Here is a 70,153-nt window from a genome sequence, read left to right on the forward strand (position 1 = left end):
GCATCACACTATTGACTCATGTTCAGCGTGTGGTTTACTATTCCTAGATCTTTTTCTCATGGACTGTTTCCAAACAAGATGCCATCCATCCTATATCTATGTATTTCACTTTTATTGCCTAAGTGAAGTGCCATACATTTTTCCCTGTTGAAGTTCATTTTGTTAGTGTTGGCCATTCAGCTTTCCAGTTGGTTATGGTCATCTTGGGTTCTGAACCTGTCCTCTGGATTATTAGCTCTCCCTTTCAATTGGGTGCCATCTGCAAATGTGATCAGCATATTATCCTATATTCCATTGTCCAAGTCATTGATATATATGCTGAACAGCCCTGGGCCTAAGCAGAACCCTGTGGCACAAAACCCTAAGCTGAAGAAGACTCTTGTTCTACCTAGGCTTGTAATGACCACCACCTAAATTTTCTGCTCGACAGATGCAACTGTCTTTCGAGCTGTTTAGGTCAACAACGAGCTAGCCTATTAAATGGTTGTGAGCCGATCCACACTTCTATCTCATGATCTCTCGGTCAGTAGTGATTTATTGCAGCTGGTTACTAACCAGCTGTGCCACAGCCCAGCCCTACCAGCTTTGCTATAAGGTTTTGCTATCTTTGATGTCACTATCCATGGATGTTTTACATTGCTCTCCTCTGACTGGCAGCCAAGGCTACACTCCAAGATGAACTAAACAGCAAAATAAGAAATCACATTTCATTGATTAGCCCATCGGCCATATCAAAACATTTAACACATAGACATACATACAACATACAACCCGCGGTACAAAAGAAGTTAAAATAAACAAGCTGTTAACAAGATCCCGTTCAGGTCAAATATCTGCAGCACCTCCACAGTTTACCCCAATTGATTCCAAATATGCAATTCTCAGCTGTGCAAAATAAGAATAACAATGGTCAAATAGGCAGATAAAGTCATGTAAAACCGAGCTTAAACCATGCTTAAAATAGTTTTAAAACTGCAAACACTTAAAACAGATTGCTTTTATCACTTTCCACTGAACCAAATATGGCATAAATTCGAGGTGGTCTATCTTCTAGTTAGCTAGCTATCTTCTCTATTTATCTAAGCCACATATATATATATATATATATATATATATATATATATATATATATATATATATATATTAGCTGTGCCCGGCCACACGTTGCTGTGGCGAAGTACGGTGGTATGGGAAATAAAGTATTGAGGAATTGTATATTGTATATTGATAATCTTATATTATCTGCTTAGAACTGGATTATATGAGGCCCCTTCTTCACAGTTGTATAAAATGCACACTGAAGTGGATTATATGGCAGTGTGGAGTCAAGATAATCCAGTGCAAAGCAGATAATATAAGATTATAAATGGGTTATATAGCTGAGCGGAAGGGCCTTGAGTCTACACTGCCATATAATCCAGTGCAAATTAGATAATCTGTGGAAGAAGCCTAAGTGAGGCCTACATCTGCCTGTCCCCTAACTGAACCCTGGCTGTCCCTTGGCTGAGTTGGTTGCTAGGAGACCAAGTGGGCAGAGATTAGCCCTCTAAACTGGCAGCAATTGGATAAAAGCAATTATTGCTCTTCCACTAATTAGGACTTTATTTTTCTTTCCTTTTTGTTGTATCAACCTAGAGGCATGGATGATGGGTTGTGTTGTCAAATTTCGAGGTTGGGGGGCCTATAGTTTTGTTGTTTTGTGGGTCGCCGTGATGCCATCACCATCTATCTACATATCTATCTTCTATCTGTTGCATTTCTTTTTTCACTTGCCTTGCTGGGTTGTCTGAGATGAGGCAAAGGAGAAGAAATGTTTAAAATGCTCAACAGGCAAATACAATCATTTCAGACCAAGCTTCAAAGGAGTTTAAAAATGGCAGATACTAAAAACTGATTCCCTTTCTCACTTCCCACTGAATTAAATGAGGCATAAAGGGTGAGAGATGGCCCCTCATGGCCACCTCCATTTGCCATCCCCAAAATAGTCTTTTTGGAGAGGATAAACTTTCAAAATAAAACGCCAGCGTGGCTTCCATAGACAAATGCCCAGCTTGGCTGGCCTCCCTTGGGGAGTTTGGGGCCGGGGCTAATGCACATTGATGGCCTGAGCCACCTCCAGTTTTAGTGGCCTGAATCAGTCCTGGATGCTTCTTTCCTTTGACGGATGGGCCATTGGATCGTCATTACGGCCCCGTCAATTTCCATGTTAAAGTCTCCCTCGTCAGCATCAAGTCATTCCAGAGCTTTGAATGGCACCGCAAATGCTTTTATGGAGCAAAAATGGTCATGCGGATGGAGGAACTGGGGGCCAAAAAAGGGAGACAAAGTGGCTCGCTTGAGCAAATTGGCAGGTGGAAAGCACAGGTGAGTGTCTTGTAATCACATTCCCTTTCTTTCCTTTCTGTCTGGCTCCTTCTATTTGCAATCTCTGTGCCCTGGAGACTGATATTTCGGTCTGCAAGGGAGTGGGAAAATCACTGCACTTTCTCAGGAGAGATATCCCTGAGAATAAAAGCTCCGTTGTAAAACTCCAAACCGTGGTGGTGGCCCAAGAAGATCCACTGAAAACAGTGAAAGTGCAATGAAAAACTACATATCTCAGGATCATATAGCATTGAGTTACGGCAGCTCAAAGTGATGTGAAACTACATAAATTCTACTGTGTAGATCGAGGGTCCTCAAAGTACATACAGCCCATGGGGCGATTCCAGCCCACCAAAGGCCGTTTACTTGGCCCTAGCCCTAAACTTTAGGCTTGGACTACAACGTCCGTCATTCGTGCCATGCAACTACTGCTACCCTCTTCTTGCTCCTTTCCTTTCCTCTATTAGCCCCCCAAACTGAGGGGATCATTGGGTTGTTGTGAGTTTATTGGGCTGTTTGGCCATGTTCCAGAAACATTCTCTCCTGATGTTTCACCAACATCTATGGCAGGCATCTATGACAGGCAAGTTGTGAGGTATACTGGAAACTAGGCAGGCGGGGTTTATATATCTGTGGAATATCCAGAGTGGGAGAAAACACTCTGTTGGAGGCAAGTGTGAATGTTACAATTAATCACATTGATTAGTATTGATTAGCATTTATTCCAGGCATGCAACAATCAGGGCCAACTAACACCTCTCAACAAAGGATTCCCCCAGGCAGGAAGCAGCCGGGCCTTGAAGCTGCAAGGCTTTTCAATGCTAATCAAGGTGATTAATTGCAACAGTCACACTTGCCTCCAACAGACAAGAGTTCTTTCGCCTGCCCTGGAACTTCGACATGTTGTGGTAATCTCTGAGCGGTTAGACTCAATTTAACCCTCTCTGGGGGAGATTCCACCAAAAATGCAGCAAAGTAGCAAAAGCAAAGCTTTTAAATGCAATAGTTACTTACACGAGGTAGACAAGAGAAGCCTTTGATCACTTAGGATTGCAATGGACTGCAGAGTCTCAATAAAAGTTCAAAAAGTATTTATTCAGGTAAAAAGAGCTCCATTGTAGATAGAAAGGCTTGAGAGCTGTCTAGTCTACTCTAGACTGGTTTCTAAGGAAAAATAAGAAAGGAAAAAAACAAACATCTAAACAGTTACATCTTGCCAGGAGAGATGGCGAGATGCTTCTTGTTAGCTAGAAGAACAAAGGGAGGAGAGAGCCAAAATGGTTCCAACCTCACGGTCCAGTTTATTGGGGCCATAAAAGACATTCTGACCAATGAGAAGTTAGTGTCCCTGGAGATTCACATTTCTACCAACTTCAAAGTAAGGGATGTGACGTAAACAGGATAGAGTGAAACACAGTAAAGCCTGTCTAGGCATGCTTTGGAAACAGGAAAGGATTCCCTCGATCTAACTCTATCATCTATCTAACTACATTTAGACTTGAGTAGTCCAGGGTGATTCCCAACACTACAGGTATATAAATCTCTCTTGCCTAGTTTCCAACAGACTCCACAACTTCTGGGGATGCCTGCCATAGATGTGGGCAAAACGTCAGGAGACAATGCTCCTGGAACATGGCAATACAGCCCATAAAACTCACAGCACCCCTGTGATTCTGGCCATGAAAGCCTTCAACAACACATTGAGGGGATCTTTTTAATCTCATTCTTGCTCCTTCCATAATAGAGGGAGGAGGGGAGAAAGGAAGAAAAAAGAAAAGAAAGAAAGATAAGGAGGTAGGAAACAGAGAAGAAGGAAGAGAAGAAGGGGAGAAAGAAAGATAGGGGGGAAAAAAGAGGGAAGGAATCCAGAAAGTGTGCCGTTGTGTTTTGAACCTGGGCATGTGGTTCTGGATTCACTGTGTGCCTTTATGCAAGAAGTCCCACTCTCTCAGCCTCAGAGGAAAACAAAAGCAAATCTGTGTTGTCGAAGGCTTTCATGGCCGGGATCACAGGGTTGTTGTATGTCTTTCGGGCTGTGTGGCCATGTTCCAGAAGTATTCTCTCCTGACGTTTCGCCCACATCTATGGCAGGCATCCTCAGAGGCTGTGAGGTATGGATAAACTAAGTAAGGAAAGGAAAAAAAAATACATATATCTGTGGAGAGTCCAGGGTGTGGCAAGAGTCCTTTGTCACTGGGAAGCCAGCATTAATGTTTCAGTTAATCACCCTAATTAGCATTGGAAAGGTTTTGTCTCTTGCCTGGGGGGCCGGGCTGTGGCGCAGGCTGTTGAGCAACCAGCTGCAACAAATCACCCTGACCAAGAGGTCATGAGTTCGAGGCCAGCTCGGAGCCCCGTGTTTGTCTTGTCTTTGTTCTATGTTAAGGCATTGAATGTTTGCCTTATATGTGTAATGTGATCCGCCCTGAGTCCCCTTCGGGGTGAGAAGGGTGGAATATAAATACTGTAAATAATAATAAATAAATAAATAAATAAATAAATCCTTTGTTCAGTCATTAGCTGTCCTTGGGTCTCCTCTGCCCTCAGAGTGTTGGTTCCCATCTACTGTTTTGATTTTAGAGTTTTTTAATACTGGTAGCCAGATTTTGTTCATTTTCATGGTTTCCTCCTTTCTGTTGAAGTTGTCCACATGCTTGTGGATTTCAATGGCTTCTCTGTGTAGTCTGACATGATAGTTGTTGGAGTGGTCGAGCATTTCTGTGTTCTCAAATAATATACTGTGTCCAGGTTGGTTCATCAGGTGCTTTGCTATGGCTGATTTCTCTGGTTGAGTTAGTCTGCAGTGCCTTTCATGTTCTTTGACTCTTGTTTGGGCAATGCTGCGTTTGGTGGTCCCTATGTAGACTTGTCCACAGCTGCATGGTATACGGTAGACTCCTGCAGAGGAGAGCAAATCTCCTTTGAATAAATCTCGACAAGAAATGTCTGTGAGAGGGTTGCCTTGGGGCCACCCTAAGTCTGAAACATCTTGAAAGCACACACAAACAAGAACAACAACAACAACAACAACCACTTATAGTCCAGATCCCCAAAAGTTTGAGGGACCGGGTTTAAAAAGTTTGAGGACCCCTAGTGTGGCTAGAACCCTGGAGGCTTTCCCCCCCCATCACGCTTAATATTAAAGCGCATTCCTCAACAAGAGGGAAAATCAAATGCATCTGAGATTGAAGGAAGCCTGCCAAAGTTTGAGCAGGAAAAAAAAATGTTTCCAAGAAGGTGTGAAATTTCAGGCACGCTCCTTAAAAAGCTGCCTTGGTTTCCCCCAGCGTGGCTTCAAGTTATATAGCTGGCCTGGTATCAATAAACAGTTGCTGTGGCTCTTGTGTTTTGGCACTTAGGGTGGATTATATGGTGTGCATTAGAGTGACTTCAAATTCCAGACGTCTTAGAAAGAAAGAGCAGTTGAAAGAAAGGAACAAAATTCAGGAGGGAAACAAAAGCTGCCAGTGCAATGACCTCCGTTCTGCTTTCTATTTCAAACCTTTGCAAAAACCATTTGAAACATACCAGTAAGTTATTTTCCTAAGGAAAGATCATACAGTAAGCAAGTAGCGATAGGGAAGAAATGTGTTTGGTAACAATCCCAAAAGTAGATACAAAGTAGAACTCCAGTGCCCTCTGTATTTGCCAGTACTCTGTCGTTTCCCCATGGCCTGTATTGTCTTTTGTTGATCTCTGCCACTTGTGCGATGCTAGGAATGCTGTAACTGCAATAGCATGCGCCCAGGGTCAACAGCCAGAAGTTATGGCTACATGTATGCAGTGCCAGACCCTGAGAACATCCTCATAAACAAGAAGTCCTAAAAACATTCTGTGATGCTCGTGAAAACATCCAGTGCTCATATAAGGTCACATAAGGATGACCACATATGCATGCCACACAACTACTGCCACACGCTTCTTGCTCCTCATGTGCACTTTGTCCTTGGCTGCATAACCTTGGACTGAAATCACTGCTGGGGTCGGGTAGGTCTTTTGGCCAAAGTTACTGTTTGTAGTCTTTCGGCTCAGTTTCAGGGCTCATCCTAGCTTAGTTTCCCACCTGGGAGATATAATGGGGCTGATATTTCTGTTATGACTCAGCTGGAACCTCAGATTGACTCTGATGGGGATTATGGGATTCAGGTTCAAAATCAGGTTCAGAATGTCCCTGTTGTAGAAGATAAGGAACAGAGAGTTTTTCCCACAGCAGGGAATGATGTTGATGATACTGAAACTAGCCAGGTGCAAATTGACAGAAAAGGAGGACAGTTCTCAGTCTGATAGCAGGCAGGATGAGCAGGTTGACCTTGATGAAATGGAATCTTTAGATCGAGCTGACCGTTTGGAATTCAGGGTTCGAAGGAGTGTGAGAATAGCAAACAAGAAGGAGGTCAGAGGCCAAAGAAATGCTTTCATGCTTGGCAAAGGGTATTAAAGCAGTGTGTTTAGAGATGAACCTTTGTCAAAGCAACTTTCGTTTAACCAAGAAGCAAGCTCTCGTTTTCCTGGATTATCTTGCAGCCTTTGTGTGTTCATGTTCATGAGACTTTGTCATGCTCTAATGGGACTTTGTTTATTCCTTGTGATTTCTCGGATTATTCTCTAAGGCTTTGTTTTGTAACGATCTTTTGGAACTTTACTTTTGTTTTTTTAAAAAGAACTTTTTCTCTTCTATTTTCTTTTTTTAAATAAATTTTTTAATAGCCAGTTTTTAACATTGAAAGAGTGAGAACAATAATGGGTGTAGAACAGAGAGTGAAAAGGGAAGGGAAGGTAATGGAGGAAAGAAAAAAGAAAAAGAAAACCAAAAAACAAAAACAAAACAAAAACACAACAACAACAAAAAATATATATATATAAATGCGATGACTTCCTTTAATCCTTTGTGGTTAGGGATCTATTGTTTCTTTCATCTAAAGTTATTCATTATCCTTCTGACCCTAATTCTTCTATTTTCTAATAAACTACAAAAGACTTCAACCAGTGTGCAGTCTGGTGTATATAGCAAGGTGAAGCTAACCTGAGGTGCGACAATTTTGATCCTATCCAATACTATGTCCAAGTATGACTGATCATAGCTTCATAGAAAATAAACAAGATGAACTTGAACTCTTAACACAGGGAAGCAAATAAAATACCCTTGGCATCCCTGAAACCTGGTGAGATGAGTCTCACTATTGGAATGTAGCAACAGAAGGATGTAACCTATTTCTGAGAAACAGACTCATCAGGAAAGGGGGAGGGGAAGGAGTTGTCACGCCCGTGGCAACGGAGCACCAAGAACCAGACGCAGAGGCCAATATCTATCTAATATCTTTATTAAGTAAATATATAAAAGTAATAAAAACAAGTGTAGAATATAGTTCAGAAGCTGACCTATCAAAGGAGGTCAAATAAAGTCCAGAAATGTATTGTCCAAAAATTGATATTAGAGTTCAAAGTTTTATATCCAATAACCGAAACACACACTATTGCCAGGCAATAATGTGGGGAAAATGTCCAGAGTCTTTGAAGTCCAAGGTAGCTTGAGAACAAGGCTGGAAACAAACTTGAATCATTAAACAAGGTCCGTGACTAGGAACAAGACGAAACAGAGATTCTAAGAACAAGGTCCGTGGCTAAAAACAAGGCTAGACAAATCTTGAATACTTGATCCGGAAAGCAAGGAACTGGGGTTGCGGACTTTGCGAAGTCCACACAAGGCTGGAAACACGAAGTTGCTTCTGAAGCTGCTCAGTTGACTCCGCAACAATTCTAACGTGCCAGGCACCTATATTGGGGTCTCGTTTTCCCACCAAACAGGTGTTTAGCGTCCTCTTTCCCTAGAGAACAGGGAACGAAACCTAACTTTGCAGATGTGAGACTCTCTGGATTTTCCCAGGGGAAACATGGCTAATCAGTGTCTTGTTTGGCAGCAATTCTTAAACTCCTGCGAACCCGCTCTTTAACTCCCCTGTCTGCAGTAAAGGAATGTCTCCTAGCGAAGGGAGGTGAGAGCTGTTCAAGGTCGGTTTTAATTGGCTTTTGGGCAAGAACATCAACATCAGGCATCTTGAAGGAGTCCAGCTGTTGTTGATCCGGAGAAAACCCCATGTTTTCATCCTCATCTGCCACAGTGACACTAGGAACGGGACTACAAGGCCCATGAGGCATCACAGGAGTGCCATTGAATAAAAGGGATCTTTATCCCTATGAGGAGGTCCATGACTTAGGGAACAAAGAAAAGGCAGAAGTACTCCATACCTTCTTTTCCTCAGTCTCTTCCCACAAGGTACACAGGGCTTGCATCCCTCAGAGGATGCAAGAGGGAAATGAAGCACAGAATAAATAAAGAGATAGTGCAGGAACACCTGGCTAATCTAAATGGATTCAAGTCTTCAGGGCCAGATGAACTCCATTCAAGGGTATTAAAAAAAACCTGGAAGATGTAATTGTAAACCACTGGCCATCATCTTTGAGAATTCCTGGAGAACAGGAATTAGATCAGGCATGGATAAACTTGGGGTCCTCCAGGTGTTTTGGACTTCAACTGTCACAATTCCTAACAGCCGCTGTTTAGAATTGTGGGAGTTGGAGTCCAACATACTTGGAGGGCCCCAAGTTTGCCCATGCCTGGTATAGAAGTGCCCCCAATCTCAGCTCATCATTCAGTATGGGTCTATTCTAAGCAATGTGATGTAGCAATTTGTGTGCTGGAGGTTCGAATCCGTAGAGTGCGGTGAGCTCCCATCTGTCAGCTCCAGCTTCCCATGCGGGGACATTAGAGAAGCCTCCCAAAGGATGGTAAAACATCTGGGTGTCCCTGGGCAACGTCCTTGCAGACGGCCGATTCTCTCACACCAGAAGCGACTTGCAGTTTCTCAAGTCTTTCCTGACACAAAAAATAAAATGTGCATCTATACTGCAGAACTAATGTAGTTCGACCCCACTTGAACTGCCATGGCTCAGTGTTATTGAATCCTGGGTGTTGCCATTTTGCAAGGCAAACAGTGCTTGACAGTGATTTTATGGCCCATATTTTTAATCATTATGTGCCTGAAGCAAGATTTCTGCACTTACGAGGGTTGAATGAAAAGTAATGCCTCCACCTTCGTTATTTCAGTTTGGATGGGAATATTTTAATAAATACAGAAATAAACCTTAGAACGTGCTCTTTAATGACCACTATTCACTTTTCCACATAATCACCAGACAATTGGATACTTTTCTGCCAACGATGAACAAGTTTTCTGAAGCCGTCACGGAAGAAGTCGACACTCTGTTTCCACAACCAGCATCTCACAGGACCCATTGTGCACAGATCTTCCGATAGCCAAGCAAAGCAATAATGTGACCCACACGTTCTTGTGAAATGCTGATCATGCTTGAAATTTCTCTCTGAGTGATATGACGATCGTCCTGAATCAATCTGTCAACCTTTTGCTTGTGAAATTCAGTAGTTGCTGTCACAGGACGTCCAACTCTTTGTTTGTCATGCAAGCCAGATATTCCCACCTCAACATCTTTAAACTTACTCGCCCAACAATGCACAGGACTCACATCAACACAATCACCACAAACAGCTTGCATTCTCTGATGGATCTCCTGTGGGGTGACACCTTCTGCCATCAAGAATGCAGTGACTGCATGTTGCTTAAGTCGCATTGAGCAGGGTTCCCTACTTCGCACTTTAACAACACAACCGTTCAATGCTAAGGCTTCCCCGTCTGTGCAGGGTTCCATTCTTCGCACTTTAACAACACAACCGTTCAATGCTCAGGCTTCCCCATCTGTGCAGGGTTCCATTCTTCGCACTTTAACAACACAACCGTTCAATGCTTAGGCTTCCCCGTCTGTGCAGGGTTCCATTCTTCGCACTTTAACAACACAACCGTTCAATGCTCAGGCTTCCCCATCTGTGCAGGGTTTCATTCTTCGCACTTTAACAACACAACCGTTCAATGCTTAGGCTTCCCCGTCTGTGTAGGGTTCCATTCTTCGCACTTTAACAACACAACCGTTCAATGCTAAGGCTTCCCCGTCTGTGCAGGGTTCCATTCTTCGCACTTTAACAACACAACCGTTCAATGCTAAGGCTTACCCGTCTGTGCAGGGTTCCATTCTTCGCACTTTAACAACACAACCGTTCAATGCTCAGGCTTCCCCGTCTGTGCAGGGTTCCATTCTTCGCACTTTAACAACACAACCGTTCAATGCTCAGGCTTCCCCGTCTGTGCAGGGTTCCATACTTCGCACTTTAACAACACAACCGTTCAATGCTCAGGCTTCCCACCAAATGGAACTGTAGAGGACAGTCTACCGAACAAGCCAGGACCTGCCGCTTACCAGGACTGCAATCTGTTGTGGAGTTACGAAGGTGGAGGCATTAATTTTCATTCAACCCTTGTAGAAAGCAAAGAAGCCACTCTCTCAGCCACAGATGGGATCATTTTTTTGGACTTCAGAGTATTTCATATTTTGGGATTCTAATGCTTAAGAAAAATGACAGATGAAGTACTAGACCAAAAGGATTTCATTGAAGGAAGACTGTGGATGCACTTACACCAGTGGTTCCCAATCTTTGGGCATCCAGGTGTTTTGGACTACAACTCCCAAAAATCCCAGCCAGCTTACCAGCTGTTAGGAACTGTGGGAGCTGAAGTCCAAAACACCTGGTTGAATGAATGCAGTTTGACACCACTTTAACTCCCACAGTTCAATCTATGGAATCTTGGGAATTGTAGTTTGGGGAAGCACCAGCCCTTTAAGGTAGAGAAGTCTAAAGACATTGCAGAGCTACAGGATTTCATAGAACTGAATCAAGGCAGTTAAAAGCAGTGTCAAACTGCATTCATTCTCCAGTATAGAATATGCATCCTATAACTTTGGAAGCCAGGATTCAAATCCTGGCTCAACAATGGAAGCTGCGTGTTGTCGAAGGCTTTCATGGCCGGGATCACAGGGTTGTTGTGTGTTTCCTGGGCTGTCTGGCCATGTTCCAGAAGTATTCTCTCCTGACGTTTTACCCACATCTATGGCAGGCATCCTCAGAGGTATGGCAGGCATCCTCACCTCACAACCTCTGAGGATGCCTGCCATAGATGTGTGTGAAACGTCAGGAGAGAATGCTTCTGGAACATGGCCATACTGCCTGGGAAACACACAACAACCCAATGGAAACTGCCTGTGTGACCTTGGGCAAGTCCCACTCTCTCAGCCTCAAAGAAATAAATTATGAAGGAATGAATGAGTACAATGAAGACAAGGGATAACTAAATAAATAAATTACGCAATGAGTAAACAAACAAACAAACAAAATTTCACAAAAAAATAAACAAACTAGAAGGAATGAATGGATGGGTGAATTCTGAATAAATAAATTACGCAATGAATAAACAAACAAACAAAATTTCACAAAAAAATAAACAAACTAGAAGGAATGAAGGGATGGATGAATTCTGAATAAATAAATTACGCAATGAATAAACAAACAAACAAAATTTCACAAAAAAATAAACAAACTAGAAGGAATGAAGGGATGGATGAATTCTGAATAAATAAATTACGAAATGAATAAACAAACAATCAAAATTTCCCAAAAAAATAAACAAACTAGAAGGAATGAAGGGATGGATGAATTCTGAATAAATAAATTACGCAATGAATAAACAAACAAACAAAATTTCACAAAAAAATAAACAAACTAGAAGGAATGAAGGGATGGATGAATTCTGAATAAATAAATTACGAAATGAATAAACAAACAATCAAAATTTCACAAAAAAATAAACAAACTAGAAGGAATGAAGGGATGGATGGGTGAATTGTGAATAAATAAATAAATAAATTACACAATGAGTAAACAAACAAACACAATTTCACAAAAAAATAAACAAACTAGAAGGAATGAAGGGATGGATGGGTGAATTCTGAATAAACAAATAAATAAATAAATTCCGAATAAACTCTGCCAGGAAAACCCATGAGTCCTAAATGAATGAGGGCACACAACGACAACAACGACAACAACAACAGGAATGATGCAATTAATTTTAATGCAACTACAAGGTCAGCCAGTTTGGGACTTAGCTTATGAATGGGACATGTTCTCATCTTCCTGTTTTTGCTTCCATTACCCTTATTTTCCCTTATGTCATTCCGCACCTGCCGGTATTGAATTCTAATTCACACCTGGATGTGAAGCACCTTTACACGGAGGTGCATATCCTTCAAATTAAGGCTGCCCTTTCGGCAAAGGCCAACGATTACATGGCCGATTAGTCCAGCTCCCATTTTCCCCGAAATACTACTACCGTAATATCCCGGCTAACTTCAACCTTGGTGCATGAATGCAAAAGAGGAGGGCAAAAGTGGTGCCAAACTGCATTAATTCAACAGTATAGACCAGGCATGGGCAAATTTGGGTCCTCCAAGTGTTTTGGACTCCAACTCCCACCATTCCTAACAGCCTCGGGCCCTTTCCTTTTCCCCCTCGGCCGCTTAAGTTCCAGAATCGTTCTGGAACATGGCCACACAGCCTGGAAAACATACAACAACCCATTTTATTTTAATTTAAATTGTTAGTACTGAAACTAATCAATTGATCTAGAGATATAATTTAGATAAGAAGTCACACTGAATTTCTTGCACATCACGAAATCTTTAGATTGAAGGTGAAATATAAATATTTTGATAAATAAGCAAATAGAAGAATATATAATGATGACACTATGAATCCCTGGCTCCTTTATTTCCAAAGAAGGGCAACACTGACATTAAATGTGATGGGAGTTTATGCAAACCGTCGGAGATGAGCTGGAACCTCGTCAGCCATTGAAAAGGTCATCGACGGGACAACAAACACTTCAGCTTAATTTCATTTTTCCCCACTTGGCACAAAAACAGACACTAATGAGCACCAAAGCACTGAAGCTTCCTCTGAGACACTGTTGTTGAGTGTCTTCAACTTACGTTTCGTTTCCAACTTACGAGGACACCATTAGGGTTGAGGACAACCTAAAGGTCAATCCATCACAGGGCTTTCTGGGGCTGAGAGAGTGGGACCTGCTCAAGGCCACCCCATGGCTTCCATGACTGAATGGAGATTCGAACTCAGGTCTCCAGAATCATAATCATAGTCCAACACTCATGCCACTACAACATGCCAGCTCTCTTAATGCTACCAAGATGGCAAAAGGTCTAGAAACCAATTAATGGCATCTATTAACTGCTGTTATCCAATGAGTTTTCCTCCAGTTATGTAATAATAATAATAATAATAATAATAATAATCATCATCATCATCATCAGCTGATGACCCAAAATGCAGACTGTGAAAGGAAACCGACGAAACCATTGATCATATCCTCAGCTGCTGTAAGAAAATCGCACAGACAGACTACAAACAGAGGCACAACTATGTGGCCCAAATGATTCACTGGAACTTATGCCAGTACCACCTCCCAGCAGTAAAGAACTGGTGGGATCACAAACCTGCAAAAGTATTGGAAAATGAACATGCAAAGATACTGTGGGACTTCCGAATCCAGACTGACAAAGTTCTGGAACACAACACACCAGACATCACAGTTGTGGAAAAGAAAAAGGTGTGGATCATTGATGTACCATCCCAGGTGACAGTTGCATTGACGAAAAACAACAGGAAAAACTCAGCCGCTATCAGGACCTCAAGATTGAACTTCAAAGACTCTGGCAGAAACCAGTGCAGGTGGTCCCGGTGGTGATCGGCACATTGGGTGCCGTGCCAAAAGATCTCAGCCGGCATTTGGAAACAATAGACATTGACAAAATTACAATCTGCCAACTGCAAAAGGCCACCCTACTGAGATCTGCACGCATCATCCGAAAATACATCACACAGTCCTAGACACTTGGGAAGTGTTCGGCTTGTGATTTTGTGATACGAAATCCAGCATATCTCTCTTGTTTGCTGTGTCATAATAAAATAATACATTATTTATATTTCACTCTTTATCTCCCTGAGGGGACTCAGAACAGATTGCAGAATACATATATGGCCAACATTCAATGCCGTTATACAATTAGCAACAAAGACAGACAGTACATAAACAGAGGCAAGGCTTCCCTCTTTTTTCACCTCTGGCATCTGGAGCCTGTGCTCGAATTGGCCATGTGGAAGTACTGTTGTTCCATTTTTTCATGCTGAGGAGACTGTTGCCCATGGATGCCTTTCTGATTGAATTGCAGGCATGTCTTCAGGGCACCTTTCACCTCCCCACCGAAGCAGTACTTATTTATCTACTCACGTTGCTAAGTAGGATGGGGAAGGGACAGGGGGTAGGGTAGTTAGGGAAGTTTATTTTGACTTCCCAGTCTTCATCTTTGTGTAATCTTCTGCTTTATTGTCTTAGTATTTGTCTTACTTTGTTTTATCCTTTCCTTTTTCTTAAGACTTATTCGTGATCCTTCCTTCTTAAATTACATTTCTTTGTTAGTTAATCATCTGGCACTAATACATGACCATATAGTCTTTAAACAATCTCGCATCTGTTGGAATCACAGGACACCTTGTGCATTCTTTCCATAATAATATTTATCTGTCAGTATCCATTATTTCCAAAACTTTATTTTGCCAGTGGTCAATGATTGGTATTTCCTCTAATTTCCATTTCTTCGGATATACTATTCTTGCTGTAATTCTTCAATTCCTTGTGTTTCTTCCAATGCGTCGTCTTCTTCGTCATCCACATTATTGAGGTTCAGAGTGGCCTGTCCCATATACATCTCTTCACTTTCAGGTGAGTGGAAGCGAGGTCTCTTTGGTTTCTTCTTTCTTTTATTTTCTGTCTGGTCGGGTGGATTGTGTTCTGTGTCTTTCTTAAGTTTCTTATAATGATGAGGAAAGGAAAAATATGGATTTTTAGACATATATTGTATGCACATTAGAAGCACTGAAATGTAGAAAAATCAGACTCTCTCTCTGTGCTAGATTCTGTGTAAATGTCCAAGCTGGGAGAAGGGGGGCCTGTTATCTATACATTCCAGTGTGAATTGGTTCCTAATACAGCTAGGAAGTGAGTTAAAGTACTGAGCTGGAGACCGAAAGGTCCCAGGTTCAAACCCCAGGAGCGGCGTGAGGGGCCGCTGTTAGCTCCAGCTCCTGCCAACCTAGCAGTTCGAAAACATGTCAATGTGAGTAGATCAATAGGTACCACTCCGGCGGGAAGGTAACGGTGCTCCATGCAGTCATGCTGGCCACATGACCTTGTCTATGGACAACGCCGGCTCTTCGGCTTAGAAATGGAGATGAGCACCAACCCCCAGAGTCGGTCACAACTAATAGAGGGAAAGCAGACTTCTTGACAAGGCCCCTGATTAATGTACTATAGCTGAGCTGTGGTGTCTGTGACTTGCTACAGGCTTTTAGGATGCTTAGATAGGAAAATGCTGATCGTGCATATTTATGCCCATGTATGTAAGCATGTGAAGTGACGTACTAATGACGAGATGTATGTAGAAGCATGTTCTTTGTCTGAAAATGTATAAAAGGCAATGTCAATGCCTTGATCGGGGCTCTGGTTTGCTTTTGGAAGAGATTCCACTTCCAGAGACTCAGCTAAAAATAATAAACCAGACTTTTTGGCCTCTCAAAGGATCGCTCTTGGTGTTATCGCTTATATCATCTATATCAATAAAAGTATTTCTCTTTATGTTCCGATGTTAGCCAAAGCCTTTGATGTCTATATGTCACCATGATACCTTCAGTCTTCTCCCATCTGAACAATTAGTAACTTCTTGAGTTCTGTTAAGAACGCATATTTTCTTCTTTTGATCAATGTCGTCACTGGGATTTTTTTAAAAAAATGGCTATCTTTTTTCTCCTTGTAGAAAGTTGTTCTGTCTCAGGATTTCATCTCAAGTTCTTTTCTTGGTCAAATGGGCAATGATCGCTTCGTTGACATGATTGCACTGTCTTTTTAAGTTGCCACTTCACATTGCTGACTCATGTTCAGTGTGTGGTCTGTTGAGCTTCTAGATCCCTCTCATGGGGACTGTTTCCAAGCCAGGTGCATCCTGGGTTTGGTGGGGCACCAGTCCTCTTTGGCCAAGAAGGTTCAAGACCATGTCGAACTACGGCTCCCAGCACTCTATCACATGGAGCTAGGGCTGTTAAAAAGGTTGCCAGATTGCATTAATTTTACACTTCCCAGGATTCCATTGCATCATGCCATGGCAATTCAAGTGGTGGCAAACTGCATTCATTCCACTGTGTAGAAGCACCCAAAGCCTTCAAACTATTTGTACATGGAAGTTTAACTGGACCATATTCAAGGCTTGCTCAAAGTTTGGGTGATTTCATTTCAAATTCACTTGCCTTTAAGGGGGAAAATGCCTTGGGCAATTAAGCCCAATGCAAAAGGCGAAGGGGGAGACGAGGGTTGGTCCTTGACCTTTCTAATTGACATTTTTTCCATTGGATTAAAAAACGCACAAAATAACTTTTAAATTTTTTTTTAAAAAAATCTGTGGCTCAATTACATTGATTTCATTGACTTTCCTACCCTGCGAAATGCTGCCCAAACATCCTGGAGCATCCTTCAACAAAGGCAAAATAGCCCTTTTGCTTCCATCAAGAGGTTGATTTGATGTTTCTGGAGTGGACAACAACCTGTTTGGATGGTTAAGAGGGACCTTGAACGGAATGCCGGCATTGTGCGTTTTCAATTAATTAAAAGCCCGGCCCGGTGGGAAGATGAAGAGCCTTTCTGACTCACGACTCGGAGGAGATTTCATGCACTTAATGGGGAAATGAGCATGAAAGCCACCGTTGCCCGCAGTTGAACAAAGGGTCAAATCCATTTCGGACTCCGAATCCAACACGACCAAAAGCCAAAAAGCCCTCTTCTAGGAGAGTCGGATGAAAGGAATAGCTTTATTTCAAAAGATGGAAATACAAGTTCTTGTGCTTAAGTGAAAAATGAGGGTAATGGGCTTGATTCTACAGGGCGGACACATTGACCTCATCGTTCAGAGATAATGGAGCATTTGCTTTCAATACAAAGGATGCATTTAGCTTTTAAAGCTATGAGGTCCAGGCATAAAATAGACATACAGTAGAGTCTCACTTATCCAATGCAAACGGGCCGGCAGAACGTTGGATAAGTGAATATGTTGGATAATAAGGAGAGATTAAGGAGAAGCCTATTAAACATCAAATTAGGTTATGATTTTGCAAATTAAGCACCAAAACATCATGTTTTATAACAAATTTGACAGAAAAAGTAGTTCAATATGCAGTAATGCCATGTAGTAATTACGGTATTTACAAATTTAGCACCAAAATATCACTATGTATTGAAAACATTGATTACAAAAATGTGTTGGATAATCCAGAACGTTGGATAAGCGAGTGCCGGATAAGTGAGACTCTACTGTACTTCGGTTTGTTTGCAAGGGAGGGAGAGGGTTAGCGTATAAAAATGAACCAGGGGCTCGTGTGTATGTATGTATGTATGTATATGTGCCCTGCCACGCATTGCTGTTTCTTATGGGAATCATTTGTTGGCCAGGTGGAATAACAACGAACAGCCTTGCAGCCTGAAAGGCTGACTGTTTTCTTCTTATGGGAATCCTTGTTTGGTGAGCTGGAATACAATGGAATAGGCTTGCTGCTTGGAAAGCTGGATACTTGCTTTCTGGGGGAATGGTTTTTTGGCCAATTTGAATTACACTGAATAGCCTCGCTGCTTCAAAGCCTGGCCGCTTTCTATATAGGGACATCCTTCCTTGAGCAGGTTGAATGGAACGGAGTAGCTTAGAACTGGGTTATATGAGGCCCTTTCTATACAACTATATAAAATCCACACTGAACTGGATTATATGGCAGTGTGGACTCAAGATAATCCAGTTCAAAGCAGATACTGTGCATTATCCTCCCTTGGCATTCTGGGTTATATAGGTGTATGGTAGGGCCTTGAGACTGATGACCGTCACCCCAGCTTTCGAATTGATTTGAAAACGCAGCGGAGAGTTCCGTAGATCACTCACCAAAGGAACGAAGCGGGACCGCAGCAGACTATTATTAAAAGACTTTTTTCTTTCTTCATTTTCCCCTTCCCTGATCTATGTAACAAAACCCTCCAATAAAAGTAGCATTCACTTTAACAATAACACTCTCTATCTGGTTATTTTGTGTCTTTCTCTGACTCCTTCCTCCGCATGCAATTTCTCTCTCTCTCTCTCGTCCCTTTAACTCCGGCTGAGGTTTTCTCCGCCATAGATTAACATGGCGGACGATATAAATTGGCTCATATCTCTATCAAAATTACCCCTAGAACGCTCCTCTTTTAGTCCTAACCCTTTCTAGGGCTCCTGACTCGAAGACAACCAGCAGAACCGGAATCGGTCCAGTTTTCGGCACCTCAACAGCTGACTGTCAAACGGGACCGACGGCTCCTTTCAAGCTAAACTGCTGCCTTATCCCGGACTTTCCTCTCCCCGCAGCCCGCGGAATGGTTTTAAGAGATCCCTAGCCCCTTTTCTGTGAACTGGGGATGGGGGGGGATCGCTCTCTCGCTGGGGAAACATAGTTCTCCAAGAACCCTTACCCTCTCTACAGCTGCCAGGGGGTGCCCGGACGGGTGCCCTCCACATGTCACTCATACTTTCATGATTTTATGAAGGAGAAGAACACTCTTCCCCAGACCTACCCCTGGACTTATGAAATCCTATACTTCCAAAGACTGCAACCCACATGTGCCCCTTTCCCCATGCCATCTCTACGAATTCCTCCCATCACAGATGAACTCTTTTTCCTCATGTATCCATGAATTTTCATATTCTATGTACTTGGACACTCTCATGACTCGCTGTTGTATGAACTTCTAACCCTTGGGCTAACTTCATGAATTGTGAAATCATGCTGCCAGAACTCCACTTCTCCCCAGATGTTGTATCAAATGTTTTCTATTGTTTATATCATTCATGATTCCCCTTTATGCAATGTCACCCACCTTTATGGATTCTCCTTTATTTTCTTGAAATCTATCTATCTGCCTATATGTATTTGTACTCTTTGGGATCCCCGGAAAATATGTATTTTCCCAGCAGGGTTTATGTTCCAACTTTATTTTAATTTTCATTCTATCCCATATAATTGTCAAATCATGAAATCAAATGGGAAATATTATGACCCCAACGTGAACCTTAGCCCTATGACCCAAACCTCCCTTCCCAAAAACAAAAGGATAATCTGCCACAGTTTAATCCAATCTCATTCCGATCGCATGGACAATATAGGGTTTGAGTCACCAGATTCCTAAAGGTGACTCGCCCCCAAGGCGAACATTGTCATATCCCAGGCCAGGGCACCTCCTGTGGAGCCCGTCAATGACGGCTCATCACCACCCTTCTTCACTTCCCGTCTGACACCCCAAGACATATCTAAAATCTGTGAACGTGACAGGACCCCGGACATCCTTGATGGGTGCCATTAATTCCTTTAGAAATCGGCCGGGCCAGGATTAATCTGATATTTCCTGTCCGGTCACCTCATTGTTTCAATAGCTCCCGCCTCCTCCTCTCTGATTGGCCCGAGTGGGGACAAAAAAACGGCTCCCCATTGGGCCAGCAGAGCAAGGCGGGAAACGAAAGCCCGCCTCGCTCAACCTCTCAGCCTATCCACGATCAGATGGGCAGGGGAGCGGGGCGGGAAATTCAAAGGGCTGTCAGACCGAAACATTGTATAAATATGGCTTTATTTGAAACATGTGTTACGCTAGTAGATTGAATGATCGCTATTAGCGTCCTTTTCAGCTGAATTGCTCAATAAAGACTCCTTGGCGGATTTTCCTTCACCCTTGGCGGACCTTCTTCATTTCAGGCTTCAGGTTGTATTGCGGCTTATATTCTCCTTTTGGCTTCGCCAAGGTCCGTTCCCTCAGGACCGGATCGGGTCTCTCCTTAAGGGCCCGATCCCCTAAAACGCGGTCGACAACAAGACTACACTGCCATATAATCCAGTTCAAATCAGATAATCTGTATTTTATAGGCAGAGTGGAAGAGGCCTGAGTGAAGACGCCCTGAGCTCCATTGTGGCTGAGTGGGTTGCTAGGAGACGAAGTGGGCAGAGCCTACCCTTCTAACTGGCAGGTAGGGGAAAAAACAGCTTTTCCTGGTCCTCTAATTTGGACTTTATTTTTCTAAGTTTTTTTGTTTGAATGACATATTCTGGATGACTATGTCTTTGTGGCCAACTTTGATGTGATTTGGTTCAGTGGTTTTGTTGTTTACTCCATTTGTATATGTGTGTGTGTGTGTGTAACACACACACATACACACACATGCATATAGTACATACACACACTCTCTCTCTCTCTCTCAGCCTCAGAGGAAAACAAAGGCAAATCCCCGTGAATACATTTTAACATAACAACTCTGTGATAGGGCTGCCCTAAGTCTGAAATGACATGAAGGCACACAACAACAACAACAACAACAACAACAACAATCCAAATCCACCATTCATCATATCTTACCTGAAAAGTGAGGTGCTAAAATCCTATTTGTGGTCCCAAGATGCTTAGCCTATCTAACTTTGGCCCTGTATGACTGACAAGTTGTGCAGACCTGCTTTAGGGTATTACGTGACTTTACCTTGTCTATCAGTTTATGGCAATGCCATGGAATGCTCGTCGCCTCCTCTAACATAGAGCCTCAGGAACCTAATATTTCTTGGTCATCTCCCATCCAAGTCTTAACCAGACCTGACCCTGCTTATCTTTTAGGACAAAACCAAATCTGATGTCTTCAAGTTGCCTTTCGGTTCCTGTGTATACATGGGCCAGGCTTGGTGCAGCTGGTTAGTAACCAGCTGCAATAAATCACTACTGACGAGAAATCATGAGTTCGAAGCCAGCCTGGGTTGGATTGAGCGCCCGACCACTAAATAGCCTAGCTCGTTGTTGACCTAAGAAACCCGAAAGATAGTTGCATCTGTCGAGTAGGAAATTTAGGTACTGCTTTATGCGGGGAGGCTAATTTAACTAATTTACGACATCATAAAAATGTCTATCAGCGTGTGGAAGAATGAGGAAGTGCTCCATCAAGGACTCGGTGTCACAGTGGATGATGAAGCAGCAGCTCCCCCTGTGGCCGGAATTGAGCATACCCTCATGAAGCCGGAAGTTGGAAAATGTTAAATTGCCTCTGTGTCTCTGTCTGTATCTGTCAATATATGTCGTATGTCTAATGGCATTGAATGTTTGCCATATATATGTATACTATGATCCGCCCTGAGTCTCCTTCAGGGTGAGAATGGCGGAATATAAATACTGTAAATAAATAATAATAAATAAATAAATTCATGTTGCCTTAGATTCATGGCAACCCCATGGATTTTGTGGGGTTTACTTTAAGCAAGGGATCAGAAGTGGTTTTGCCAATTCCTTCCTCTGGAAAAAGGCCTATTGTGCCTGGTATTTGTCTGTGATCCCAACAAGGCTTGATCTTGCACATATTCCAAAACCAGGAGGGATCTGGTACTTTTGGGTAATTCAGTCCCAGAACCAATTCACTTTCCGGCTCCAAACAAGCAATCTTTTCCAGTCAAGCTAATAATTTTCCAAAGGTTTTTCCCTTTGTAGAATAAACACAATTATTTTCCATAACTGAAGAGAATGAAAGGTAGGTCAGGAAACATGGGGTTTTCAGGCCCCTGAATATTAAAAAATATTTGGAACAAGTAAAAAGAAAATGCTTTCCCATGTTGGGAAAATACTTTTGCCTGATTAAGGGTGCATCTACACTGTAGAATTAATGCAGATCAGGCTGGATCTGGTGCCTTTATGAGGTTTAGGCAGATCAATGGTGAGAAACGTAGAAATAAGACTGAAGATAGGCAGGTTCTCGCACCTATACTCATTCAATGAACTCCCATATTTTATTGTGATTATTATTTTTATTTTTACCCATAGCGTTGAACACTAAAAGCAATACGATATATAATTAAAAACCTAAAGAACGTACAAACATTAAAATAGGATTAAGCATTGCAACTATTAAAAATAAATGGTTAAAGCCATTAGGATGGACATTGTGCTCCTAGGCATGCCTTGTCTAGCATTGGACCCCAAACAACCAAGAACAACTTCTGCAAGACAAATGTGTTGGCATTTCCATGCCAATGAGTCATTTACTGGTTGGATTTCGTTTTGGGGAAAAAAGGTATCTCAGGAAGGTGGGGAAAAGGTCAGAGCCATCAATAACTGACCGAGCCACATCTCCAAAAACCAAATTTCCATGTAGCGAGGGAAAGGTGCGCTCTTGTTTAGAAAAGTGCTTATGCCAATGCTTCCTATTAAAGCAGCAAGAATCAAAATCTATATATATATAAAAGAGTGATGGCATCAGGGCAGCGGACAAAACAACAAAACTACAGGCCCCCCAACCTCGAAATTTGACAACACAACCCATCATCCACGGCTCTAGGTTGATACAACAAAAAGAAAAGAAAAATAAAGTCCTAATTAGAGGAAGAGGAATAATTGTTTTTATCCAATTGTTGCCAGTTACAAGGCTAAGTTCCGCCCACTTGGTCTCTTAGCAACCTACTCAGCCCAGGGGACATCGAATCATAGCATCAGATAGTTAGGAGACACCCCTAAAGGCCATCCAGTCCAATCCAATTCTGCCATACAGGACACAAGCCAAGCACTCCCAACAGATGGCCACCCAGCCTCTCAATACTACTACTACTACTACTACTACTACTAATAATAATAATAATAATAATAATAATAATAATAATAATAACAACAACATCATACAATCCTAAGGTTTGGTGTGACCCCTAAGGATCATCCAGACCAACTTCCTTGTACCATGCAGGAGGACACAATCCAAGCACTCCTGACAGATGGCCATCCAGCCTCTACATAATAGTGATGATGAAGATGATGATGATGATGATGATAATAATAATAATAATCAAAGCATAGAATCCAAGAGTTTGGAGAGACCCCTAAGGGCCTTTCTACTATGCAGCAGGACACAATCCAAGCATTCACAATACATGGACAACGTATAAATACTATACTCTACTACACAGGGACATAGACCCCCTCTACCCTCACCACTTTCACAATACACAAACAACCCAATGCATACTAAACATAAAGACAACCATACAACAGACATTCAATACCACCACTACCTCAACAATTTCTCACCAACACCACCAGACAACGCCACAGCAACGCGTGGCTGGGCACAGCTAGTACTGTATAAAAGTACTAGATGTGCCCGGCCACGTGTTGCTGTGGTGAAGTGTAGTGGTATGGGAAATAAAGTATTGAGGAATTAGTGGTAATTACAGTAGAGTCTCACTTATCCAATGCTCTGGATTATCCAATGCATTTTTGTAGTCAATGATTTCAATATATCATGATACTTTGGTGCTAAATTAGTAAATACAGTAATTACTACATAGCCTTAATGTGTAATGAACTACTTTTTCTGTCAAATTTGTTGTATAACATGATGTTTTGGTGCTTAATTTGTAAAATCATAACCTATTTTGATGTTTAATAGGCTTTTTCTTAATCTCTCCTTATTATCCAACATATTCGCTTATCCAACGTTCTGCCAGCCCGTTTATGTTGGATAAGTGAGACTCTACTGTAGTATATGTTATTTCCTAAGGCTTGTGAATACACAGTATATCTGGTTGTTCCTTTTTTTTGTCAGTTAGAGGCAAGTATGAATGCTGCAATTAGCCAGAATGATTTGCATGTAATGGCCTTTCAGCTTCAAAGCCTGGTTGCTTCCTCCTGGGGGAATCGTTTGTTGGGAGGTGTTAGCTAGCTCTGATTGTTTCATGTCTGGAATTCCCCTGTTTTCAAAGTATTGTTCAGAGTGAACCCTGCCTGTCCCTCGGGCGCCATTGTGGCCGAAGAGGTTGCTATGACATGAAGGGGGTGGGGCCTAAAGGGGGCAGGGCCTAACCTTCTAATTTGCAGCCAGGGAAGAACGGCTCTTCCTCGTCCTCTGTAATTTGGACTTTATTTTTCTAGATTTTTTTATTGAAAGACATAGATTGGATGACTATGTCTTTTGTGGCCAAATTTGGTGTGATTTGGTTCAGTGGTTTTGTTGTTTACTCCATGGGAAAAAGCACATTACATTTGTGTGTGTGTATATATATATATATATACTAGCTGTGCCCGGCCACGCGTTGCTGTGGCAAAGTGGTGGTGGTATCGGTTAAAACTTGTTGTGGAATTTTTATTTGACGTTATTTGTATTTTTTAAAATTAATTTTATTGTCACTTATCTTTTTTATTTATTATATTTTATTATTTTGTTGTATTATTTTTAGTCATTTTGTTATAGTATTTTATTGTATTAATTATTTTAGTGTTTTTCATAATTTTTATTGTCTTATTTGTATTTATTTTTTATCATTATTTTATTAACACTGGGCTGAGTGGGTTGCTAGGAGACCAAGTGGGCGGAGCTTAGCCTTCTAACTGGCAGCAATTGGATAAAAACAATTATTCCTCTCCCTCTAATTAGGAATTTATTTTTCTTTTCTTTTTGTTGTATCAACCTAGAGGCATGGATGAGGGGTTGTGATGTCAATTTTTGAGGTTGTGGGGTGTTTACTTTTGTTGTTTTGTCCGCTGCCGTGATGCCATCACTCTTTTATATACATATATATATATATATATATACACACACACACACCGTGTTTCCCCAAAAATAAGACAGTGGCTTATATTAATTTTTGCTCCCAAAGATGCTCTAGGTCTTATTTTCAGGGGATGTCTTATTTTTCCATGAAGAAGAATTCACATTTATTGTTGAACAAAAAAAATGAACATTTATTATATACTGTACAGTAATTGTCATCATAAACCAGCATAACCAGACAAACTGTGAATCCGATCAAGAATTTCTTGTTACTACCAATATTTCCATGTACAACACTTTATGGTACGTACATTTACTGATCCTGCATGCTCTGGTGTTCTGTTCGGCGGGCATGCTTCCAAACAAAAACTTTGCTAGGTCTTACTTTTGGGAGAGGCCTTATATTTAGCAATTCAGCAAAACCTCTACTAGGTCTTATTTTCTGGGGATGACTTATTTTAGGGGAAACAGGGTATGTAGATTTTCGATTGTTTTACCGATATTGTTGATTTATTGTTGTAAATTTGTGTTTTTGTTTTGATTTTATATTGTGATGTTGGGCAAGGCCCCATGTGAGCCGCCCTGAGTCCCTTCGGGGAGATGGGGCGGGGTACAAGAATAAATTATTATTATTATTATTATTATTATTATTATTATTATTATTATTATTATTACTATTATTATTATTATTATACCGGAGTGATTCTGGACACATAGGATGCATCTATACCAGGCATGGGCAAACCTGACCCCTCCAGGTGTTTTGAACTTCCAACTTCCACAGTTCCTAAAAGCTTACCTGCTGTACGAAATTGTGGGAGTTGAAGTCTTTTTGTCTCTTTTGTCTTCTACCTGAGATGGACACATTTTGCCTACTCTCCTGGCAAAATGTAGCTATTTAGATATTTGTTATTTTTACCTGCTTACTTTCCTTAGATGCTAGTTTAGAGAGCTAGTTAGCTCCAAAACCTTTCTATCTACAATGGATTTCTTTTTATCTCAATAAATGCTTTTTGAACTTTCAAGGAGACTTTGCAATCCTTTGCCATCCTGAGAAACAAAGGCGTCTCCAATCTCACCACACGTAAGTTTCTGTTGCCTATGAATCGTGGTTCTGCCACTCTGCTGTATTTTTGAGGAATCACCCCCGAAAGAGGGTTATTCTTTGAGTCTAACTGCTCATAGATTCCCAACAACGTCTGAAGATGACAAAGCTCCTCGGCATGGAAGATGGAGTGACAGACCCCCTCCCCCCCCCCCCCCGACCAGAGTTGAACACAGCCTCCAAGATGCCGGAAACGAAGGAGGGGAAATGCCTTTACCTCTATTTGTGTATTGTCTGTCCTTGTTAATTGTATAACAGCATTGAATGCTTGCCATATGTGTGTCATCCACTCTGAGTCCCCTCTGGGAGTCAGAGCGGAATATAAATAAAGGTTGTTGTTGTTGTTGTTGTTGTTGTTGTTGTTGTTGTTGTCACAGTAGGTGGGAAGCTAGAAAACCCCCTCATAGGCACATCCTATTATTTTAGTTTCCCAGGAGACATGCGCTGAACCGTATGAGCACAGAGATGGTTATCGCGCTTCAGCGCACCCAGTTACCTTTATTAATAAGCATATATGTTGAGATCACAAAGAATTATGAAGGCGACTGTGTGAGTTTCATCTTAAGGGTGATCAGTGTGTTTCAGACTGGGATTACTCGGTACGCATTTTCTATCTGGCTCCACTGATGTGATCTGTTTATGAAAGGTGAGTTTATCCTTTTTGGAGTGTGTAGTCTACCTGTTCTGTTAGGCAGGGTTGCTGGAAATAAGGCAAAAGACAGGGGAAAGGACGCTATAAAATGTAAAATTAAAATAAATTTCATATTTGACTCTAGAATTCATGTCAAGTCTATCTTTTGGGAGCGGGGTCTGATTTTTCGATAACAGCACCAAACTGCAACTCCCAGGATCCCATCCCACTGAGCCATGGCAGTTAAAATGGGATCAAACTCATTCATTTTACACAATGCATGATGAGTTTCAAAGGTGCTACTGTGTTGCTGGTGTGATAAGCAATTTATTATTAGTAGTAGTATTAAAACCTTTTTATTCTTTGAAAAGTCCAATGCACTTTGGCCTTTTCACAAACTGACCATCTTTAGCGGCAGTTCAATTGTCAGCAAATATTGGGAGTTGCTGCATCCAAATGCATAACTGAATAGTAAAAGTACAGTGAAAACTGAATCTCCAGGTGATGATGGTGATATACCCCACTTTTCTCTCTTAATGGAGACTCAAAGCAGGATACAAATGAGCCACTGTATATTAAAAGAACAGTGAATATTCAATATCCAGTATATTATTATTATTATTATTATTATTATTATTATTATTATTATTATTGACACAACGATGTTGTATGACACAGCAAACAAGATAGACATGCTGGATACGGGGGGTTATTATTATTATTATTATTATTATTATTATTATTATTATTATTATTGTTATATTATGACACAGCAAACAAGATAGATATGCTGGATTTCGTATCACAAAATCACAAGTCGAACACTTCCCAAGTGTCTAAGACTGTGTGATGTATTTTCGGATGATGTGTGCAGATCCCAGGAGGGTGGCCTTTTGCAGCTGGCAGATCGTAATTTTGTCAATGTCTATTGTTTCCAAATGCCGGCTGAGATCTTTTGGCACGGCACCCAATGTGCCCATCACCACCGGGACCACCTGCACTGGTTTCTGCCAGAGTCTTTGAAGTTCAATCTTGAGGTCCTGATAGCGGCTGAGTTTTTCCTGTTGTTTTTCTTCAATGCGACTGTCACCTGGGATGGCGACATCAATGATCCAAACCTTTTTCTTTTCCACAACTGTGATGTCTGGTGTGTTGTGTTCCAGAACTTTGTCAGTCTGGATTCGGAAGTCCCACAGTATCTTTGCGTGCTCATTTTCCAATACTTTTGCAGGTTTGTGATCCCACCAGTTCTTTACTGCTGGGAGGTGGTACTTGAGGCATAAGTTCCAATTAATCATTTGGGCCACATAGTTGTGCCTCTGTTTGTAGTCTGTCTGTGCAATTTTCTTACAGCAGCTGAGGATATGATCCATGGTTTCGTCAGCTTCCTTGCACAGTCTGCATTTTGGGTCATCAGCTGATTTTTAGATCTTGGCCTTAATTGCATTTGTTATGATGGCTTGCACCTGGGCTGCAAGGCTGTTTTCTGGCATTGTATATTTCTGCCACTTCTGTGACTATTATTATTATTATTATTATTATTATTCCCCACTTTTCTCTCCTGGTCAAGACCCAAAGTGGATACAAATAAACCATTGGATATTAGAATAATATTTATCATCCAGTGGTCTGCTTGTATAGAGAGTCTTGTTATGCAATCCCAAAAATGCATCCTTTTAATCAGAATTTCATTATTTCACTCCATAGGCTGCATTAGATGTGTTATTATATTGTGATTTTATTGTGTTACTGTGTTTATTGATGTAATACTGTTTTGGGCTTGGCCCAGTGTAAGCCACCCCGAGTCCTTTGGGAGATGGAGCAGGGTATAAATAAAGTTTTTACTCTTATTATTATGATGATGATGATTATTATTATTATTAATTATAATATTTGTTTGAAGGTCTACAGCTCCATCTGCACTGCGATATACTGCAGTTCAATGCATTATGTTTAATCTATATTTATAAAAGAGTGATGGCATCACGGTGACCCACAAAACAACAAAACTACAGGCCCCCCAACCTCGAAATTTGATGACACAACCCATCATCCACAGCTCTAGGTTGTTACAACAAAAAGAAAAGAAAAATAAAGTCCTAATTAGAGAGAGAGGAATAATTGCTTTTATCCAATTGCTGCCAGTTAGAAGGCTAAGCTCCTCCAACTTGGTCTCCTAGCAACCCAATAAAAAATAATAAAAAACACTAAAATAATTTAAAATACCATTATAAAATACCATAATAACAAAAAATAACTAAAAATTATACAAGAAAACAATAAAATATAATGAATAAAAAGATAACTTACAATAAAATTAATTAAAAAATACAAATAACGTCAAATAAAAATTACACAACAATTTTTAACCAATACCACCACCACTTTGCTACAGCAACGCGTGGCCGGGCACAGCTAGTTGCATTATATGGCAGTGTAGACGGAGCCATGGAGAAGAAAATGATTCCAACTGACTTGTATGTTTAATTATGTTTTGTAATATGATGTATTTTGTGAGTTGTAAATCGCATTGTTTCTTTTGCTGCTGCTGCTGCTATTGTTTCAGAGCCGTGATGCATTCTGCATCACAGCCGAGAGATTAAAGCAGGGCATAAATAAATAAATAATCGGAATCTGAATTGATCACCCAACTCTTTCCATAAAGAAAAGCATCTCTTTAATGTGCCTCTTGAAGGATAATAAGAACAGCTTGGCCCTCCGGAGTAATCTCGGCCACTACAGTGAGCAAAACTCACCAAGGTCACGCTGGGCCTCTCGGAGAGGCTGCTTGGCTTCCTTGGGAGCCGATTCCAAAGGTCCCTGTGGCTAATAATAGCCCAGTGATAGGATCAGGTAGGCTAAGCCCGGCCCGTGCCCATGAAGCGCACACGCGGCTTCCTGTCCATCCTGCTGCCCGGCACAACGGCCATTCTCCGCTCCCCAAAATTGTCTCCCTGGACGGGTAAGTCTGGCCACATTATCGGGGAAGGGGGTGCGTGGATGGGGAGGTCATCTCTGTGGCCACCCAATTGTCAGAATGAGTTGGTTCTCAGAGAAGCACAGAATCCTAGCGTTGGAAGGGAACCCCAAAGGGCATCCAAACCAACCCCTTTTCTGCCAGGCAGGAAGACAGGAAGACAGTGTCCAAGTCCTTCCGACAGATAGCCATCCAGCCTCTGTTTAGAAAATAAATTATAAACAAGGAGACTCAAATAGACCTCCAACTCAAGTCTATAATCCACTTGAGTTGGAAGGGAACCCCAAAGGCCATCCAGTCCAACCTCCTTCTGCCAGAAAGAACATGATCTTTCTATTACAGTAGAGTCTCACTTATCCAAGCTAAACGGGCCAGCAGAAGCTTGGATAAGCGAATATCTTGGATAAAAAGGAGGGATTAAGGAAAAGCCTATTAAACATCAAATTAGGTTATGATTTTACAAATTAAGCACCAAAACATCATGTTATACAACAAATTTGACAAAAAAAGTAGTTCAATACGCAGTAATGTTATGTTGTAATTACTGTATTTACAAATTTAGCACCAAAATATCATGATATATTGAAAACATTGACTACAAAAATGGCTTGGATAATCCAGAAGCTTGGATAAGCGAGGCTTGGATAAGTGAGACTCTACTGTATCTACTATTAGCTACTATTACAGCCTCACTGTTTTTAATTCTGTTTTTAATAAGTGTTTTTTAATTTTCTGGTTAATGGGTAAATGCTATTACTGGTGCATGTTATTGTTTGTTGATGTATTGTATACTGTTATTGTTTTTGTAGCTGATATTTCTATAAGCCGCCCCGAGTCCCCTTCGGAGGAGATGGAGGCGGGATGTAAATAAACTACTTCTTCTTCTCCTTCTTCTTCTTCTTCTTCTTCTTCTTCTTCTTCTTCTTCTTCTTCTTCTTCTTCTTCTTCTTCTTCTTCTTCTTATCAAAGCACTCCTGACAGAAGGCCATCCAGCTTCTGCTTAAAGATGTTCAAAGATGGGGACTCCACTGGACTCTAAGGAAGCACATTCCACTGAAAATTAGCTCTTACCATCAGGAAATTCCTCCCAATATTTAGGTGGAATCTCTTGTAATGTAGCTTGTATCCATTGCTCCATTGTGGGATATCCTTCCAAATATCAAAACATGCTTCTCCTGACCTCTCTTAGATTCTCCCTCCCCGCAAGTTAAAAATCCTCAGCTTCTGAAGCAGTTCCTCAGATGATTTTACTTTGAGGCCTTTGGCCATTTTGGGCACTTGCCCGCTTATCAACATATTATTATTATCATAATTATCATTATCATTATTATTCTATTATATTATTATTATAACATTTGTATCATACTTTGGAGCTCCCAGTGGGGCTGCAGCTTCTGCTAACCTAACAGTTCAAAAACATGTAAATGTGAGTAGATCAATAGGTACTGCTTCGGCGGAAAGGTAACGGCGCTCCATGCAGTCATGCTGGCCACGTGACTTTGGAGGCATCTATGGACAACGCCGGCTCTTCGGCTTTTACAAAGCAGATTCCAACAATGAAAAAAAGGCAATTTGAAATCTTCTTGAATGATGGTGCCCAGAACTGGATACAATATCCCCAGTGAGGTCTGGCGAAAGTGGAAGAGAGTGAGACTATGACTTCCTTCCATCTGGACACTCTATTACCCCTACTCACATTGGCTTTTTTGGTGACAACATCATATTGTTGGCTCACCTTCAGCTTATGGTCTCCTAAGACTCCTAGATTTCTTTCCCAGGGATTGTTTTCAAGCCATGTGTCACCCATCTTGTATCTCTGCATTTCATTTTTTATTGCCAAAGTGTTGTACCATTTGGTTAGTTTGGCCCATCAGCTCTCTCCTCTGCGAAGGTCATTTTGGGTCCTGATCCTGTCCTCTGGAATATTAGCTCTCCATCCTGCTTGGTCCCATCTACAAATGTGATCAGCATGGCTTCTATTCTATTGTCCAAGTCCTTAATAAAAACTAGAATGGCCCTGAATAAAGACTTGAATGACCCTCTTTATGGCACCTCATTGGTCAGCCCAGAGCCATTGAACTGAGGCATCCTTTGGGTCCAGATGGTCAACAAATCCCCAATCAAGCTAACAGGAGCACCGTCTGGCTTATATCTGGAGTTTAATGTAAAATGAGGCACTGAGTCTGGATATAGCATGTCAGTTGATTGGGTGGCCATCTTATTCTGTCCAGGGTGGGCATATTTGGAGAGGTCATTTCTATGGGCACCAAAACCTCCCTTGCCCTCTTGGTTCTCCATCAGAGTCAATGCAAAAGTGGGTACTGTCAGAGTAATTAAGCAGCGCAGCAGCAGTTGGATGGTTTCAGTGGAACGCTGAACAAAGAGACATCAGAGACGATGGTAAAACTATATACAAGTTTTACTGAAAGCAGTAATAAAGACAAAAGACTTGTAGGCAACAGACACAGGACTTGACTCTCAGCAGACAGCACTTGACTCAACTCAGAACAGAACTGAACTGAACTGATGTAATCAGCAATGAACACACACTTGTGTCTGGACACTCCCCGGTTCCAGCCACACATCAAGGTCATCACAGCTTCTCAGTAATTAACTCTTTCCAGACTATGTTACACTCTGGATGATGCAATCAGTATGCAATACAGGCAAGACACAAATTTCATTTAAACACTACCAATACACAAATCCCACATTAACAGGTACTGGTTCTGAATAGGACATTAGCAACAACAACATTGTGACTTCCCTTCAGTGTCTGTTTTGCAAGTTATAGCACTTGGATAGCAGTTTGCAAGCTGAGGCTGATGTGATATGTAGTTTTGTGTGATGTATTTGGAGAGTTCTAGTGCTCCCCCACCATGCTACAGTTGAGCCACTGAAGTGATGGCAAAGTACTGTGACAATGTTGTGTAAAGGGGAGCAAGGGTGCATCCACATTACGGAATGGGTGCAGTTTGACACCACTTTAACTGTCTTCACTTAGTGCTATGGAATCTTGGGAGCTGTAGTTTGACAAGTTTGGTCAAAGCGTGGTTGAGAAGGGATTGGGCGGAATGGCCCTTGTGATCTTTTCTAACTCAATACTGGAGCCTCACTGAACTACAACTCCCAGGTCTCCATCACATTGAGCCATAGCAGGTCAATGTGGTGCCAAAACTGCTATTCTGCACTATTGGTTTCAAATGTTAAAAGAGCTCTCCAAGATCTGGCTCCACACTCGATTTGGGGCTGTGTTTGAAACTTATGCTTTTGGTACTCAATAAGGGTGCATCTACACTGTAGTACTAATGCAGTTTGACCTCACTTTCTCTCCCCTGGCTCAATGCTATGGAATCTCAGATGTTGGAGTCTCCATCCTTCTCTGCCAAAGAGTGCTTCTCTCTCAAAGCTGCAACTCCCAGAACTTCATAGCATCGAGTCATGGCAGTTAAAGTGGAGTCAAACTGCATCTGTCCTACAGTGTAGGTGCAGCCTAAGAGATCCAGTCAGTTTCACCATTGGTCTTCAACTCTGAAAGACTAGGGTTTGAATTCCTACAAAAGCATGGAAACTCACTGAGTGGACTTGGGTGAGTCACACTCTCTCAGTCCCATATGAAGGCAAGGGCAAACCTCCTCTGAAGAAATCCACATGTGCAGTGGTTTGAATGTTGAATCAGGACTCCATGGCTGGAACCGATGGAAACTGCAGTCCAGTGTCTATAGAGTTTTATCTGATTTAGTGGCTGAAAGATCAAAATCGCTGGATTTCAGTTACTTTATTTGTATGCATTTGTGTAGCAGAATTAATGAAATTTGTCACCACTTGAACGGCTATGGCTCAGTGCTATGGAAGCATGGGAGTTGTAGTGTTGTATGATCTTTAGCTTTCTCTGCTTAGGAGTGCTGGTGTCTTACCAAACTACAACTCCCAGGGTTCCATATCATTGACTTCCATGGAAGTCAAGGTGGGGTCAAACTGCATTGATTCTACAGTATATATGACCCCTAACCATTAACACACACACAAATGTTCCCTTTTAGAAGCAGTTGGACATTATTCTCAGCTTCGGTTCTGGATTGTGAAAGGGAAGATATACAGTAGAGTCTCACTTACCCAACATTCGCTTATCCGACGTTCTGGATTATCCAACACATTTTTGTAGTCAATGTTTTCAATACATCGTGATATTTTGGTGCTAAATTCGTAAATACAATTACTACATAGCATTACTGCATATTGAACTACTTTTTCTATCAAATTTGTTGTATAACATGATGTTTTGGTGCTTAATTTGTAAAATAATAACCTAATTTGATGTTTAATAGGCTTCTCCTTAATCCCTCCTTATTATCCAACATATTCGCTTATCCAACATTCTGCTGGCCCGTTTATGTTGGATAAGTGAGACTCAACCATATGTGCAATTGCATTGTACATGGTGATGTATGTGTAACTTGCATTTATGAATGCATTCAGTAATACAGGCATGCTATTCAAATTTGCAGATGCAAACAAATTGGGAGGGAGAGTTAATAGCATCACGATCCAAAATGACCGTAATCGATTAGAGAGCTGGGCCCAAAATCACCAAATGGATTTCACCAGGGAGAAATGCGTGGTAGTTCACTTTGGCAATAAAAATGAAATCTAGGATGGGTGAGAGCTGGCTTGGAAACAGTTCATGTGAAAAGGATTTTGGAGTCTTAGCAGACCACAAGCTGAACATGGTTCAAGAGTGTGATGCAGCAGCTCAAAAGGCCAATGCAATTCTAGTTGCATCACAAGGAGTATAGTGTCTAGATTGAGGGAAGTCACAGTCCCATTCTAAGCTGCGTTATTCAGACCTCACCTGGAATAACCCTGTGTCCACTTCAATTGAGATGCTAGAATGTGTCCAGAGAAAGGTCACCAAAATGATCAGAAGTCTGGAAGCCAAGCCCTCTGGGGAACGGCTTAGGGAGCTGGGTATGTTCAGCTTGGAGAAAAGAAAATTAAGAGGTAAAGTTAAGAATCATGGTTAAGTATTTCGAATGGTGTCATGTTGAAGATGGAACAGACCTGGTTTTGTTGTTGTTTTGTGCCTCCAATTTATTTATTTATTTATTTACAGTATTTATATTCCGCCCTTCTCACCCCGAAGGGGACTCAGGGTGGATCACATTGTATATACATATAGGGCAAACATTCAATGCCATATACATATAGAACAAAGACAGAGACAGACGCAGAGGCAATTTAACCTTCTTCCGAGGGGATGTTCGATTCCGGCCACAGAGGGGAGCAGCTGCTTCATCATCCACTGCGACGGCACTTCCTCATTCCAATGGCGGCGGGATGATTTTTATGGAGTGGTAAAATAGTTAAATTAGCCTCCCCACTTGTTATAAGTGGTACCTTAATTTCCTACTTGATAGATGCAACTATCTTTCGGGTTGCTAGGTCAGCAACGAGCAGGGGCTATCTTTTATTTTTAATTGTCGGGTGCTCACCCCACCACGGGCTGGCCTCAAACTCATGACCGCTTGGTCAGAGTGATTTATTTATTTATTTATTTACAGCATTTATATTCCGCCCTTCTCACCCCGAAGGGGACTCAGGGCAGATCACATTACACATATAAGGCAAACATTCAATGCCTTTTAACATAGAACAAAGACAAACAAACATAGGCTCCGAGCGGGCCTCGAACTCATGACCCCCTGGTCAGAGTGATTCATTGCAGTGATTCATTGCAGCTGCTCTCCAGCCTGAGCCACAGCCCGAGCCCGAGCCCGAGTCTTTTGCAAGCTCAGTCAACCCTAATATTGGTGCTTTCTGCATCTGAGAGTGTTTGATGCACCCAATGGGTTTCCATGGCTGGTCTCTAGCCACAGTCCACCATTACTATTATTGACACAAAGACAGAGTATGATTATTATTATTGGGTTGTTGTGTGTTTTCCGGGCTGTATGGCCATGTTCCAGAAGTATTCTCTCTTGAAGTTTCACCCACATCTATGGCAGGCATCCTCATACCTCACAACCTCTGAGGATGCCTGCCATAGATGTGGGCGAAACATCAGGAGAAAATACTTCTGGAACATGGCCAGACAGCCCGGAAAACATACAACAACCCTGTGATCCCGGCCATGAAAGCCTTCGACAACACATTATTATTATTATTATTATTATTATTATTATTATTATTATTATATATTGTATGACATAGCAAACAAGATAGATATGCTGGATTTTGTATCACAAAATCACAAGTCGAACACTTCCCAAGTGTCTAGGACTATTATTATTATTATTATTATTATTATTATTATTATTATTATTATTATTATCTTTATGCCCTGCTTTTCTCTCCACAAGGAGACTCAAAGTGGCCTTTCAATCCATCTTGAATGCCATCTTTAAAATTCTGACTAAAACCCAAGGTGGATCTTGCTGCCACATTTACATTAGAATCGATATTGTATTACGCACTGGAAATTCAGCCATTTTCTTGGTGGTTTTTTTTTTTTTGTATTTTCAGGAGCTAGAGAAGAAATTGGAAATGCCCACGAGAGTCATCTTTTCATGGTAGGGACTTCAATGGGGCTGAGAAAGCATCTCGGTTGATGCTGATCCATTTCAGTGCTGCAAACAACCGGTCCTGGTACTGAAAGAATTAGAAAACACAACGGGAGGCAAACAGTTCTCTTTAATCCAAGGAAAACCCAAGCATATAATAATAATAATAATAATAATAATAATAATAATAATAATAATAATAATAAAACTTTATTTATACCCCGCCACCATCTCCCCAATGGGGACTCGGGGCGGCTTACATGGGGCCATGCCCGGGAAAAATACAATATAACACAATATAAAAACAACATATCATAATACAGTTACAACAATACAATAAAGAATCATATACAGTACAACACAAAATCCAAAGAGCAATATAACAGGGCAGGCCGCACTAACACTCAGTTAAAACTCGGGGTGAGAAAAGGATAAGAAAAAGGATAAGAATAAAACCACAGGGAACTAAGGAAAAAGATAGCAGACAGTCTAGAGGATAAATAATGGGGGCGTAACAAAAGCATGTAACAGTTACTCTCCGAAAGCACATATACAGGGTTCCAAGAATCCAAGAGAAGGGCACAGACTTATAGACCAAGCTGGTGGCTGTTTTTGTACAAAGTGTGATCAAATAATAGAATCGTATTGTTGGAAGAGAAGGCAAAAGCCATCAGGTCCAACCACCTTGAGGAAAGTGAATGGTATCTTGGAGAAAATGTAACCGCTTCTGGGTGCCTTTGTTGTTGTGTTTTCTTGCAGGTCTGGACGCTCTTATGGAGGCCACGCTATCCATCCAAAGACCTCCTTGGCATCTGGTCACTCTCCATTCATGTCAATGCACCTTGTGACAGATGAACGTGGATGTGGGACTGCGCTATATATCCCATTAGTTGTGGCTTCTCTCCATATCTTCCCCTCTGGCTTTGTCCTAAGTCTCTCTAAGACTCACCAGGATGGCATGGAGGGCTCTCCTCTTCTTGGCCTTCTTGGCTTGTGGCTCGTCTCAGAGACCTTTGTCATCGGACGGTAACGGCATCGACGGGGATGATGGGCACCACCAGGACAGCCCCGGCCTCATCCACTGCGGCGAGTACAGCAACCAGGTCCTGCCCAACGGGAGGTGCAAGATCGTGGCCACGTTGCCGCAGCTGGACGAACAGCGGTGCCCAGACATGTTCCGCTGCACCGACGAAGTGTCCTACTGGCTGCATGAGAACGAGGAGCGGAAGCAGCAGATCCTGGAGCTGCGGGAGCTCATCTCGGAGCTTCAGGAGGAGCTGAGGAACCACCGGCACCGCATCAAAATCCTGGAGCTGCAGGTTGGTTCCTTTGGTAGGGCGTCAAAGGGGAAAGAGATGTTTCCTATCAATGTGGCTCTGAGTTATGCAGACCCTATGAGAGGCCAAAGCCCAGGTAATTATTATTATTTATTTATTTACAGTATTTATATTCCACCCTTCTCACCCCAAAGGGGACTCAGGGCAGATCACAATGCACATACATATGGCAAACATTCAATGCCATTAGACATACCACACACAGAGGCAATTTAATAAATTTCCAGCTTCTGGCTTCATGAGGGTATGCTTGATTCTGGCCACAGGAGGGATCTGCTGCTTCATCATCCACTGTGACACCGAGTCCTTAATGGAGTACTACCTCATTCTTCCACACATTGCTGGATGTTTTTATGGTGCCATAAATTGCCGTGTTTCCCCAAAAATAAGACAGTGTCTTATATTAATTTTTGCTCCCAAAGATGCGCTAGGTCTTATTTTCAGGGGATGTCTTATTTTTCCACGAAGAAGAATTCACATTTATTGTTGAACAAATAAATGAACATTTATTCTAAACTGTACAGTAGTTGTCATCACAAACCAGCATAACCAGACAAACTGTGAATCCTATCAAGAATTTCTTGTTACTACCATTATTTCCATTTCCATGTACATTGACCGATCCTGCATGCTCGGGTGTTCTGTTTGGCGGGCATGCTTCCAAACACAAACTTTGCTAGGTCTTACTTTCAGGGGAGGCCTTATATTTAGCAATTCAGCAAAACTTCTACTAGGTCTTATTTTTCAGGGATGTCTTATTTTTGGGGAAATAGGGTAGTTAACATTAGCCTCCCTGCATAAAGCAGTACCTAAATTTCCTACTTGACAGATGCAACTGTCTTTCGGGTTGCTTAGGTCAACAATGAGCTAGGTTATTTAATGTTCAGATGCTCAATTCAACCCGGGCTGGATTCGAACTCATGACCTCTCGGTCAGGAGTAAATTTATTGCAGATGGCTACTAACCAGCTGCACCACAGCCTGGCCCCAGCTCAAATTTCACAAATGTAGGACAGCCTACAATCTTCATGCAATCTCTTCCTTTTTGTACTGTCTCCCCTTGGCTGAGCACTATGGAATCATAGACATACATACAGTCCCTAAGTTATGAACAAGATAGGCTCTGTAGGTGTGTTCTTAAGGTGAGTTTCTAAGTCAGAACAGGTACATTTTTAAGTGTAACTCCAGCCAATTTTAGATAGATAGATAGATAGATAGATAGATAGATAGATAGATAGATAGATAGATAGATGATAGACTGACAGATGATAGATGATAGATAGATAGGTCCTGGATGGCATAGGAAATGGTGAATACCCCTGTAGGGCTTCCTTTGCTCTCTGTGCCCTTGTTCAAGTTGGGCCAAAAAGTGCTTGTCAAGGGCTTGGGTTGGATGGCCATTGCAGTCTTTTCTAATTCAGTGCTGGTGTCTCACTGAACTACAGCTCCCAGGTACTAGCAAATCAGATGTGAAGCCAACCAATTTAAGTGATATGGACACAGGTCTAAATTGTAATACCAAATTGTATGGTGATATAACATATCTCATGAAAACATTGCATATATTTTTTTAAAAAATATATGATTTATATCTCATGAAAACCTTGCATATACTGTGTATATATATATATATATATATATATATATATATATATTTATATAAAAGAGTGATGGCATCAGGGCAGCGGACAAAACAACAAAACTACAGGCCCCCCAACCTCGAAATTTGACAACACAACCCATCATCCACGGCTCTAGGTTGATACAACAAAAAGAAAAGAAAAATAAAATCCTAATTAGAGAGAGAGGAATAATTGTTTTTATCCAATTGCTGCCAGTTACAAGGCTAAGTTCCGCCCACTTGGTCTCCTAGCAACCTACTCAACCCAGGGGACAGGCACAGTCAGGCCTCACTTAGGCCTCTTCCACAGATTATCTAATTTGTACAGGATTATATGACAATGTAGACTCAAGGCCCTTCCACACAGCTATATTACCCATTTATAATCATATTATCCTGACAGATGGCCATCCAGCCTCTACATAATAATGATGAAGAAGATGATGATGATAATAATAATAATAATAATAATAATAATAATAATAATAATAATAATAGAAGCATAGAATCCAAGAGTTTGGAGACCCCTGAGGGCCATCCAGCCGAACCCTTTCTACCATGCATTAGGACACAATCCAAGCATTCACAACACATGGACAACGTATAAATACTATACAATACTACACAGGGACATAGACCCCCCTCTACCCTCACCACTTTCACAGTACACAAACAACCCAATGCATACTAAACATAAAGACAACCATACAACAGACATTCAATACCACCACTACCTCAACAAGTTCTCACCAACACCACCAGACAACGCCACAGCAACGCGTGGCCCGGCACAGCTAGTATATATTAAAAATATATGATTTATTATATTGTTGAAGGCTTTCACGGATGGAATCACTGGAGTGCTGTATAATTTCTGGGCTGTATGGCCATTTTCTAGCAGCACTTTCTCCTGATGTTTTGCCTGCATCTGTGGCTGGCAACTTCAGAGCATTTATATGATTTATTGCTTACTTCATATAAACCCAAAGGTTTCCCATCATATTCAACATACAGCCTGGAAAGCTCTGTTCTAGAGGTTAGGACACAATGGCAGAAGAAGAGATTTCATTAAAACATTAAGAAAAGCTTTCTAATGGTAAATGTTATCAGGCAATGGGATACAAGGCCGATGTAATCTCCTCCTCTGGAAGTCTTTAAACAGAGGCTGGATGGCCTTCTGTCGGGAGGGCTTTGATTGTGACTTTCCCTGCCTGGCAGAAAGGGGTTGGACTGGATGTCCTCAAGGGTTTTGTCCAGGCTCTGTGTCCTCATGCAGGGCATTCCTCCCACGCAGCAGGCAGAGGCTTGGTGGGCGGAAGGGAACATCCTTGGACATCATGCTGACCATACGCCCACGTTTCCAGGCGAAGCTTCGTGCCTGATGCCCTGTAAGCACCAGCGGCTAGTAGTCGGATCAATGGTCTGATCTGGCATTAGGAAATTCCTGCAAGGAGCTTAGCTGGAAAATGACTAAGAGATGCTGCAGAGAATGAACAGCCCTTCTCCACCCTTTCTGTCAGGGGAAGAGCATCTTGAAAACCATGAAAGATGAAGGGTCCGTTTCCCAAATCTCAGAGCTTTGCTTTTCTTCTCCAGTCCTTGGGGTCAAGGGGAGATTTCCAAAGGCAAGAGCACTGACTTGGGAATTGTTGTTTCTCATTAATAAGACTTAGGGCTAAAACCAATCATCAGCCACAAGTAAAGCAGATCTAATGAATCCACTCAAAGTCTTGGTTCGGTGTTTAACATCTTTCTAAATGACTTACGGCGCATCTGCATTGTCCAATTAATGCGGTTTGACACCATTTGAACTGCCATGGCTAAATGCTATGGAATCCTGGGAGGTGTTGTTTGGTGAGGAGCCAGCATTCTTTGGCAGAGAAGGCTAAAGACTATGCAAAACTACAACTCCCATGATTCCGTACCATTGCCCCATGCCAATTAAAGGAGTATCACTGGGCAGGAGCCTCCAGTGGCGCAGTGTGTTAAAGCGCTGAGCTGCTGAAGCTGCAGACCAAAAGGTCCCAGGTTCGAATCCAGGGAGTGGAGTGAGCTCCCACTGTTAGCTCCAGCTTCTGCCAACCTAGCAGTTTGAAAACATGCAAATGTGAGTAGATCAATAGGTACCTCTCCGGCGGGAAGGTGATGGTATTCCATGCAGTCATGCCATCCACATGACCTTGGGGGTGTCTACGGACAACACCGGCTCTTCGGCTTAGAAATGGAGATGAGCACCAACCCCCAGAGTCAGACATGACCGGACTTAATGTCAGGGGAAACCTTTACCTTTACCTTACAGTATTTATATTCCGCCCTCTTCTCACCCCAAAGGGGACTCAGGGTGGATCACAATGTATGGCAAACATTCAATGCCATATGAACATTGAGTCAGAGACAGAGACAGACACAGAGGCAATTTAACCTTCTCCAGCTTCCAGCTTCCTGAGGGTATGCTTGATTCTGGCCACAGGGGAAGCTGCTGCTTCATTATCCACTGTGACATCTTGATGGATACTTCCTCATTCCAAATGACTGCTGGACGATTTTTATGGTGTCGTAAATTAGTTAAATTAGTCTCCCTGCAAAGTGGTACCTAAATTCCTACTTGATAGATGCAACTATCTTTCGATTGCTTAGGTCAACAATGAGCAGGGGCTATTTTTTTAATGCTCGGGTGCTCACTCCTACACTGGCAGGCCTCGAACTCATGATGTCTTGGTCGTAGTGATTTATTGCAGCTAGCTACTTAACCAGCTGCGCCACAGCCCGGCCCCTTAATTGAAACTTTAGTTGAAGGAAAGGAATAAATATTTATCAGATTCACAGATATCACCAAATTAAGAAAGAGTTAATACCCTAGAGGACCGCAACACTATTCAAAGTGGCCGTAACATATTAGAGAGCTGGGCTAAGAGTTTGTTTTGTTGTTGTGTGCCAACAAGCCATTTCTGACTCACGGTGAACCTATCATGGGGTTTTCTTGGCAAGAAGTGTTCACAAGAGGATTGCATTTGCCTTCCCCTGAGGCTGAGAGAGTGTGCCTTGCCGAGAGCATCTCTTATATTTCCATTGCTCAATCTCCAGAGTGACAGTCCAAAGTTCATTGATGAAGCAGTACCTGATAAAAAAAATACAGTCTTAGTATACTACAAGTTGAACATGAGCCAACAGTGTGATGCAGCAGCTAAAATAGCCAATGCAATTCAAGGCTGCATAAGTAGGAGGATGGTGGAATATACCGAGGGGACTTCTAACTTGGAGAAAAGACAGCTGAGAGGGGGTGTGATTGTCATGTTTAAATAATTGAAAGGAAATCACCCTGAGAAAGGAGGAAAGCTTATTTTCTGATGCTCTTGAGACTAAGGCTCTATATTCCAGGATTTGATCCCAGGTTTTCTGTTTTTCCCAGATTATCTGGCAGTGCGGACTCATATAATCCATTTTAAAGCAGAAAACCTGGAATCAGATCCAGGGATATAGGGCCTGTCTGGAAAGGTCCGAAGCCATAGGTTTGAACTACAGGGACAGAGATTACATCTAAAGAGGTTGTTGTGTGTTTTCCAGACTATATGGCCATGTTCCAGAAGCATTCTCTCCTGACGTTTCACCCACATCTATGGCAGGCATCCTCAGAGGTTGGGAAGTACCTCACAACCTCTGAAGATATCTGTTATAGATGTGGGCAAAACATCAGGACAGAATGCTTCTGGAACATAGCCATACAGCCCGGAAAACATAGAACAACCCTGTGATTCCGGCCATGAAAGTCTTTGACAACACATTACATCTAAATGTTTGGAAGAACTTTTTAAATTGTATGGACTGTTTGGTAGTTGATTAATTAGAGAGCCTTCTCTTTGGAGGTCTTTAAACAGAAATTGCATATTTTCAAGAGTAGGTTTTACTTGTCTATATTCCTGAATAACAAAAGGGTGGCCTACATGGCTTTTGTGGAGACTTCCAGCTCTACGATACCATGAGTTTATGTTCCTGGGTGACAACATTATGATAGACAGCATGATCATCAAGTTTGCAGATGAAACCAAATTGGGAGGGAGAGCCAAGACTCCAGAAGACAGGAGTAGAATCCAAAACGATCCTAACCAATTAGAAAGACGATTGACCAAAACTAACAAAATGAAGTTCAACAGGGACAAATGCAAAAGAGTTCACTTAGAAAAAATGAAATGCAAAGGTACAGAATGGGGGACGATGCCTGGCTCGACAGCAGGACGTGTGAAAAAGATTTTGGATTCCTCGTGGACAAGTTAAACATGAGCCAACAATGTTGGTTGCAGCAGCAAAAAAAAAACGATGGGATTTTAACCTGCATAAATAGAAGCTTAATGTCTAGGTCCAGGGATGGAAGTCTTGCTCTCCATCTATTCTAGTCTGCTTTGGTCAGGTCATACCTGGAATCACACTGTGTCCAATTCTGGACACCCCAATTGAAATGAGATGTTGACTCTAAACTGGAATGTGTCCAGAGGAGGGCGACTCAAATGATCTAGAGTTTGGAGAATAAGCCCTGTGAGGAGTGGCTTAAAGAGCTGGGCATGTTTAGCCTGCAGAAGAGAAGACTGAGAGGAGACATGAGGAGGGCCAGGGATCAAGATGTGAGGGGAAGTCATAGGGAGGACGGAGCAAGCTTCCTTTCTGTTGCCCTGGAGACTAGGATGCAGGACAATAGCTTCTAACTACAAGAAAGGAGATTCCACCTGAACATTAGGAAGAACTTCCTCACTATGAGAAGAGCTGTTCAGCAGTGGAACTCTCTGCCCCAGAGTATGGTGGAGGATCCTTCTTTGGAGGCTTTTAAGCAGAGGCTGGATGGCCATCTGTCAGGGGTGCTTTGAATGCAATTTTCCTGCTTCTTGGCTGAATGGGGTTGGACTGGATGGCCCACCAGGTCTGTTCAAACTCTAGGATTCTAGGATTTTATGTTTCTGGAGTGACCGTACTTAGAATCATAGAATCATAGAATAGTAGAGTTGGAAGAGATCTCATGGGCCATCCAGTCCAACCCCCTCCCAAGAAGCAGGAAAATCGCATTCAAAGCACCCCCGACAGATGGCCATCCAGCCTCTGCTTAAAAGCCTCCAAAGAAGGAGCCTCCACCACAGTCAGGGGCAGAGAGTTCCACTGCTGAACAGCCCTTCTCACAGTGAGGAAGTTCTTCCTGATGTTCAGGTGGAATCTCCTTTCCTGTAGTTTGATCTCCTTTCCAATAGTTTGAGGATGCTGGGGGCTGTAATCCAAATGAGTTTCTAAGAAAGAAAGCAGTGGTGGAAACTATTTTTGTGTGCACTCTTTGTGGAATACATTTTGGGTGACTCGTTTTCCTCTTGGTTTATTCCTTTTTTTGACCGGCTTAAGCATGAGGAGAAGTCCAGCCGCAACTCTTCGGTGGAGCAGCGGGTGCAGGACCTGGAGCAGCGGGCCCATGAGGCGGCCGCCGTGCAACACATGCAGGCCACGCTGCTCTACAACATGCAGGCCCAGGTGCACAACATTTCCGTCCTGATGGAGTGGGTACGACACAACCCAGGGTGCCTGGTCCCCGTCGACATGCGTCTCCAGCAGGAGATGATGCACTACCCAGGTGAGGAAGCCCCCGGTCATCCTTCCCTTCCCCTTCCTTCCTTCCTTCCTTCCTTCCTTCCTTCCTTCTTCTTTCCTTCCATTTAGGTTCACTGCTCTCCAAGGTGATTCTTTGAGGAATCCAAGGCCGGAGTTAAAATTTCTGGAAGAAACATGAACAACCTAAAGTATGCAGATGATACCACTCTGATAGCTGAAAGCGAGGAGGAGCCGAGGAGCCTTATCACCAAGGGGAAAGAAGAAAGTGCAAAAGCTGGGTTGCAGTTAAACGTCAAGAAAACCAAGATCATGGCAACTACACCTATTGATAACTGGCAAATAGAAGGAGAAAACGTGGAGGCAGTGACAGACTTTATATTTCTAGGCACGAAGATCACGGCAGATGCAGACTGCAGCCAGGAAATCAGAAGACGTTTCCTTCTTGGGAGGAGAGCAATGGCCAACCTTGACAAAATAGTTTTTTTTTTGTGTGTGTGTCAGGAGCAACTTGAGTTGCTTCTGGAGTGAGAGAATTGGCCATCTGCAAGGACGTTGCCCAAGGGACACCCAGATGTTTTGATGTTTTACCATCCTTGTGGGAGGCTTCTCTCATGTCCCTGCATGGAGCTGGAGCTGATAGAGGGAGCTCATCCACGCTCTCCCTGGGTGGCATCCGAACCTGGCAACCTTCAGGTCAGCAACCCAACCTTCAAGTCACAAGGCTTTTATCCCCTAGGCCACCGGAGGCTCCGACAAAATAGTGAAGAGCAGAGACATCACACTGGCAACAAAGGTCCGCATAGTCAAAGCCATGGTATTCCCCATAGTCACCTATGGATGCGAGAGCTGGACCATAAGGAAGGCTGAGCGAAGGAAGAGAGAGGCTTATGAACTCTGGTGCTGGAGGAAAATCCTGAGCGTGCCTTGGACCTTGGCAAGAAGATCCAACCAGTCCATCCTCCAGGAAATAATGCCCAGTGGCTGCTCACTGGAGGGAAGGAGATGAGAGGCAAAGCTGAAGTAATTTGGCCACATCATGAGGAGACAGGAAAGCTTGGAGAAGATCACGATGCTGGGGAAAAGGGAAGGAAAAAGGAAGAGAGGCCGACCAAGGGCGAGATGGATAGACGGTATCCTTGAAGTGACTGGGTTGACCTTGAAAGAACTGGGGGCGGTGACGGCTGACAGGGAGCTCTGGCCTGGCCTGGTCCAGGAGGTCACCAAGAGTCAGAGACGACTAAATGACTGAGCAGCTGAGCAGCTCTCTGAGGTGCTGAAACAATGTGATGGTTGGTGGTTCAGCACCTTGGAGAGCTCCTTGGTCCAAATCAGGACCAAGCTGACATGGGCATCACTAGCCTCAAGGTTTTTCCCTCTGTGCCTTTTGGATCCCAGCCCGCACCTTCTTCCCAAGTCCTCGATTCCCCTTCCAAGAGGAGCCTTAATGCGCTTTGCCCGGTTCCTTCAGTGGAGGCCATTGATCCCTTCACAACAATCAGATCAAGGGAGCCTTTCAGGGGGATTAATTCGGGAAAGACTTTCACCCAGTAGCCCAAATCCACGCTGAGCCCCTGACGTAGGACTAAAGGGCGGCTGCGCTGGGCTGCAATCCTTTAAGCCGTCAGACTCCAAACGTGAGGTCACTCGGCATCACTGAGGACACAGAAACAGGGACGCGTCTACACCATAGAATGAATGCAGTTTGAGACCACTTTAACTGCCATGGCTCAATGCTATAGAAACCTGGGAATTGTAGTTTGGTGAGGCACCAGCATCCTTTACCCAAGAAGGCTAAAGATCTTGCAATACAACTTCCAGAATTTCATAGCATTGAGTCATCGCAGTTCAAGTAGTGTCAAACTGCATTCATTCTATAGCATAGATGCACCCTAATCCACTTGTGAATGCAAAGTAATTAAATTATTGCTCTGCTATTATTATTATTATTATTATTATTATTATTATTATTATTATTATTATTAAGGCCCCTGGTGGCACAGTGTGTTAGAGCACTGAGCTGCTGAACCTGCGGACCAAAAGGTCCCAGGTTCAAATCCCGGGAGCGGAGTGAGCGCCCACTGTTAGCTCCAGCTCCTGCCAACCTAGCAGTTCGAAAACATGCAAATGTGAGTAGATCAATAGGTACCGCTCTGGCGGGAAGGTAACGGCGCTCCATGCAGTCATGCTGGCCACATGACCAGGAGATGTCTACGGACAACGCCGGCTCTTCGGCTTATAAATGGAAATGAGCACCAACCCCCAAAGTCGGTCACGACTGGACTTAACGTCAGGGGAAACCTTTACCTTTTTATTATTATTATTACTGTGATAATATCTTTCTATGGTAACATCAGTTGCAAGCAGCACAATCAAAAGTAGGGTTTTTGTGTGTGTCAGGAGCGACTTCAGAAACTGCAAGTCACTTCTGGTGTGAGAGAATTGGCTGTCTGCAAGGACGTTGCCCAGGGAACACCCAGATGTTTTGATGTTTTGCCATCCTGTGGTAAACCATCTCATTTCCTCGCATGGGAAGCTAGAGCTGACAGACAGGAGCTCACCCCACTCCCTGATTCAAACAGCCAACCTTTCGGTCAGCAGGCCTGCCAGCACAAGGGTTTAATCCACTGAGACATCGGGGGCGCAAATTAGTGGGTCCAAACTAAAATACCTGGGGATTGGTAGATACAAGATAAATGTAGTTTCTGGTTGCTTGACACTTAAAATTGGCCTAACTAATGCTATACTCCGTACTGTACCATGCCATAAACTCTGTATTGGCTTCATATTGAAAAATTCTGCAATTATTTATTTATTTATTTATTTATTTTTCAAACTTATATTCCACCACTCCCCTAGGGCTTGGAGCGGCTTACAATTAGAAGACCAATTTTAAAAAAACCTAACGTAATGTAACAGAGTCACATGGGAGGAACTAGAGATTCTAAGAAATTTCCTATAGAATTTCTTCTATAGGAAATTTCTAGGTCCTCTAGCACCACTCTATACACAATTTCCTGCCTTACTGGAGGACCACAACTTTCCTGTAGTGATGTTTTCTTTGGGTATAAAACATAGTGATTTATTATTATTATTATTATTTTCCATTTTCACTGGGCTCTTTGCCCCTAACGTTGGCAAAGGGATGACTGTACACGTATCAAAATATACAAGACAATGAAGCAATATTAAATTCAAATTTCATGAGCTTTGGAAAACAAGAACCTTTTAAATTAAGCGGGGAAGGTCATCCCTCAAATATTCAATGCTAAGAGTCTGAGCAGAAGAAACCCTTGGTTGGGCCATCTAGTCCAAACCCATCTGCCATGCAGGAAAATCATAATCAAAGTATCCCTAGCAGATGGCCATCCAGTTTAAAAGTTTCCAAGGAAGAAGCTTCCACCACACTCTGAGGCAGAGAGTTCCAATGTTGAACAGCTTGTACAGTCAGAAAGTTCTTCCTAATATTCAAATAGAAGCAAGAAAGCAATCCACTGCTTGCTTTCTTGCTTGCTTTCTGGCCCCTTTTGAACTGTTTTTGAACTGTTTTGAACTGTTTTCTTCCCCAGATACGAAGCACGGCAAGAACTGCCCCATCGACTGCGCCTCCATCTACTACAATGGGATCCGTCGGTCGGGCATCTACAGCATCATGCCTTCTGCAGAAGGGTTGCCTATCGAAGTGCTGTGCGAAATGGATGTCGAAGGTGCAGTGAGTGGCGATGGGGTTCCTAGTCCTCATGGAGGCTTTGTGAGATGGGTAGACTCTTTGGTTCAATTCATGCTTCTTCCATGGAAAAGTAGAAATTCACTTCCAGGCAGTGGCATTGGGGTGGATCTCCATTTCATGCGCTTTGGTTCATAGGTAATTGCAGCATTAAATGTCCTAGCACAATTAGATGGGAAATGGTCACCCTCCAGATGCCCCATTCAAATATCTCTTTATTTTCCCCCATGGCTTACAAAGCAGAGGTAATTACACTTTTATGTTGTGTTTTCACTATTTTGTAGTTTTAATGGCTTTATGTGATTTTAAATATTTATTTTTAATACAGTATTTCTTTTATTCTGAGCTGAACTTTCTCCCCATATCAACATCTCTGAGTATGGGGCATGTCTTAGAACTGCAGTGCCATATATACACACACACACACACAATATATATATATATATATATATATATATATATATATATATATGAAGGTAAAGGTATCCCCTGACATTAAGTCCAGCCGAGTCTGACTCCGGGGGTTGGTGCTCATCTCCATTTCTAAGCCGAAGAGACGGTGTTGTCCGTAGACACCTCCAAGGTCATGTGGCCGGCATGACTGCGTGGAGTGCCATTTCTTTCCCGCTCAACCGGTATCGATTGTTCTACTCACGTTTGCATGTTTTCGAACTGCTAGGTTGGGAGAAGCTGGGGCTAACAATGGGAGCTCACCCCGTCCTTTGTGATTCAAACCACCAACCTTCTGGTCAGCAAGTTCAGCAGCTTAGTGGTTTAACCCACTGCCCCACTGCGGCCCCTGTATAGTGTGTAATATAAGACTAATAAGGTTTAGTTGCCAGGTTTCACTGTGCTACCTTCAGTCTTCATAGGTCATCTCCAAACATCCATTTTTAATTCTCCAGTTTTTGTGAGAGTAGCAATGACGCAGAGAGAAGACTTCACGTAAACATCCAGTCAGTTTGCAAATGTTAAGACAGCCTGACTCTCATCCTTGTTTGAAATTCAAGGACCAGAGGAGGCATTTTGCATTCATTTCAGACCTGCCTTTATTCCTTTTTTCTTTCCTTCCTTCCCTTAATACATTTCCTGCCTTTTCTTTCCCTTCCTTCTTTCTCTTTTTTTCTTCTCAATCCCTCTTTCTGCCCCTTCCCCTTTCTTTTTCTCCTTCCTTCCTTCCTTCCTTCCGTCCTTCCGTCCTTCCTTCCTTCCTTCCTTCCTTCCTTCCTTCCTTCCTTCCTTCCTTCCTTCCTTCCTTCCTTCCTTCCTTCCTATATCTAATAATAATAATAATAACTTTATTTTTATACCCCGCCTCTATCTCCCCGGAGGGGACTCAGGGTGGCTTACATGGGGCCAAGCCCGAATAAAAACAGTAGCAGTATAAAACACAGCAATAGACAACAACTTGCACAATAAAAATAAAAATAAAAAAATTAAACATTAGCCAATAAAAAACAAGAGCTAATAAAAACATGGATTAAAACTGAGAGATTGTAAAAGTAGACTGGGTAAGGTGCACCATATAAATATTGTAAACACAAGGTGACTGATAAAGTGCTGCAAATTCTGGAAGTGCAAATTGGGATGGGAATAGACCCTGTGTCTATATCGAGTTGACAAAGGTAAAAGGTGCAAACCGGTACAAGAATGGTCACAGATACAGATTGCTTCTGGATTAGCAATCTTTATCTAAAGGCTTGAGTAAAGAGCCAGGTTTTCAAGCTCTTTCTGAATGCTACCAGGGTGGGGGCTTGCCTGATTTCCCTGGGGAGCGAGTTCCAGAGCCGGGGGGCCACCACGGAGAAGGCCCTCTCTCTCGTCCCCACCAACCGCGCTTGTGACGGAGGTGGGAGCGAGAGGAGGGCCTCCCCCAACGAACGAAGAGATCGTGCAGGTTCGTAGGGGGAGAGGTGATCACTAAGGTAGGAGGGTCCCAAACCGTTCAGGGCTTTGTAGGTGATCACTTGCACCTTGAATTGGGTCCGGAAGGTGAACGGCAGCCAGTGGAGCAGGAGGGTTGACCGCTCCCTATAATTTGCTCACCTTTCTGTCACCTTTCTTTCCCTGTGACCTCTCAGAGGGCCACTTCACCTAGCAGCAGCCTTTGTGGTACAAACAGAAAGACAAACATACATACATACATACTTTGCGGATAGATAGATAGATAGATAGATAGATAGATAGATAGATAGATAGATAGATAGATAGATAGATTTGGGAATAAATTATTTGCCGGGTTGCTGTGAATTTTCCAGGCTGTATGGCCATGTTCCATAAGCATTCCCTCCTGACGATTCACCCACATCTATGGCAGGCATCCTCAGAGGCTGTGAGGTCTTGTTGGAAACTAAGCAAGTGGAGTTTATGTATCTGTGGAATCATAGAATCATAGAATCATAGAATAGTAGAGTTGGAAGAGAACTCATGGGCCATCCAGTCCAACCCCCCACCAAGAAGCAGGAATGATGTCCAGGGTGGGAGAAAGAACGCTTGTCTGTTGGGGGCAAGTATGACTGTTGCAATTGGCCACCTTGATTAGCATTGAATAGCCTTGCAAGCTTCAAAGCCTGACTGCTTCCTGCCTGGGGAAATCTTTTGCTGGGAGGTGTTAGCTGGCCTTGATTGTTTCCTGATTGTTTCTTATTTGCACATATAGAATGAATGAGGGATAACGAGGAAATGGAGCTAGTCACACATCCAATGCACCATTGTCAGGAGGAAAAGAGAAAAGTGGGACATGAGAGAGGATACTTACAAAATTCCTTCTTCTTGTGCAGCTGCCTGCATTTAAGGTGGATTTAGGGCAACAATGGTGCCATGGCTGTAAATGTGAACAGCAAAATTAATGAGAATGTAAGTGTAATTTTTTCATCCCTCGTTGTTTTGCTCCCTTTCTCCCTCCGTCGTCGGCAGGTGGTGGTTGGACGGTCATCCAGCGACGCTTGGACGGCACAGTCGACTTCAACCGGACTTGGAACGAGTACAAAGATGGATTTGGGGATCTCAATGGCGAGTTCTGGATGGGCAACGAGAACATCCACAAGATCACCAACCAAGGGGACTACTCTCTTCGCATCGACATGGAGGACTGGAACAATAAGCACAAGCATGCCTTTTACCAGCTTTTCAGGTCAGTGTCATTTTCGGAAAGAACCACATCTTCACGGATTAGGAAGGGACATTTGAGGTCATCTAACCACCCCTTCTGATCAGCATAGATCTTCAACAGAGAGAGAAACAATATTCAAATATGGGTTGTTGTGCATTTTCCGGGTTGTATGGCCATGTTCCAGAAGCATTCTCTCCTGATGTTTCACCCATCCTCAGAGGTACCTCACAACCTCTCTCTCTCTCTCTCTCTCTCTCTCTCTCTCTCTCTCTCTCTCTCTCTATATATATATATATATATATATATATATATATATATATATATATATATATGTCCTCTCTCTCTCTCTCTCTCTCTCTCCTTCTTTCTCTCTCTTTTTTATTTTTATTTTTTCATTTTTCTTTGGCTTTTCATATATCTTTTTCAAACTTTCCTATAAATATTGTTCCCCCTCTTTCGATGTATAAGTTGTTTGAAAACCTTTAATAAAATTATTTAAAAAAAAAAAAGAGGTACCTCACAACCTCTGAAGATGCCTGCCATAGATGCGGGTGAAACGTCAGGAGAGAATGCTTCTGCAACATGGCCATATAGTCTGGAAAACACACAGCAACCTCTTTAGATGTAATCTCTGTCCACAACAACCCAGTGATTTTGGCCATGAAAGCCTTCGACAACACAATATTCAAAAATATTCAAAACAATATATATATTTATACTGAAAAATCATGGGGGTAATCTTCACAGCTGAGGATTTATTTGATGCAATAATCAGATAGGATTTTTGTATGAACACTGGGGGGGGGGGAGCATTTTCTGCATAATACATATGCATAGGATGGGGACCTCTCTAAGCATTTTCTGGGTCCCCTAAGTGATTATTTGTTTATTTATTTACAGCATTTATATTCTGCCCTTCTCACCCTGAAGGGGACTCAGGGCGGATCCCATTACACATATAGGCAAACATTCAATGCCTTTTAACATAGGACAAAGACAAGACAAACATAGGCTCAGAGCGGCCTCGAAATCATGAGTGATTCATTGCAGTTAATTGCAGCTGGCTTGCTCTCCCGCCTGCGCCACAGCCCGGGCCCATTATATGATATGATTGATCATAGTGATGTAGCTGATAGAGAATTCCAGCCCAAATTCCTTGCCAACTGGGCCTTGGCACCTCCGAAGCCCATCCGGCCCAGGGACCGCAGCTGGGAATCCCACCATAAGATGCCTTCAACGCGTTTCCTTGTTCTTTGCAGCATTGAGGACGAGGTGAACTATTACCGTCTCCAGGTGGAAGGCTTCAGTGGGACGGTGGAGGACTCGTTCGCCTGGTACCACAACAAGAGGGGCTTCAGCACACCCGACTCGGGGAACATCTGCGCCGCCATCTCCCACGGAGGATGGTGGTACCACCAGTGCTTCTTCTCCAACCTCAACGGGGTTTACTACAAGGTCTCACACATCTCTTTGGGCCACATGCAGCTTGCTCCCTCTTGTTGTTGTTGTTCTGTGCCAGCCCCAGAACCCAAAGGGTGCTTCTGTCCAATGGCTTTACCTTTCTTCCTCTTGGAGAGAAGTGACCATTGGGGTGCCATCAAGAGAGTCCACTTCTGGGCCTTTCAAGGCGATTCCACATCTTTATCAATGATTTGTACAATGGAATAGGAAGTATCCTGATCACATTTGCAATTTGGGAGGCAGATTTAATAACTCAGGCCCCTTCTGCTCTGTCCTCTATCCCAGGATCTGATCCCAGATTATCTACTTTAACCTGGATTATATGAGTCTCCACTGTCAGATAATCTATATAAATAAAAATGTAATGTCTGTTTGTGGGGACCTCATATCTCCCAAACTACTTCACCGATTGCTACGAAATTTGGACACAACATAGCATTCGAACAGAGGAGTGTTTTAAAGTATTCACATACCTACTTTCACAAACCTGTCACACCTGAGAGAAGTAAAACCATGCCCCTTAGCAACGGCCAAACAGTCTCCTCATCTCATTTCAACTGTCATAGCAGACAGCTCCTCCCCTTAGTGATCACATTTGCAGATAGGACCAAATTGGGAGGGCGACATAATAACTCAGGCCCCTTCTTCACTGCCCTATACCCCAGGATCTGATCCCAGATTATCTGCTTTAAACTGGATTATATGAGTCTCCACTGCCAGATAATCTACATAAATAAAAATATAATGTCTGTTTGTGGGGACCTCATATCTCCCAAACTACTTCATCGATTGCTACGAAATTTGGACACAACGTAGCATTCGAACTGAGGGGTGTTTCAAGGTATTCATATACCTACTTTCACAAACCTGTCACGCCTGAGACAAGTAAAACCATGCCCCTTAGCAACGGCCAAACAGTCTCCTCCTCTCCTAGCAACTGTCATAGCAGACAGCTCCTCCCCTTAGTGATCACATTTGCAGATAGGACCAAATTGGGAGGGAGGCCTAAAACTCAGGCCCCCTTTTCACTCTCCTATATCCCAGGATTTGATCCCAGATTATCTGCTTTAAACTGGGTTATATGGCTCTTCACTGCCAGATAATCTATATAAATAAAAATGTAATGTCTGTTTGTGGGGACCTCATATCTCCAAAACTACTTCACCGATTGCTACGAAATTTGGACACAACATAACTGAGGAGTGTTTTAAGGTATTCACATACCTACTTTCTCAAACCTGTCATGCCTGAGACAAGTAAAACCATGCCCCTTAGCAACGGCCAAACAATCTCCTCCTCTCCTAGCAACTGTCATAGCAGACAGCTCCTCCCCTTAGTGATCACATTTACAGATAGGACCAAATTGGGAGGGAGACCTAATAACTCAGGCCCCTTTTTCACTGTCATATATCCAAGGATTTGATCCCAGATTATCTGCTTTAAACTGGATTATATGAGTCTCCACTGCCAGATAATCTATATAAATAAAAATGTAATGTCTGTTTGTGGAGACCTTATATCTCCCAAACTACTTCACCGATGGCTACAAAATTTAGACACAACGTAGCATTCGAACTGACAAGTGTTTTAAGGTATTCACATACCTACATGCACAAACCTGTCACATCTGAGACAGGTAAAACCTGTCAAAGTAGTCAAGTGGATTTTATATATTTGTGGAAGGTCCAGAAAGAACTCTTGCCTGCCTGAGGCAAGGGTGAATGTTGCAATTGGCTAGCTTGATTGCCATTGAATAACATTGCAGCTTCAAAGCTTGGCTGCTTCCTGCCTGGGGAAATCCTTTGTTGGCAGGTGTTAGCCCGCCCTGATAGTTTCATGTCTGGAATTCCTCTGTTTTCTGAGTGGTGTTCTTTATTTATTGTCCTGAGTTTAGAGGTTTTTTTAATACTGGTAGCCAGATTTTCCATAATAGGGAGGAAGAGGCATTGGGGTCACTCTCTGGGAGGAGCCTATGGCCTCTCCCAGCAGGAAAATAATGAAGAAGCCAAGGGGAAACTTGGCTCCCAAGGGGAGGGCAGAGAAAGAAAGAGATCTATATTCATCAATCCATCTATCTATGTTTACACTCAGAAGCAATCTTTAGAATTCTACAATTTATATCAGGTCACGGATTGCTTCTTGCATGGACAGTAATATGTTCCATGTTCCAGAGTCACCAAACCAGACAATCTCCATATCTGCACAGACAATGGAACAACCACAAATATTGCCTACTCACAAGCATTGTGAAAATACATATATCTGAAATTTACTATTTCTCTATCCTTTCTTTCCCATTGATCCAGACTGGGCCAAACAATGTGTTTCCAGGTACAGCTGGTCTGGAATAAAAATACAATCTGGGATCAACTCCTGACATATAGAAGCAGTGTGGAAGGGGCCTCAGTGGGCCTTAATAGATAAGAGAACTGTTCCAAAACTAACCAAATGAAGTTCAACAGGAAGAAATGTATGGTATTACACACAAGTAGGAAAATGAATGAAATGCGCAGATATGGGATGGGTGGCACCTGGCCTTGAAAAACAGTCAATGGGAAAAAGATCTAGAGTTACGGCTCCTTCCACACTGCCCCTGTACCTCAGGATCTAGGATATCATATAATCCAGTTTAAATCAGATAATATGGGATCAAATCCTGTGATATAGGTTAGTGTAGAAGGAGCCTAAATGGACCACAAACTGAACATGAGCCAAGAGTGTCATGCTGCAGCTAAAGAAGCCAATGCGCTTCTGGGCTGAATCAACTGGAGTCTAGTGTCCAAATACAGGGAAGTCATGTTTTTATTGTTGATTGATCTGTTTTATTGTTCTGTTTTTATATTGTTGATGTCCGGGCTTGGCCCCATGTAAGCCGCCCCGAGTCCCTTCAGGGAGATGGGGCGGGGTATAAAAATAAAATAATAATAATAATAATAATAATAATAATCATGGCATCGGTCTCTTCAGCTTCAGTCAAGAGAATTGTGGGCTGTAGGAAGCCCCAGGCACCCTAGCATCACACTATATAGTATCATAGAGTTGGAAGGGATCCCCAAAGACCATCCAGTCCAACCCCTTCTGCCATGCAGGAAGACACAATCAAAACTCCCCCAACAGATGGCCATCCAGTCTCTTTGAAGATCACCAGCAAAGGAGACTCCACCTGACTTTCAGTCAGTCTATACTTCACTAGAGTCAGAAGGAGCCCCCAAAGGCCATCCAATCCAACCCTTTCTGCCATGCAGGAAGATACGATCAAAACTCCCCCAGCAGATAGTCATCCAATATCTGTTTAGAGATCTCCAGTGAAGGAAACTCCACTAGACTTCTGGAGAGTCTATCTTTAACTAATTTGAAGGGACCCCAAAAGGCCATCCAGTCCAACCCCCTTATTTCATGCAGGAAGGCATGATGAAAGCTTCCCCAACATATGTCCATCCAGGCTTTGTTTGAAGGTCTCCAGCAAAGGAGATGCCACCAGACTTCCAGGTAGTCTATCCTTCACTAAAGTTGGAAGGGACACCCAAAGGCCATCCAGTCCAACCCCCTTATTCCAGGCAGGAAGACACAATCCAAACCCTCCTGACAGATGGTCACTTTACTGGGCAGGAACGGACTTGGTTCCTAATTTCTCCCATCTTTCTCCCCTTCCCTTTGTCTGTATTCGCAGGGAGGCAGATACTCCTTGAAAAGCCGCAAGATCCTGGGTCCGGACGGTGTGGTCTGGTACACCTGGAAGGACACAGATTACTACTCCCTCAAGAGGGTCACCATGATGATCCGGCCACGCACCTTCCGGCCCCATCTCTCCCCGTGAAGGCCATCCAGAGCTTCTTTTAATCCGAACACCCATTGACTGCTCCAGATGAAGACATGGCATCCGGGAAATGATGCCAACAGCAGCCTTGGGACATCTCATGGGCGAAGCATGCTGCTGAGGATTTGACCAGCCGGTCAGTTCCTGAAAGATGGACGTTCCTATGGCCATGACTTGGGAATCACGAGGCTTCTCATCACTTCTCGCTGCCAATTTGAGATGGACCGCAGAGGAAAACCAGCTCTGTCTAAGATGTGTCTATGCTGCACGAATGAGACAGGAAGAAGCTTCCCATCACTTCATGTTGCTATTTTGAGATGGACTTCAGAGGGTGCAAGTGAAACAAGAAATTGCTTTCTATCTCATCCTGTCAGCATTTTGAGAAGGATTGCTGAAGAAAGCCAACTATGCCTGGTTTCTTTTTATTGTGTCAGACGCAACTTGAGAACATACTGTAAGTTGCTTCTTGGTGTGAGAGAATTGCCCAGGGGATGCCTGGATATGTTACCATCCTGCTGGGAGGCTTTATTTATTTACAATATTTATTTACAGTATTTATATTCTGCCCTTCTCACCCTGAAGGGGACTCAGGGCGGATCACATTACACATATAAGGCAAACATTCAATGCCATAACATAGAACAGAGACAGAGACAGATGCAGGCACTGCGCTGGCCTCGAACTTATGACCTCTTGGTCAGAGTGATTTCTTGCAGCTGGCTGCTATCCAGCCTGCACCACAGCCCGGCCTCACTCATGTTCCTGCAAACTAGAGCTGACAGACAGAAGCTCACCCTGTCTCACGGATTTGAACCGGCAACCTTCAGGTTTGCAACCCAACCTTCAGGTCAGCAGTTCAGCCAGCACAAGGGTTTAACCCATTGCACCACCACGGCTCCTGGAGGTCTCTAAACTATGCCTGGTGATGTCTCCACTTTGCACAAAGGAGGAAGGAAGTGGGAGGTAGGAGGAAAAAAACAGAGCGTGCATTGCAAGCAGAGAGACTCTGGCCCCATCTACACTGCTGCCTAAAATCCAGTTTCCGAATCCAAATTACCTGCTTTGGACTGTATTATATGGCAGTGTTGATATAATCCAAATCAGAAAATCTGGATTTGGAAACTGGATTACATGGCAGTATGGATCCAGCCTCTATCCAAGAAGCCATGGCTGCGCTGGGTTTGCAAGACCTGAGCTGGGCAGCAGAAGTCCAGCCTTCTTGGAGGACTTGTGGTCAGAAAAGCCAACTTGAAAAGCCAACCGCAAATATCGGAGACATACTGTGTTGCCCAGATAAAAGAAGTTGGACTTTTGCTGGACAGTCTTTTGTGCGATATGTTTCTGGAGGGGTTTGGGAATTGGAGGCACTGTGATGCAATGGTTCCGGTCATCTCAGGCTTGTTCCAGGTGGTGGCACTTGGGGAGAGCTGCTCCTCAAAAAAGGCATCGTCCCACAAGGTGCTATTCTATCCCCACTGCTCTTTAATATAGACATGAAACCCCAGGGAGAGATCAACCAAAGACATGGGGTGAGTGAGGTGTTATCAGTATGCTCCTGATCCCCAAAGCATTTTTCCATGTCTTCAGCTAAGGAGAGCATGTCTCCTCTGAAGGAATGCCTGGAGGATGAAATGGGCTGGATGAGGAGAAATGCATTGAAACTGAATCCAGGCAAAATAGAGGTGCTTGCGATCAAAGGTGGTATCATAAAAACGGGGGAAAAGTTTATTAAACTGCAAAAAAAATTGTTTTGCAGGAGGGACATCCCGTAGCACATTTTGGTCTCGTTTTTTAGTGCATAACAATGAGTTATTGAGTCTCAACAAATTCAACATAGTTTGTGGCAGCCAAAAAAAAATCTTTCTGGAATATTTATTTACCGTATTTATACCCCACCCTTATCACCCCAAAGGGGACTCAGAGCAGCTTATAAACACACATATATAGCAAACATTCAATGCCGATTATACACTTAAGAAGGACAGACAACATAGACAGAGGTAAAGGCAGATTTTCCCATCTTATTTTCAGCATCTTGGAGACTGTGTTCGACTCTGGCTACAGGAGATGCCTTCACTCCATCTTCCATGTTGAGGAGCTAAGGGCGCCTTTATTATCTCCCTGCTAAAAAGCAGTACCTATTTATCTACTCGCATTTCTGCTTTCGACTTGCTAGGTGAGCAGGTGAGCTGGAGCTAACAGCAGGTGCTCACCCAGACCAAGGCTCAAACTGCTGACCTTTTGATTGGCAGGATTTTTCTGCAGCACAGCAGAAAATTACTTACAGCACAATTACTTTCAAAGTAAGGTCCACACAATTAATCAGGACATAACATTTTAAAGCCAGGAGCAGATAATCATTCCAATTTTGTTCTATAGTGTTATCAGCTTTGGCTGAAACGTCAGGAGTGCCTCTCCTAGGATCCAAGGATCTCAAGACGGAGGGACATTGACGGCTGGACTTCTTCAATGTGCTCTGTATTGGGCTCCCTTTGAACCAAGTTTGGAAACTTCAGTTGGCTCAAAACACAGACTAGTGACAAGAACACCTTGTAACATCCAGAAGTGACTGTATTACACCTATCCTAAAGTCACTCCACTGGCTGCCAATGAGTTTCCAGGAAAAGGACAAAGTGTTGGCTTTGACTTTTAGAGACCTACATGTTTTGGGTCCAGGTTCCTACAGGATGGCCTTCTCTTGCCCCGTTGGACAATGAGGTCCTTTAGATTTTATATTTATTTTAACCAGCCAGAACCCAACTGGCCACTGTAACCCAGAGGACCCCTTCATTGGCTGCCCCAAAAGAAGACTGAAATGACCACCCGGAAGAAGCGATCCCATAGCAGCTACATCAGAGACAATTGAAGACCTATCTCCATATCCCTTCCGGCAGACCTACTCAGTCAATGTTTAACTATGAATTTTAAACTCATGTCCTGTGTTTACTGTATTTTAATCTTTATTTTGTGTATTGTAATATACATGTATTTCATATAAATATGTTTCAATATACGCATTTTACATAATGTGTCATAATGTGCTTTTAAATGTATTCTGCCATGCCTTGAGGAGAGGTGGGCAAGATATAAAATGATTATACTGTAGGGTTGTTGTATGTTTTCCGGGCTGTATGGCCATGTTCTAGAAGTGTTTCACCCACATCTATGGCAGGCATCCTCAGAGGTTGTGAGGTATGGAGAAATTATACATTAACTACTAGCTGTGCCCGGCCACGCGTTGCTGTGGTAGTATGGGAAATAAAGTATCTTATATTATCTGCTTAGAACTGGATTATATGAGGCCCCTTCTACTCAGCTGTATAAAATGCACACTGAAGTGGATTATATGGCAGTATGGAGTCAAGATAATCCAGTGCAAAGCAGATAATATAAATGGGTTATATAGCTGTGTGGAAGGGCCTTGAGTCTGCACTGCCATATAATCCAGTTAAAATCAGATAATCTGTATTTTATAGGCAGTGTGGAAGAGGCCTAAGTGAGGCCTAACTCTGTCTGTCCCCTGGGCTGAGAGGATTACTAGGAGACCAAGTGGGTGGAGCTTAGCCTTCTAACTGGCAGCAATTGGATAAAAACAATTATTCCTCTCCCTCTAATTAGGACTTTCTTTTTCTTTTCTTTTTGTTGTATGACCGTAGAGGCATGGATGAGGGGTTGTACTGCCAAGTTTAGTGTTTCTGGGATGTGTAGTTTTGTTGTTTTGTCCTAGGCCGAAATTTCATTACCCTTATATATATATAGATTATTATTATTGAACTTAAACTCTATGGATTATCCCACAGTGCCATCTTCTGGCATGCAAGAGGAACCGCATTGCAATGGGAATAAAAGAACCGCCCTCTTTTGCATATACAGTAGAGTCTCACTTATCCAACATAAACGGGGCCGGCAGAACGTTGGATAAGCGAATATGTTGGATAATAAGGAGAGATTAAGGAAAAGCCTATTAAACATCAAATTAGGTTATGATTTTACAAATTAAGCACCAAAACATCATGTTATACAACAAATTTAACAGAAAAAGTATTTCAATACACAGTAATGCTATGTAGTAATTACTGTAATTACGAATTTAGCACCAAAATATCACGATGTATTGAAAACATTGGCTTCAAAAATGTGTTGGATAATCCAGAACGTTGGATAAGCGAGTGTTGGATAAGTGAGACTCTACTGTATTTGGAACAGGGAGAGAGCTATATTATTATTAGTTATGGCAATTGGGTAGGGTTAAGGAACAGAATCTGTTTAGAAATGAGTATATGTAGTTAAGTAAGAAGAGATTTTCAGGATTGTTGTATGGCAGGCATCCTCACAACCTCTGAGGACGCCTGCCATAGATGTGGGCGAAACGTCAGGAGAGAATGCTTCTGGAACATGGCCACACAGCCCGAAAGACATACAACAACCCTGTGATCCCGGCCATGAAAGCCTTCGACAACACAAGAGATCTTCAGTTTTGGACTAAAGATGATTCTAAACTTGCTGGCATGTTTAGGCAGGAACAGAGAAGACATAGGCCAACTTGGGCCCTCCAGGTGTTTTAGACTTCAATTCCCACAATTCGTAACAGGTTAGGAATTGTGGGAGTTGAAGTCCAAAAGACCTGGAGGGTCCAAGTTTTCCCGTGCCTGGTCTACACTGTTGAATGAATGCGTCTTGACACCACTTTAATTGCCATAGGTCATCTGCCATGGTTCTATCCAATGTGGCCAAGGATTCCATCACATTGAGCCAGGGCAGCTAAAGTGGCATCAAACTATATTCATTCAACAGTGCCTATGCATCCCAGGAAGTGATTTAAAACAAGGGGAGAGCCAATGTGGTGTTTTGATTTTGGGAGTTATGGTCTTTAGTCCTCTCTGCCAAAGAGTCTGGTGCCTCATCAAACTACAGCCCCCAGCATTTAACTCCATGGCGATTAAAGTGGGATCAGATTGCATTGAATCTATAAATCAGGCATGGGCCAACTTGGGCCCTCCGGGTGTTTTGGACTTCAACTCCCATAATTCCTAACAGCCGGTAGGCTGTTAGGAATTGTGGGAGTTGAAGTCCAAAACACCCGGAGGGCCCAAGTTGGCCCATGCCTGATCTATAGATGCACCAATAGGCATCAACGGCCTTTTTCTTTCCACACTGGAGCCTTGCAAAACCTGATCATTTGTGGGCCTTTCTTGCCATCTAGTGGTAGTTTGCTCACAATTATGACTTCCATAGGTAAGTCAATATGTTTGTAAATTTAAAAAAAATCAAAACAAAGATAATCAAGAAAATGACCACAAAGGGACAGGATATGAGTCTTGCAGATTCTCACCAAATGCACATTGCAATGAAGTTGGACACTTATATGAATTCAAAGTAGATTATTCTAATCCATTGCGCATCAAATGTGACTCCTGCCCATGTGAGAGTTGTTCTGTTTCATTACTTAAGGAGTCCCCGGTGGCGCAGGGGGTTAAACTCTTGTGCCGGCTGGACGGCAGACCAACAGGTCGGTGGACCGAATCGGGGAGAGTGGGTAAGCTCCCTCTGTCAGCTCCAGCTCCCCATGCGGGCACATGAGAAAAGCCTCCCACAAGGATGGTAAGACATCAAACATCCGGGCATCCCCTGGGCAACGTCCTTGCAGATGGCCAATTCTTCCACACCAGAAGCAACTTGCAGTTTGTCAAGTCACTCCTGACACACACACACACACACACACACACACACAATATCGAGCACAAAGTGTTTTCATTACCAAAAGCTGTATTTGTCAGGTTCGAGCATGGGAATCTTGCATTTTCTATTCTTGTGAATTTCTCCTGATATCTTGCTGGCTAGGCTGCTTAAAATACTTGCATTATTTTTTAGGGAAAAGAACCTTTTGAATAAATAATGAGCATAGAAAGAATATGCATTGACGCATCATTAACCATCCACACATGGCATCGACTGTCACGTCAGAAAACCCACAGTGAAAGTTTTGGTCCTGACTTCACTGACTTGTGATTTGTGTAGTTTCCTCTATAGCTGCTCCATGGGCTTTATGACAAACATCGTTGTCAAGAGATTTTCTTTTCATAGTTATCCACTTGTCCATTTTAGTGGTAATGACTGCAATTCAATCAACAAATTGTACAAATAATAAAAGTTATAACAGTACTTACACTTGAACAGCACTAGCACTCCACTCCTGTAGGGATTAAACCTCTTTGCGGGGTTTTCAATAGAGACTGGATGGCCATCTGTTGGAAAGGCTTCGACTGTGTCTTCCTTAATCATAGAAGAGGGTTGGACTAGATGCCCTCTGGGGACCTCTTCCAGCCTGGCAAAGTATAGACTTCCTGAGAGTCCAGTGGGGGCTTTTTCTCTGGATGTTTTTGAACTGAGGCTGCATGGCCGTCTGTTGGGAAGGCTTTGACAGTGTCTTCCTGCCAAGCAGCCTTTATTGGGATGGGGTGGAGGGCATTTTTCATGCAACACAGCTATGGACTGCAAGCCCGGCACAACGTTTGGAAATCTCTGTTCTACAGTGCAGATGCACCCTAAATATAAACTCAAAACACGCAGATGTCTATAGACTACAATGTAACGTAAAAAGGATAGTATGGTATGTAATGTGTGAATACTATGTTACCGTGTTTCCCCGAAAATAAGACAGTGTCTTATATTAATTTTTGCTCCCAAAGATGCTCTATTTTCTTATTTTCAGGGGATGTCTTATTTTTCCATGAAGAAGAATTCACATTTATTATTGAACAAAAAAATGAACATTTATTATATACTGTACAGTAGTTGTCATCACAAACCAGCATAACCGGACAAACTGTGAATCCTATCAAGAATTTCTTGTTACTACCATTATTTCCATGTACAACACTATATGGTATATACATTTACCAATCCTGCATGCTCTGGTGTTGTGTTCGGCCGTCATGCTTCCAAACACAAACTTTGCTAGGTCTTACTTTCAGGGGAGGCCTTATATTTAGCAATTCAGCAAAACCTCTACTAGGTCTTATTTTATGGGGATGTCTTATTTTAGGGGAAACAGGGTAGTAATGTAATATTTCTTCTATATAAACAACTTTTAATGGCACTTGTTATGCAAGCTGCCAAAGAAGGGGATTATGGTATCTTATTAATATCAATCCAAATTGGATTTGATTAGAAACAGTGGTAGATCATAGCCCTCTAGAATCTCTTACATTTACTGATAGTATATATTACAATGAATATTTTACTTTAGGTATCCACTACCTGTATTTACTTTGACTACATTAGTATGATTCTTAACATGAATAGAATACACTCAGCAACACTTACACAGGTGAAGACTGGATGGCCAGAAGAGGGTTGGACTAGATGCCCTCTGGAGACCTCTTCCAGCATGGCAAAGTATAGACTTCCTGAGAGTCCAGTGGAGGCTTTTTCTCTGGAGGTTTTGCCGTTTGGATTTCTATTACCTTGGATTGCTTTGGAGTTTGATCCTGCATTCTAGTCTTGTTTCCTGTGGTTCCAGTTTGTCTCATGCCTTGGAATTGAATCTTGTTCGGACTATTCTTGATGCCTTTCGTGGGACTGAGTTCGATATATGGTATGGACTATGTTTTTGAGTGACTCTGTTAGACTCTTGCTTTAATATTTTAAGTGCATTGCTCTTGTGGATTTAAACCATTTTATTGACTCTGAACTTTATTTGCTTGTGCTTACTTATAACCTTCAGTAAACAGCTTGTTTGCTTATATGCAGGAGCCCCGGTGGCAAAGTGTGTTAAAGCACTGAACTGCTGAACTTGCAGACCGAAAGGTCGCAGGTTCAAATCCCGGGAGCGGAGTTTGTTTTTGTTTGTTTTTTTTCGTGTCAGGAGCAACCGGAGTTGCTTCTGGAGTGAGAGAATTGGCTGTCTGCAAGGATGTTGCCCAGGAGACGCCCGGATGTTTTGATGTTTTACCATCCTTGTGGGAGGCTTCTCTCATGTCCCCGCATGGAGCTGGAGCTGACAGAGGGAGCTCATCCACGCTCTCCCTGGGTTGGATTCGAACCTGGCAGCTTTCAGGTCAGCAACCCAACCTTCAAGTCATGACGCTTTTATCCCCTAGGCCACCGGAGGCTCCGGGAGCAGAGTGAGCGCCCGCTGTTAGCTCCAGCTTCTGCCAACCTAGCAGTTCGAAAACATGCAAGTCTGAGTAAATCAATAGGTACTGCTCCGGCGGGAAGGTAACGGCGCTCCATGCAGTAATGCCGGCCACATGACCTTGGAGGTGTCTATGGACAACGCCGGCTCTTCGGCCTAGAAATGGAGATGAGCACCAACCCCCAGAATCAGACATGACTGGACCTAACGTCAGGGGAAACCTTTACCTTTACCTTGCCTTGCTTCTATTCTGAGGCTCCAGTGTGGTTTTAAGGTGTCTACGCAGCCTAGGGGTGCAACAACTAGGACCAAACAAGATGGCAATAGGAAGTTACCTCATATCCCAAAGAAATCACATTGTTACATCAATCAAATGGGGAAGGAGATACAGTAGAGTCTCACTAATCCAAGCTAAACGGGCCAGCAGAAGCTTGGATAAGCGAATATCTTGGATTATAAGGACTGATCAAGGAAAAGCCTATTAAACATCAAATTAGGTTATGATTTTACAAATTAAGCACCAAAACTTCATGTTATACAACAAATTTGACAGAAAAAGTAGTTCAATACGCAGTAATGCTATGTTGTAATTACTGTATTTCCGAATTTAGCACCAAAATATCACGATATATTGGAAACATTGACTACAAAAATGGCTTGGATTATCCAGAGGCTTGGATAAGCGAGGCTTGGATTAGTGAGACTCTACTGTAGTAGCAAACAGAAAGAGAGGAGTAGAGACAGAAAAACCCTTCTAGGAAGGCATGCAGAGGAATAGAGAAAGGAATCCCTCATTCTAATCCTGTTTTCTTAGTCTAGCTACTCATTGGGGACTGGAGACTTGTGGAGTCCAGGATGACACCCAACAGACTATATGATGTGTTGTTGAAAGCTTTCATGGCCAGGATCACAGGGTTGTTGTGTGTTTTCCAGGCTGTATGGCCATGTTCCAGAAGCATTCTCTCCTGACGTTTCGCCCACATCTGTGGCAGGCATCCTCGGAGGTTGTGAGGTTGTGAGACTATATGACCTTTTGGGTTTTTGTGATTCCATCGGAGGTTATAGAGAGATGCACAACCCCAAATCCCCCCAAAATTACAGCACTGGAGCATCAAACAGAAAGAAAAGGAATGTCGGCAGTTTTATTTACAACCATTGTGTACAAAAGAAGAGGTCCTTGCTACAGCCGGAAGAGTTACAAAAGTTCCTTTTCCCCCTCCCGACCCTGATCTCCTTCTCATTGGCCACAAGTTCATGTCGAGAAGGAGGAGAACTGGGAGCCACAACCCACCTCCATACCATCCCCTTTTCAGTCTTTTCCCCCATAGAACAGATTCTATAAATGCCGCATCCCGATACCAGAGAGACAAACATCAGGCGTCTGCAGACAATACAGAATTTCTTGCTTCCAAGTTGTATTTTTTAAATTCTCCGTAGTAACTAATCAATTAATGTGAGACAAGCATTTTAATTTTTTTTTTTTTTGCATTGGGGTACATTTACACTGTAGACTGAATGCAGTTTGATACCACTTTAACTACCATGGCTCAGTTCTTTGGAATCTTGGAAGTTGTAGTTTGGGTAGGCACCTATCCTCTATTGGCAGAGAAAGTTGAAGACCTTGTGAAACTACAACTCCAGTGGCAGTTAAAACAGTATTAAGTTGCATTATTTCTACAATGTAGGTGTATCCTACATCAGAGCTTGGGAAAGTTCCTTTTGTTGACAACAGCTTTCCCAGTTCCCCAGTCATATAGCTGAGAAGGCACTCCAAAGGCCATCTAGTCCATCCATATTGCATAATTCTCCAGCCTTTGAGTAGTTTCATCTCTCCAGAATGCTTTGGTTATGTTTTCCTCTTAAGCAGAGTAGGGTTGAACTAGATGGCCTTTGCGGTCCCTTGCAACCCTGTGATCCAACAGTACCATTCACAAGGCAGAATGGGGTTGGACTAGATGGCCTTTGTGGTCCCCTCCAACTCTGTGATCCAACAGGGTCACTCACAAGGCAGAATGGGGTTGGACTAGATGACCTTTGGGGACCCCCTTCCAGCTTTAAAATTGAATGCTGCCATACTTAAGAAGTCAGTCCTCGTGATCCGAGTTTGGGAGTATGTGCCAAAAATGTATTTCATTTTATTGGTGGGTAACTCTATGGGCACCTCTTCCAAAAGGATGTCCTGCTGCAGCTCCAGTTGGCTTTGCAAGAACATGACTTGATACAACATAGAATAAATTGTACATTTCCCAGAAAGCAAGAAAACTTATTGGATAAACAAAGAATTATTGAGCTTCCCACATGGACTCAGGTTATTATGGGGATAGAAGAATGCAAAGGCTGGATGTGGGATGCTCAAACAACAGGGCATCTCTGGCAAACATAGTGGATATTATTATTATTATTGTTGTTGTTGTTATTATTATTATTATTATTCACCTCTACAGCAACTTTCTGTAAAGTGATGCCAGGCTTAGAGTTAAGAGACAATATGAAGAAACAAGGTGCATCAACACTGCAGAATTCATAGATGTCGACACCACTTGAACTGCCATGACTCAATGCGATGATGTCCTGGGAGTTGTAGTTTGGTGAGGCACCAGCACTCTGTTCCAAAGAAGGCTCAAGACCTTGTCAAACTACAATCCCCATGATTCCATCACATTAAACAACGGCAGTTCACGTGGCAATCATTCATTCTACTGCATAGATGCACACTCTAACCGCCATGGCTCAATGCAATGGCATCCTGGGAGCTATAGTTTGGCAAGGTCATTGCACACTTTGGTGGAGAATACAAAAAACCTGTCATGGAAGTGACAATGGTGTCAAAACTGCTATAATTCTGCAGTATGGATGGCCTCTATGTCACACAATGAATACAGATGACATTACTTGAATGGCCATGACTCAATGCTATTCAATTCTATGAGTTGTAGTTTTGCAAACCTTCTCTGCAAAGGCATGCTGGTGCCTCACCAAACTACAAATGCCATGATTCCATTGCATTGAGTGATGACAGTTAAAGTGATATCGAACTGCATTCATTCCAGTGTGGACGGACCCTTAAATGAAAGAAAGACGAGAATGCTCTTTTCGCACCCATGACCAACATCAAAATAGCAAAAGACACGAGACGACATTCACCCCAGCAGTGGCTTGGCTTCCCTTTCTGGGCCCCCTCCCAAAACCATGACCAATTGTTCCTTATGCCACTTTCCTCTTTGCCCCCCACCCAGCCTCAAAGCCCCCCACTTCCACCATCCGCACCCCCAAAACCATGTTGCGTTCCATTGCAAAACACCACCAGTTTTGGTTTTTGCACGAAAAGGAAACCTGTCCGGACCCAGGTTCCCAAAGTCCTCCCCCCAAAAACCCATAGATTTTCTCTTCCCAGCCTTACGTCCCCCTCCCTCCCTGAAACACACAAGATGGTTTCACTCTCATTTTTTTTTGTTTTCCACATTCACAAACAACGAAAGCAGCGGACAATCCCGATTCATCAATTTTGTTTTTCCGCACTTGAGACAGCTGTCGCCGCGACTGCCGCCCGAGGCACGCCATTCCTCCCTTGCAGCTTTTAGTCCGAACTGTGGCCGGTCCCTTTACCTGGAAGCCTCTTCTTTGAGCTCCTTGTTCTTCCGCACTTCCTCGGCGTGTTTGTCCTGTGGAAGGAGACGGAGGCAAAGGGGATGAAATTGGGCCCACAGTCCACGTGAAAGGCATTCAAGAGCTGCAAGCCAATGCTGTGATGCAGCAGCTAAAAAGGCCAATACGATTCTAAGGTATGACACTCAAGCAGGAAAACTGAAATGCAGCAATACAGGATGGGTGGCACCTGGCCTGATAGCAGTTCATGTGAACACGAGCCAATGCTGTGATGTAGCAGCTTAAAAAGCCAATGCAATTCTACATCAATATGAGCGTAGTGTCTAAAACGAGGATTCTACAATTCTACAAATTGTTGTTATTCTTACTGCTTTAGTCTATTCCCAGTAGAATACTGGACTAATTGAATTCATAGTTTGCCAATAGGCAAACACAATAGGCTGAACTGTTGTGGTTCAGTCTGATGATGAAGGGGGATTTGGGTCTATGCAGGCTGACCATGGCAATGTTGATGAGGGAAATGTTGAAGGCTCTGAATTGTTAGAAAGGCCGCAAACTAACAGTGAAACAGAAGCCTGTGATAAACAGACTAGCAGTGAAGCAGAAGCCAGTGATAAGTGTGACCTTTCACAGGATTCAGAACATCAACAGAGTTCAGAACATCAACAAGTCCCAGATGTCTCTGGCAGCGAGTCAGAGGAGTCTTCCTTAGATAGGGATACAAGGTTAAAGCTAAAAGTTCATTGTCCCAGACGTTCTCTTAGGATAGCTGGTAAATGTGTGGGAACTCAAGGACAAAGGAATGCTTTCGTGGCCTGTAAGCATGATTGAATAAGGGAGAAACAGGGAAATATTTCAGACAAAGCAACATTGGTTTTGGAAACAGAGTTCCTGTCTTGTCTATGCTCTTGGGAAAGTATTCTTGCTTTTATTCATGCCTGGATCTTGCATTTTGGATGGTGGTTTGAAGCTCATGCTGCCTTGTTTTCAAGATTGATTTGTTATATTTGAGACTTTGAACTATATTCTACAGACTGCCTTTGCATTGGATTATCACTTTCTACAGAATGCCTTGCATTTGGATTATTGTTTTTACTGACTGCCTTTACATTTGGATTATTGCTTTCTTTACTGCTTTTTATCCAGACTTTGCTATCTTTTATCAATAAACTATTTAAACCAAGCCTGCTGTGATGGTATGTGTGTGAGAGCAAGGCGAACCAGCCCTGAGATACAACATGAACACCATATCAAACCCAGTTATCATCGGAAGGAGATATGGGAATTCAAGTGGTGTCAAACTGCTATAACACTGCAGGGTAGATGATATCAAAAGCTATACCCCAATATTTGTGACATATTTAGCCTTCCCTGTCAGAGAGCAATGGTGCCATAGCATACTGCAAATCCCAGGATTCCAAACTACTATATTCCTGCATTGTGCGTGTCTCTTAGGGATGACTTTGCTA

General features: G+C 42.7%; 2 protein-coding genes across 2 annotated transcripts in view; one reads left to right on the top strand and one right to left on the bottom strand.

Annotated features, from left to right (window-relative positions):
* The first annotated feature begins 36,843 nt into the window (after nt 1-36,843).
* LOC100553472 (fibrinogen-like protein 1) lies at nt 36,844-60,041 on the top strand. Its single transcript, XM_003227908.3, has 6 exons — nt 36,844-37,609; nt 44,624-44,849; nt 48,394-48,531; nt 51,468-51,684; nt 52,923-53,118; nt 56,795-60,041. Exons 1-6 carry the CDS (start codon nt 37,244-37,246, stop codon nt 56,939-56,941), a joined length of 1,290 nt encoding a protein of 429 aa, XP_003227956.2. The 5' UTR covers nt 36,844-37,243; the 3' UTR covers nt 56,942-60,041.
* Nucleotides 60,042-66,200: 6,159 nt separating this feature from the next.
* stmn4 (stathmin 4) overlaps nt 66,201-70,153 on the bottom strand; it is a 23,288-nt gene continuing 19,335 nt past the window's right edge. The window contains exon 6 of the mRNA XM_062969261.1: nt 66,201-68,740. Within this exon, the coding sequence (XP_062825331.1) occupies nt 68,681-68,740 (60 nt within the window). The 3' untranslated portion in view covers nt 66,201-68,680. The remainder of the gene's footprint in view (nt 68,741-70,153) is intronic.

The sequence above is a fragment of the Anolis carolinensis genome, chromosome 1 (genome assembly GCF_035594765.1).
Source record: "Anolis carolinensis isolate JA03-04 chromosome 1, rAnoCar3.1.pri, whole genome shotgun sequence".
NCBI classification, from domain to species: Eukaryota; Metazoa; Chordata; class Lepidosauria; order Squamata; family Dactyloidae; genus Anolis; species Anolis carolinensis.

Coding starts and splice junctions, on each gene's coding strand:
- LOC100553472 (XM_003227908.3), top strand. CDS start 37,244: ATGGCATGGAGGGCTCTCCTCTTCTTGGCCTTCTTGGCTTGTGGCTCG. Junction 37,610..44,623: donor TCAAAATCCTGGAGCTGCAG/GTTGGTTCCTTT, acceptor GACCGGCTTAAG/CATGAGGAGAAGTCCAGCCG. Junction 48,532..51,467: donor GTGCGAAATGGATGTCGAAG/GTGCAGTGAGTG, acceptor CGTCGTCGGCAG/GTGGTGGTTGGACGGTCATC.